Below are 72,089 nucleotides of genomic sequence, written 5' to 3'. Positions count from 1 at the left end.
CACGGTTTCACACCCTACTATCTCTTTTCCAGTTATCTTTCAGTAATAGAATCTCAGAGTATAACTAACCTATCGGCTGAATTGAATAAAGGTGACATTTGCCAGTTCTCTTTGCAAACAGGTAGCCAATGTTGTGTCCTTCAGAAAGGAGCTATGCTGTCTTCTCCTCCCCCATTTCCTCCTGCCAGCCAGACTGTTGACCTGCTCCCTGGAACTCAGGCTTCTTACTTAGAGCATGAACAAAAAGCTGCCTTTTGACAAGAACAAAGCAACCAAAAAGAGTCAAGGTCCCCGTTAATGGTGGCCTCACCACAGCAGCCTTGGACTGCTTACCTTAGAACTTTGTTTACTTGGGAGAGAAAAAAAAATTCTATCTTAATCTAGATTATTAGTATGTAGGGATCTGTGTCATTCATACCTGAAGCTAACCCTAAGTGATTCAGGAAGGCAGGCTAGGTAGAGTTGGGGGTGGGGTAGGGGGTGGGCCCCTATCAATGAGTCCATTTTAGTTTAAGAACATGCCAGAGTGTGGACAGTGCCGTGAACATCTGTATAAAGGACTCTACTTTATCTTGAGTGCCTCCAACCTTTCAAGGCTGTTGGGGCATCTTCATACCTTAGGATTATCACAATTTCAGGATATTTTATTCATTTAAAAAGCCTAAAAGTCCATATGATAGACCAAATGATTTTTCACTGAGTATTCTAGCTGTGAGAATCTATGAAAATAAGAAGTGGGTATGTGCATGTACTCAATGTGCAAAGGAAGGAGAGGACAGCATTCATTTTAGCACACCTCAATCTCAACTGGATTCTTCCTAATTACAGATATTCTAAGGCTGAGGCTTTTTATACCATCATAAATTAAGTTGTTTGTTACTGGATCAGTTCTTAGCTGGAGTCATTCCAATGCCCTGCTAAGAGAAGCAGCTATCTGATTTAATTTAGGATGTGCTGGCAAGACTGCCAAACATCAACGAGAACTCAGAAACATTCTCAGACTCGAGGCACGATACATAGCAATGATGTCAATAATCTCTTTGCTTTCAATATTTATTTATGGATATTGTTTTAGGAAAGTCAAAGGAAAGAAAGTAAATGCTAAGGAACAGGATGTCTTCAATGTCTCTGTGGGTTAAAATAAATTCTTTTCATATTTTTCATGTTATACTACCAGTCCCCAGTCCTAGCTGAACATCAGAATCATCCTGAGGGACTTTAATACAAATTCTCAGACTCCATAGCCCAGCAATTCTGATTCATTAGATCTGTCTTAACCTAAAGCTCTATATTTTTTTGAGCATTGCTCTGGTGATTATGAAAGTTGAATTCTTGCTCTGCATTTGGGATTGATGCTTTTGAACTGTGGTGTTGGAGAAGACTCTTGAGAGTCCCTTGGACTGCAAGGAGCTCCAACCAGTTCATCCTAAAGGAAATCAGTCCTAAATATTCTTTGGAAGGACTGAGGCTGAAGCTGAAACTCCAATACTTCAGCTACCTGATGTGACAAACTGACTCATTTGAAAAGACCCTGATGCTGGGAAAGATCGAAGGCAGGAGGAGAAGGGGACAACAGAGGATGAGATGGTTGGATGGCATCACTGACTCGATGGACATGAGTTTGAGCAAGCTCCAGGTGTTGGTGATAGACAGGGAAGCCTGGCATGTTGCAGTCCATGGGGTTGCAAAGAGTCAGACATGACTGAGTGACTGAACTGAACTGCATTTAGGAAGACCTAGCATAGATCAGTAATTTTAAATGTCCAATATGTGCTGTTAAGATGATTAAAAAAAGACAATTTAGGCAATACAATTTTTTTTTTCTTTTGGCCATGCCGCCCAGAATATAGGATCCTAATTCCCCAATCAAGGATTGAACCTGTGCCCTCTGTATTAGAAGAATGGAGTTATAACCACTGGACTGCCAGGGAAGTCCCACAGACAAATTTTTAACACTTCATGAAGTAGAAAGTCTCCACACTCAGGTGTGTGGAGAACTGAAATGTGTGGCAGAAGGAAGGAAGCTTTTCTAGGATGAAAAATAGGGGACAAGGAAAATAAGGAATAAAAACATCTGGCTGGCTGGGGTTACATAGGAATAGGACATCACTTGTGTTATTGGTGATCACAGACTGGTTGTCCAGATGGTCTGACTTCTGGGCTGATGGAATATTAATAAGAATATAAAGGCTAAAAGTTAACCTTCATTTTGCTGATATAGTTTCCCAGGATCAGTGGTCCACAGTCTACCAAAAAAGGATCATGAGAGTTCAGTGTGACATTTCTACCTTTTGATCAATCTCTGGCCAAGCATGAGGTTTGATCAGAGATGACGCTAAAGGTTATTCCAAGTTATAATTGCCTCTTTGGTATACATTTTTCAGGAGATGATGTCAGGTTCATTATCCTGATGTTGTCTTTGTTCCTTGGATCTTTTTATCCTTCCAATCTGAAAGAGACCATTTTTTGGCTGGCCAACAGCTATGTGCAAGCTTTTAAAACCCTTGAGAGAATGCTACTGAACCAGGGAGGTAATTATTATTAATAGTAAAAGTATTCCTAAAGGTGCTCTGAGGTAGGGTCCCCATGAACAAAGCCAATGAAAATCAAATAAATCAAGAAATAATCCTGAAGAGGGGGATACTTCTGTAGACCAGTTGGCCTGTGAAGGAAAGCAAGAATATGCTATGCCAAAATACATCTATTTGTCAGGAGGATTATCTTGAGCTGGTTATTTTTAAGAAACAGAAGAAATAGGAAAAACTCTGAAAATGAGTGAGCTTCCCTTTTGTAAGGGAAATTTATGCTTAATAGGGAAATCTCCCTTTTAATCTCTGGGAGTTGGTGATGGACAGGAAAGCCTGGCGTGCTTCAGTCCATGGGGTCACACAGAGTCAGACACTGACTGAACTGAACTGAAGGGAAATCTTCATTTTAAAAAATGACTCCTTCTATGTACCAGGAAGGGAAAGATGACTAAATTATAAGAAATGCATCAGTGGAGAAGGCATTTAAACCTGTATAGCAACCAAATATTTGTTTTCCAAACTTTGCTTGATAATCTCACATCATTGCCACCCCTTTCTCCCAAAACCTTCTTTTGGCTGTAGCTGGAAATGTATTTAAGGTGGTAGTCTGGGCCATTTCTGGGCATTATATAGTTTCTTGGGTATCTCTTATGTGTACAGGAGGTAAATATGTTATAAAACTTCTGTTTGCTTTTCTCCTGTTAATCTGTCTCTTATTACAGGGGGGTCTCAGTCAAAAATCTAGAGGGGTAGAAGGAAAATTATTTTTCTTCCCCTACACCTGTTTCTGCATTTTGTGTAATTGAGTCTCCATGTCCCAAGAAGTGTTTATCCAGTAAGCTTGTTCCAAAGGAACTGAAGCACTGAAAACCAGAGAGAAGTTTGTGATGGGCAGAACAGGATCACCGGCATCAAAGCAAATCCAATGGTGCTAAATGCCTTGTCAGTCAAGGATGTGCACTACTGGTCTTGTAACTATATGCTAGTACAGTCTAGAAATCACTAGTATTGCCTTTTCTGCAGATTCAGAAACACTGTGCTCACATAATTTTTCTTATTTTTGCTTCTTTTTTTTTCAACTGATCATTGCATTGTTGTCAGTCCAGTATGTCCATTGGGCATTCCACTACCTGTACTGTCTAAGAAGGCTATTCAAACTAAAGAGAGAGGTGGTAGACAGCAGACAATAAATAGAAAAGAGGACTTTCCATCAATTCTATAATGTCATGGCTTCCTAGTCACACCAGTCACACACGAGTCCCCCTAAAACCAAGTTCCCCTGCTAAGCCTATGATTAATCTCTCTATCCATAAATTTATGCCCTTTCTTGTCTTGCCCCTGCTCCCATCAAGACTGAGAAACAGCAAAGAAAAGGGGGGGCTAAACCAAGCAGGACCCTGCAGGGCCTTCCCAAGTAGAAAAACACTTCTGTGTCCTTCATTGCTTGTTTATGGAAAAAGACTTTAGTCTCCTCGGCCTTCCCCAAATTCCAAACAGCAGATTCAAAAAATAACTAGACAAGTGAAGGAATGCAGAAACAGAGGGAAAGCAGTCAAGGAAGAAAAGAAATCATAGCTTAAACAATAGTTCAGCACTAAAATAGAGTCACAGAACTTCTAGTTCCTCCTTAAGGGATACATGTAACACAATTTTTTTAGTTGTTCTGTAGAAATTGATACCTTGTCCCCTGCTCCCTACCCCACCCCACTCCACCCCCCATGCAGGTGGAGAATGGTGACTACAGGCTGACCACAAGGATGTATACTCCAAACTGGTTGAAACCAAAAGATTGACAGTTAAGATTCCCAAAATGTCACCCTGTTACCTCACCATCAACCAAACAGAAGAATGTCCATGAACGGATCCTCACACTGTAAAACTCATCCCAAGTATTGCCTTTAAAAATCCTTTCCTAAAAGCCACTGGGGAGTTTGGATCTTTTAAGCACTATATTCTCCTGGCTTGGCACCCTGCAATAAACACTGTGCTTTCCTTCATCACAACCCATGTCAGTACACTGGCTTTACTGTGAGTCAGTCAACCTGAGTTCAGTTCTGTATCAGGGTCATTGTTTTACATCAGTCCTATGAAGTTCAAGAGATAACATTTGTCTGTTGCTGCTGGAATACTCTTACTGACCTAGGAGACAAAGCTGCTGTGAAATTCCCCCTCCCCCACTGAAGTCTAGAGTTACACTCATGTGATGCCACACGCTGGGGGTGGGGGTGGGGGGGGTGGGAAGTACTTTGTAATCCGTCCACCTGGGGCAGCCAGCATGGTCCCTAGAAATCTAAAAGAATAATACAAGTAATTAGAAGGCAGTTTCTGTTTTATTATCATCATGAGTTGGCAATTCTAAACAATATAATTGATAATATACTCCCCTCTGAAAGTATCTTTTCTTGGCCCAAATCCTAAAAAATTGTCTTGGATTTGCTGCGTCAGCATCATCTGAGAACTTGATAAGAAGGCAAATTCCTGGAGCCTACATCCGACCAATTAAACCACACTAAAGGGGTGGTAAAATAATATTTGCTCACTCATTTTTTTTTTTAATGAAGTACCTGTGGTGCGTAACCGAGAAAGATCACTTTGTGACTCTTCAGATGCATTGGAAATTTGCTCTGGACACCAGAGAAGCAGACATTTTAAGTACTTCCCCTCAACAGGTGTCTCATTAATCTCAGTCTTCTAGATACACTGTCACATAGGTAAGACATAATGTTGCTGTGGCTTGGATTGTGTTCCCCAAAAAGATAAATTCAAGCCTAATCTCCAGTACCCCTGAATGTGACTTTACTTGGAAATAGAGCCTTTGCACACGTAATCAGGTTAAGATGAGTTCATATTGAATTAGGCTGGGCCCTAAACAACTGCTGGTGTCCTTAAAAGAAGAGGGAAATTAGAACAAAGACACAGGGATGAGGCCATGTGAAGATGGAAAGAGAGCTTAAAGTGATGTGGCTACCAACCAAGGAAAGGCAAGGACTGCTGGCAAGCACCAGAAGGAAGAAGAAAGGCAAGGGAAAATCCTCCTCTAGAGCCTTCAGAAAGAGGATGGCCTAGTCAACACCTTTTTTTTTTAAATATGTATTTTTATTTATTTACTTATTTGACTGAGCTAGGTCTTAGTCTCAACATGAAAACTCATTTGATGTGGGATCTAGTTCCCTGGGCAGGGATCAAACCCAGGGCCCCTGCATTGGGAGCACAGAGTCTTAGCCACTGGACCACCAGGGAAGTCCCTAGTCAACACTTTGATTTCCAACTTTTGACCTCCAGAACTGAAAGAATACATGTCTGTCGTCTTAAATCACCAGTGCATGCTTAGTCATTCAGTCACGTCCAACTCTTTGTGACCCATGGACTGTGGTCTGCCAGACTCCTCAGTCCATGGGATTCTCCAAACAAGAAAACTGCAGTGGATAGCCATGCCTTCCTCCAGGGGGTCTTCCCAACCCAGGGACGGATCCCAGGTCTCCTGCATTACAGGCGGATTTTTAACTGTCTGAGCCAGCAGGGAAGTGCCCTCTCGCCACCCAGCTTGTGGTGATGTGTTACTGCCGACCTAGGACACTAACACATTTGGTAAATAAGAACTTTCAAAAACCAGCAATAAATATGTGCTAAATGAATGGCAAGGACACTAAAGTGTTAAGGCACCTTGGAAGAAATCTAATCTTGTTTTTCAGGCCATATACACAAATTCACCCCTAAACCAAAGACTCTTGCAGCATCTCTATTAGTCCATCAAACAAATCCAGTGAGGGGTAGTACAAAGTGTCCCCAAAATACATCTCTTTGACATAGGGATTGTCTTGAGCTGTTTATTCCAAGAAACAGCAAATCCAAGAAAAGCTCTGAAAACACAGTAGAAGTTACCCTTTTGTAAGGGAAATTTACATTTACAAAGAAAACCTCCATTTGTAAGTGTGTCTCCCTCTCTGACATGACATGAACTTGGGCAAACTTTGGGACATGGTAAGAGACAAGGAGGCCTGGTGTGCTGCAGTCCATGCGGTCACAGAGAGTCAGACACGACTACGTGACTAAACAACTCCCTCTCTGAACCAAGAATGGAATGATGACTAAATCATAAGAATCTCATCAATGGAGAAGAAATTTAAATCTGCATAATACATCTTATCCTTATTTTTCTGGTATCTTCCCATTACTGGCTCCCCCCTCAATCCAAATATCTTTCTTTTGTCACTAGCTGAAGATGATATTTAAAGTGGTGTCTTAGGCTATTTAGAGGAGTTAATCAGTTTTCCTGAGATCTACTGTGACTATAGGAGGTACACATGTTATTAAAATTCTGCTTGCTTTTCTTCTTTTAACCTGTTTTTTTTTTTTTTTTTACTACAGGGAGTCTCAGTCAAAGACTCAGAGGGTAGAAGGCAATTTATTTCCCTTCCTTATGCCAGGAAATGGTGTATTTTCATGCCACTTCTCCATTGAAAGTATCTTTGTAACCAAGCTGATTGTGGGCAAATCTCTTCAATGTCAGCCTTATGATGGTATTAATGATTTTTCAGCCTACCTGTTATTCTTGTCAAACAATAATCAGTACTGAGGCTTCAAAAAACAAAGAGGGTTCTTTGGGGTTTTAGGAATTGCCATTTGGGTAAATCTGAAAGAGTGTTCCAGGGAAGAGAAAGGGTCAGGGGCTTATCAAAGCTAAAGCCACAGATTGTTAGAGTTGGCTGGCAAGAATTCTGACTGATTCTGGGACTTTCCAGGTGGTCCAGTGGCTAGGACACCCCGCTCCCAATGCAGGGGGCCTGGGTTCAATCCCTAATTGAGGAACCAAGATCTCACAAGCCAGGCAGCATGGCCAATAATGATAATAGGAATAATAATAATAATTTGTAAAAAAACAAACAAACAATGAAAAAGGCAAGGAAGCTATTGAAGACCACCAGTGTTGTACCAAGTACTCATGAGTCAATCTAAATTAATTATGCCAGGCTAAAATAGATTTCAGCATCAATACGCATAATATCTTCAATGAACTGAAATACTTCATGTATGTTTAAAACCATGAGTTTATAATTATACTAAAACCAAATTGATTGGTAACCTTTAAAAGATGCCAGAAGAATGTCTAATTATTCTGAAATCTGATAAATAAAGGGACAGAATCAGTCTTTCCCACCCTCCCTATCCAGGCCATATTATAAGATAACCAAATAGTTGATGAGGGGAAGTTTCTCTGTACAGAAGTATTCCAAAAGGTAAATGAAAAAGGAATGATAGAATTGTACCACCATTTTGTTATCTCTAATGAAAGTCACAAAAAGAAAGACCCTAAGACGTTGTTTTTCTCATGACAGAAAAACACACCACCAATGAAGTAGTGTCAAAAAACAAAAACAACAAGAATAAAATTAGAACTCTAACCTGAAGCATATCAAGTCTATTAATTTAACTGTCAATTTATACAAAATACAGTAAATAAAGAAATATTTTAAATATACCATGGAGATGCAATTTGCAGAATCTACATTGTGGGAAACTATAAGATAAACATTAAAAATATTCAAGAAAAAAAAAGAAAGATGTAAAAAGATACAATAGATTAAAAGAAACAATAAAGCAATCAGTCATTAGCAAACTATGGACCTTATTTGGATTGTGATTCAAAAAAATATAAAATAAAGTTTTTAAAAATAGGGCAAGCTATCAGTTCAGTGTAAACATTTATGTGATAATATTGCTGAATTATTCTAAATTTGTTTCATGTGATGATAATGGCATGGGTATGTTTTTAAAAAAGATTTCTTATTTTCTAGAGATACATATTGAAATATTTACAGAGGAAATTATATGAAGTTCAGGATTTACTTCAAAATGATCTTAATGAATGAAGAGTTGAGGAAATATAGATAAGAGAAGCATGACCATACATTAATAATTTTTAAGATAAGTGAATATATCAGATTCATTATACTATTTTCTCTAGTTTTATTTATGTAGATTCCTTAAAAAATTGCAAATAGAACTGCCTTATGACCCAGCAATCCCACTGCTGGGCATACACACCGAGGAAACCAGAATAGAAAGAGACACATGTACCCCAATGTTCATCGCAGCACTGTTTATAATAGCCAGGACATGGAAACAACCTAGATGTCCATCAGCAGATGAATGGATAAGAAAGCTGTGGTACATATACACAATGGAGTATTACTCAGCCATTAAAAAGAATACACTTGAATCAGTTCTAATGAGATGGATGAAACTGGAGCCAATTATACAGAGTGAAGTAAGCCAGAAAGAGAAACACCAATACAGTATACTAACACATATATATGGAATTTAGAAAGATGGTAATGATGACCCTGTATGCAAAACAGCAAAAGAGACACAGATGTGTAGAGCGGACTTTTGGACTCTGAGGGAGAGGGAGAGGGTGGAATGATCTGGCAGAATGGCACTGAAACATGTATACTATCATGTAAGAAACGAATCGCCAGTCTATGTTCGATGCAGGATATAGGATGCTTGGGGCTGGTGCACAGGGATGATCCAGAGAGATGATATGGGGTGGAAGGTGGGAGGGGGGTTCATGTTTGGGAACTCATGTACACCTGTGGTAGATTCATGTCAATGTATGGCAAAACCAATACAGTATTGTAAAGTAAAATAAAGTAACAATTAAAATTAAAAAAATAATAATTAAAAAAAGAAATTTTCTAAAATAATACATTTGAAAACATGAATAAGGAGTTGGATGAAACACAACTGGTAGAATCACAGAACTCTAAAGGCTCCTTATTCTTATCCCTTAAATGATCAGGTTTTTGGTGATCAGGTCTTATGTATCTTGGCAGACTTTGCTTTTGGCAAGTGACTGAAATACAGTTATCAATCAATAAATGTTTACTGAACATTAATAACCACTGTATCATCAGTTCAGTTCAGTTCAGTCACTCAGTCGTGTCAGACTTTTTGCGACCCCATGAATCACAGCACGTCAGGACTCCCTATCCATCACCAATTCCTGGAGTTCACCCAAACTCATGTCCATCGAGTCAGTGATGCCATCCAGCCATCTCATCCTCGGTCGTCCCCTCCTCCTGCCCTCAATCCCTCCCAGCATCAGAGTCTTTTCCAATGAGTCAACTCTTCGCATGAGGTGGCCAAAGTATTGGAGTTTCAGCTTCAGCATCAGTCCTTCCAATGAACACCCAGGACTGATCTCCTTTAGGATGGACTGCCTGGATCTCCTTGCAGTCCAAGGGACTCTCAAGAGTCTTCTCCAACACCACAGTTCAAAAGCATCAATTCTTCGGCGCTCAGCTTTCCTCACAGTCCAACTCTCACATCCATACATGACCACTGGAAAAACCATAGCCTTGACTAGACAGACCTTAGTCGGCAAAGTAATGTCTCTGCTTTTTAATATGCTATCTAGGTTGGTCATAACTTTCCTTTCAAGGAGTAAGTGTCTTTTAATTTCATGGCTGCAATCACCATCTGCAGTGATTTTGGAGCCCCCCAAAATGGAGTCTGACACTGTTTCTACTGTTTCCCCATCTATTTCCCATGAAATGATAGGACCAGATGCCATGATCTTAGTTTTCTGAATGTTGAGCTTTAAGCCAACTTTTTCATGCTCCTCTTTCACTTTCATCAAGAGGCTTTTTAGTTCCTCTTCACTTTCTGCCATGAGGGTGGTGTCATCTGCATATCTGAGGTTATTGATATTTCTCCCAGCAATCTTGATTCCAGCTTGTGCTTCTTCCAGCCCAGTGTTTCTCATGATGTACTCTGCATATAAGTTAAATAAGCAGGGTGACAATATACAGCCCTGTGGTACTCCTTTTCCTATTTGGAACCAGTCTGTTGGTCCATGTCCAGTTCTAACTGTTGCTTCCTGACTTGCATATAGGTTTCTCAAGAGGCAGGTCAGGTGGTCTGGTATTCCCATCTCTTTCAGAATTTTTCACAGTTTATTGTGATCCACACAGTCAAAGGCTTTGGCATAGTCAATGAAGCAGAAATAGATGTTTTTCTGGAACTCTCTTGCTTTTTCGATGATCTAGCAGATGTTGACAATTTGATCTCTGGTTCCTCTCCCTTTTCTAAAGTCAGCTTGAACATCTGGAATTTCACGGTTCATGTATTGCTGAAGCCTGGCTTGGAGAATTTTGAACATTACTTTACTAGCATGTGAGATGAGTGCAATTGTGCGGTATTCTTTGGCATTGCCTTTCTTTGGGATTAGAATGAAAACTGACCTTTTCCAGTCCTGTGGCCACTGCTGAGCTTTCCAAATTTGCTGGCATATTGAGTGCAGCACTTTCACAGCATCATCTTTCAGGATTTGAAATAGCTCTACTGGAATTCCATCACCTCCATGAGCTTTGTTTGTAGTGATGCTTTCAAAGGCCCACTTGACTTCACATTCCAGGATGTCTGGCTGTAGGTGAGTGATCACACCATCGTGATTATCTTGGTTATGAAGATCATATTTGTATAATTCTTCTGTGTATTCTTGCCACCTCTTCTTAATATCTTCTGCTTCTGTAGGTCCATACCATTTCTGTCCTTTATTGAACCCATCTTTGCATCAAATATTCCCTTGGTATCTCTAATTTTCTTGAAGAGATCTCTGGTAACACCAGTAGCACTCTATTACTCTGGTCAAATTAGTTAGGTGCTCTACAGATTTAGAAGGCTTCTGTTTTTGTTCATAATTGTTATCAATTAACTAGCTCCTGGTAATCTTCCTGTGAGTAAAACTGGGAACACTCACAAAAGTGTCACCCCATCTAGGTGTTTCTGCTAAGTAGTCCCCAAAGTAGCATTTGCATGATACCTCAGCTTTTAACAGACTTGTCCACTCAAGTGTCCTATCTTACATGTACCTCCCAGAAATAACTGAAGTCTGGGCATTGTTCTTGCTGAAGTTTCAAGGCTCTGGTCAAATGTTAAGCTTCCAAAAGTTTTGCTCCTAACTCCGTGAATTTGAGCACTGCTTACTATTAATACACAGTGGTTAGCAGAAAATAAGAGGAAATACAGCCAGTACCTGAGGAAAAAAATTATATGGAAAATAAAACCTAAAATATAAAATGATAGGCTAAGTATGTATTTCTAGAATTTTAAAAGAAAACTTGATGTCACTATTAAAATCTGAGCAGGTTTGCCAAATTCCTTTGTCTAGTTGACAGGAATATGCAATGGGATGCTGACAATCTAAATTTAAAAGAAGAAAATTTACATGTGGGAGAAATTATTTAAATTTTCATCCACCTGAAATTAAATCTTAGTAACAAGAAATGGTTTGCAGGAAGTAGAATGAAGATGTTATAAAGATATCTACCTGTGTTTCTGAAGGACCCTGACAGCAGCAGCAGATGGGATTGAAGAAAGCAGAAGGCCATTATCGAAGCTTTAATTCATCTGGTGACTTTGAAATACCAAAAACACTGAAGATGAAGCATTATGGAAAATATCTTGGCTTCCTCTTTCTAAGATACTCTTGGCCACTGAATTGGTGTTCTTGGAGAAGACATCTGCTTGTAGGTGATGACTGAGAAATGGAATAAATATAGGGCATAAATCTCCTGCCCCCGATTCCTTACTCTGCCAGCCATTACTAGTACATGTGGGTGTTGATTTGCTAGCTGTCCCAGATTTCAGAAAGGCAGAGATGGCTTTCAGCTAAAATTGGTGACTTGAGGATACATTTAACTACCTTATATTCTATCCATGTTTTCTACTGAAATAACCTATAGCTATCATAAATAGAAAATATAGCAATGCTGGTAATTAACAAATGAAGGAATCTTTGCTCCATACCATAAAGATGAGACCATAAAGAAAAGACCTATCACTCCAGGTTTCTTTGAAGTCTGGAAATTAAATGAAAAGAGATCTCAGCAAACTCTGACTGTGACCTTCATTGTAGTAGCAAGGGCTGGAGGTAATAATAGGCCATTGGTGACCTTGTAAGGGGCTCATATGAACCATGCACTGCGTGTCAGAGCCACAAGGAGCAGAGACCTTGGGGTCCTTTCAAATATCTTACACTGCAAGGAGATGCAACCAGTCAATCCTAAAGAAAATCAGTCATGAATATGCACTGGAAGGACTGACGCTGAAGCTGAAACTCCATACTTGAGCCACCTGATGTGAAGAACTGACTCATTAGAAAAGACCCTGATGCTGAGAAAGATCTAAGGCAGGAGGAGAAGGGGACAACAGAGGATGAGATGGTTAGATGGCATCACCGACTCAATGGACATCAGTTTCGGCAAACTCCAGAAGATGGTGAAGGACAGGGAAGCCTGGGGTGCTACAGTCCATGGGGTTGCAAAGAGTCATCCACGACTGAGCGACGGAACTGAACTGAACACTGAAAATGGAATGCCATGCTGGCAACAAATAGAAAGGCTGCCATAGTTCTCTCCAAATAAAGGCAACTCTGCCAGAGAAACAGTGGGACTGCAACTAACTTTAGATTTAATTGGTCTAGAACTTCAAACCAATATTAGCTCTAACAGCATTTAGACCACCAATACTGGACAAACCTTGACTTCTCTCTTTAATTCAGTAAATACCTGAAAATAGGAAAAAATAGCACAAGTCAAAAAAGGTATTAGTCCGAGTAATGATCTGAGTAATGAGATTAAATATTCCTGTATGAAATTTTGGAAATTCACTGATTAGTTGAAGAGGATTTTGCATACTGAACACAAGAATAAACAGTAGTTAAAACGGAGAAAATCTGAAATCAGAAAAGACTAAGAAAAGAGAAAACTTGGTTTTTTAGTTTCAAACAAATCAGTGAATCGGAATCCAAGCCACTAGACTATGCTCTAAATCTGTGAGTCTGTTCCTTTTTGTTATATGCACTAGTTTGGGGGTGTTTTTAGATTCTACGTATACATGATATCAAACAGTATTTCTCTCTCTCTCTGACTTATTTCACTAAGCATAATACCCTCTAAGTTCATCCACGTTGTTGCAAATAACAAAATGTAGTTGTTTTTTTATGGCTGAGTAGCATTCCGTGGTGTGTATGTATATATAGAGAAAACACATATATATAGACAGCACATCTTTCTCATTCATTTATCTGTTGGACAATTACGTTGCTTCTATGTCTTGAATATTATAAATAATGTTGCTATGAACATTGGAGTGCATGTATCTTTTTGAATTAGTAAAATTTTTATTTCTCTTGGATATATCCCAGAGTGGAATTGCTGGGTCATATAGTAGTTCTAGAAACCTCCATAGTGTCTTCCATAGTAGCTGCCCCAATTTACATTCCCACCAACAGTGTATGAGTGTTCTCTTTCTTCCACATCCTCATCAGCATTTATTATTTGCGGGTTTTCTTGATGATAGTTATTCTGACCATTCTGACAGGCATGAGGTGTATCTCATTGTAGTCTTCATTTTTACTTCTCTGATTAACAATGTTGAGCATCTTTTTATGTGCCTGTTGGCCATCAGTATGTCTTCTTTGGAAAAATTTCTATTCAGTTCTTTTGCCCATTTTTTTAATCAGGTTGCTTTCTTAATGTTGAGTTGTATGAGCTGTTTATATGTTTTTGGTTTTGTTTGTTTTTTAATTTTTATCAAAGTGTAGTTGATTTACAATGTTGCGTTTCAAGTGTACAATAAAGTTAATCACTTATACATATACCCACTCATTTTTAGATTCTTTGCCCATATATGTTGTCTACATATTCTGGATATTAACTCCTTACTGGTCATCTAGTTTATTTTAAAATCCTCAGTATATATATGGTAATATATTTGAAATTCATAGAAAAAAATATAAATTATAAATACATATAAAATACAGATAAAAATTTACTTCAAAGGAGGAAAAGGCTTAAGTGTTTCATTTTTACAAAAGAGATTTAAAAACAAGTAAAGCAACTCGCCTACAGTTATACATTTTATAAAAGGCAGAGCATTAATCTGAAACTTCACAGCATCTAAAAAAATATATAAGGCTTCTCAATTTATTGTAAGAACTTCCATAATGTTGACAGTAAATCTGACCAGAATAGAAAACACACACACACACATATACTATGTAGATTAATTTCACATAATATAGATGGAAAAAAGCAGAAATAAAACACAGAAAACTGAATGCATATTTAAAAAAATAATACACTATAACAATATCTATTTCAGTAATGCAAGGATTATTCACTCTGAGGAAATGTATAATAACAATATTTTAAACAAAAAAATTCCATGATACTTTTGATAGATTTAATATATCTATCAAAGGCATTTGATATAAATCAACATTATTTTACGATGATTTCTAAATTAAGACATTATTTTAAATTCACTTAAGAGGTTTTTCCCCTCTTCTCAAAAAAGCAATCAGAACCATAGTTAAGTATAACTTAGATGTATTTCCATTGACGTTTGGAATACAAACCAGGGTCTCCTGCATTGCAGGCAGATTCTTTACCAACTGAGTTTACAAGGGAAGCCCCCAACGGCTAAAGCAATAAGACAAAAAAGAAAAAAAAATGCACAAAGAATTGACTACTAAAGGGATCATATTTTTACAACTAAAATAACACATGTTAACCCTCCTGACCCCCACCCTCATGTTTCTTATAGCCTTTCAGCCTTGTGAGTCATAAATTCAGGGCACAAAATAGCTGCTTAATAAGTTTTGCTAAATTCCTGATGCTCCCATTTAGCATTCAAGAATTAATTCCTATAAATAAGAGTATAAAAATCCTCCCTAAACTAGAAACTAATGTTCAGCATTATAGTTTAACCATGAATCTTGTATCAGATTAAGGATACTATGACACAGAGAAGTAAAGATTCTTATATTGGTTTCCTGTCTGTGATTAGGGTGGAAGATGCAGAAGAAAGAGAGAAGGAGTGATGTGGTCGGATGGCAACTCTAGAGTTTATCTCTCTAAGCTTTGTTCACTAAAGTGATGGTATGATATGAACGGAGGTCACCATGCAGGGCAACAAGCTTGTTTCCTATTTGGAATTCTAAGAGAAACCCAGGCAGGAGACTCCATGTCAACATTTGGCTGTTGGGTAAAACTGATATAGATAAGACAGACAAAGCTTCTACAGGATTCTATCAAATACTGTATCTGTGCATATGTGCTAAGTTCTTTAAGTCCACCTCTTTGCAACCCCATAGACTATAGCCCACTAGGCTCCTCTGTCCAAGGGATTCTCCAGGCGGGAATACTGGAATCGGTTGCCATGCCCTCCTCCAGGGGATCTTCCTCACCTAGGGACTGAACCCAGGTCTGTTGTGTCTCCTGTATTAGCAGGAAGGTTCTTTAGCACCACCTGGGAAGCCCAAGGCAACTGTATCTGACTCTCTTTCAGTTGAAAGACATAATAAAAAAAGATGATATCAAACCGTGAATTGCAGGCCTTTCCTGACGGTCCAGTGGCTAAGACTCTGAGCTCTCAATGCAGGGGGCCCAGATTCAACACCTGGTAAGAGAACTAGATCCTACATGCCACAAATAAGACCTGGTACAGCCAAATACATGTTTTTAAAAATGAGATGCTTATAAAATGTTCTCTAATTTCAGAGAGGTATAATGTGACAAAATACTAATACACAAATTAGAATCAACAAAAAAAATATAATAACACTCCAAAGCCATCACATCAGGTCATATCTCACTAATTTTAGCAGCTCTTGTCCCTAAATCAGCCTTGGCATATAGTATGTGTTCAATAAACACTGACGGGAAAGATGGGAAGGGAAGAAGAGAGGAAGGGAATTGTGACTTGCCCAGCATTTGAATGCAGTCCTTAAAATTGTACATTATCTTCTTCCCTTCATTCTTTTAAATTCTAAATTTAGTTCATATTCTTGAATATTTCTGTTCTAACCAGCTCAGACACAGTCACAAGTTCTTCCTACAGGAAACTTCAGCTTGCCCCATTGTCTTAAATCATCTGCGATCCTAAGTCTATTTTCCTTTCTTCTAGTTTGGCCCTTCCAACTGTCCAAAGCAGACCTCAAAAACTTGTTTCTTCACACAGTTCCAGGGCCAATTATGACAAGTGAAAAACAGAAGAAAAAAACTGACCGCAAGGAAGACATCTAAGAATAGATGGCACTTGAGCTGTCTTGAAGCATAAGAGACAATCAGCAAAGTAAGACAGGTAGAGACACAACAGCCTCTCAGATGATTTCAGCATTCAGTGTCAACAACTCAAAGTGCTAAAGACAATATCTAAACCTGATTGCTCAAAAATACAGCTTTTCATAATTTTACATTATAATTTATGTTTCATGTGCATGAATGCACAATGTGATTTCTTCCCACAGCTAGACTATCATTAGATAAGATTTCTGAAGCCAAAGTCTAAGTGATTGAAAAAGTGCATATTTAACATGTGATTGTCTAGCTATTTATAGCAGCAGCTGCTTTGACCCAACAGACTGGCAAATATTCCCACTCTTGGAAAATGCCACAGTCCTCATTTTTCTTCCTACCTCTCTGGCTTCTCCTTTTTGATCCTTTTAACTTGCATCACCTATTCCAAATTACAGAGATTTGGAGTGACCTCAAAATTCTTTCTCTAGCCCTCTTTGCTTATGTTTTTTTTTTATTTCATTTTTTAAAATATTTATTTTGACCAGGAATTGAACCTGTGTCCCCTGCACTTCAAAGCAAACTGTTAACCACTGGACCACCAGGGAAGTCTCGATTTTAAAATTTTGAAATATTGGATAAATTTTAAAGAATATATGACATTTTGCAAGTTAGATGAAGCTTAATGATAAAACCAACCAGGACCAGGACTAGAGAGGGACCAAGTGAGACATTTTTTCTTTCAGTGTGAAATTTAAGGGGGAATCAAAAAATTCAAAATCACGATAAATGATATTTTAATGAAATATTTTAAAAATCAGAGCTAATATGAAAAATCCCATGATGAATAAAATATGACACTTAGGTAAAGACAGTAGTAAAATTGATCCTGTAGTTTTACTGCCTCACTTGGCTCACCCTAATACCAGCCCTGCTTCCAATATAATTTGAAAAACCAGATGTCTGACCTGAGGGTTGTGGTTTGCCAATTTGATTTTTTTAATATAGTATTAAAATATGATTTATCTTGATTACTTTTTTGACACTCCTTAAATTTGCACTTGAGGTGAATTCTGCACTTAACTTCTGCTCAGTGGTAGCTCCGCCTGCTGCCCAATTTATGAAATGGAAAAATGTCTTTCAGTTTTTTGCTTGTAAACTTTATAAAATCTAAGTGTTGGGGCTTCGTTGGTGGCTCACTAGTAAAGAATCCACCTGCAATGCAGTAGACGGCCTGCAATGCAAAATAGGAGGGTTCTATTCCTGGGTTGGAAAGATCCCCTGAAGAAGGAAATGGCAATCTACTCCAGTATTCTTTCCTGGGAAATTGCATGGACAGAGGAGCCTGGCAGGCTATAATCCATAGGGTCTCAGAAAGTCATGACTCAGCAACTAAGTCATTAATTACTATATTCCTCTAAGTCATTCTTTTTTTCTTCATTTAATATTAAGTCTCAAACAGTCCTTCATGCTTAGGTGAGCAGCTACAGTTCACCCTTCGTGGTTCTCCAATGTCCCATCCTATGACAGCATCTTCATCTATCTATTTTCCCACTGATGGATGAGTGGGTTGATTCCAGTTACTTGTCATTACAAACCTTGCTTCTGTAAACATTCTTGTACATGTCTGCTGTCTACAGGCCAAGAGGTTCTCTAAGCCCCAGAATGTACTCCTGAGAAGAGAATCTCTGAATCATATAGTATGTACAAGTTGAAATTTACTAGATAATATCACGATAAAGATGAAAGTTGCTCAGTCATGTTCAATTCTTTGCGACCCCATGGACTGTAGCCTGCCAGGCTCCTTTGTCCATGGGATTCTCCAGGCAAGAATACTGGAGTGGGTAGACATTCCCTTCTCCAGGGGATCTTCCTAACCCAGAGATTGAACCCAGGTCTCCTGAACTGCAGATTCTTTACTGTCTGAGCCACGATCCAAAATGCTTACACCAATATCCACTATCACCACCAAGAGTTTCTGTTGTTCCTCAGACCCAGCAGAATACAATGTTATACAATTTATAAATTTTTGCCAATGTGATGTATTATTGTTTCATTTGTATTTTCATAATAATGAGATTGAACATGTTTTATATTCATATTTCCTCTTTAGAATGCCTGCTTAGGCATTTTGTCCAATTTTATATTAAAATTTAATAGATATAGCTATTCTAGTACATATGTATTATATAATTATATCTAATACATCTAACCAGTCAATCCTAAAGGAAATCAACCCTGAAATATTTATTGGAAGGACTGATGCTGAAGCTCTAATACTTTGGCCATCTGATGTGAGGAGCCAACTCACTGGAGAAGACCCTGACACTGGGAAAGACTGAAGGCAAAAGGAGAAGGAGGTGGCAGAGGATGCAATGGTTAGATAGCATCACTGACTCAATGGGCATGAATTTGAGCAAACTCTAGGAGACAATGGAGGACAGAAGAGCCTGGCATGCTACAGTCCACAAGGTCGCAGAGTCAGATACAACTTAGCAACTGAACAACAATAATAAATAGTAATAAGTGCTGCTGTGCTGTGCTAAATCACTTCAGTCATGTCCAACTCTTTGTGACCCCATGGACTGTAGCCTGCCAGCCTCCTCTGTCCATGGAATTTTTCCAGGCAAGTGGAGTGGGTTACCATGCCCTCCTCCAGGGGATCTTCCCGACCCAGGAATCGAACCTACATCTCTTACGTCTCCTGCTTTGGCAGACGGGTTCTTTACCACTATTGCCACCTGCGAAGCCCATATAGTAATATATGTGGATATAATATACATGTATATTTTGTTGGTCTTTTAGTTTTTTCAGAAATTCTGTATATAGTCTGGATATCAGTCTTTTGTTGTACATGTTCCAATGTCTTCTCTAAGTTTTCAGCATGTTTTTATTCTCTTTAAGATATCTTCTCATTTACAAAAGATTCTTAATTTTCAAGTAATAACATTTATCATTTTTATGTTATTGTTAGTACTCTCACTTCTTGCTTAATAAATCATTTCTTTCCCAGTCGTCATAATTTTCTGTGTTTTCTTCAAACAGTGTTAAAGTTTTGACTTTTACATTTAAGGCTTTAAGGCATCTGGAATAGATATTTGGAGATCATGTGAGGTAGGGATCTGATTTCAGTTTTTTCAGTGTGGATAACCTATTGCTCCAGGAACATCTCTTTAAAAATCACTCTTTCCCCATAGATCTTCAGTGCCACATCTTCCAAATATTGGGTTTCAATACATGTGTACATTAATTTCTGTTCCATTGGTCAGTTTCTTTTATCTTTGTGCCAATATCATGTGATCTTTTATAGTATACTAAATCATTTATTGGAAATAAATTTGAAATAACTCTTTATATCTAGTTGTCACATCTCCTCATTCAGCTTTTTGTTTGTTTGTTAAAGAGTATCCTGATTATTACCCTTTTTAGAACCAATTAGTTAACTTCCATCTAAAAAACCTTTGGGGATATGACATTGAATCAATTTTGCAAGATAAATTTGGCAGAAATTGAAATTATAATTGTTGTTGTCATTAGTCTGAACATGTTACATCCCTCCCTTTATTTGGTTATGATGGCCCCCAAAAGATATGTCCATGTATGAACCCCTGGAACCTGTAAATGTGACCTTATTTCAAAAAAAAAAAAAGGTCTTTGCAGATTACAGAACTCAAGATGCTATCACCCTGGATTATCCAGGTAGGTCTTAAATCTAATAGCAAGTGTCTAAGATACAGAAGAGGAGACAGACACAGAAGGCAGGCCATATGAAGGCAGAGGCAGAAAGAGAATTTATTCAGCTGCAAGCCAAGGGACACCCAGGGCTACCAGAAGCTGGAACAGGCAAGGAAGGATTCTCCTCTAAAGCTTTCAGGACTGCAGCCCTGCTAACATCTTGATTTTGGATGTCTGCCAGAAAGAACTGTGACAGAATAAATTTCTGTTATTTTAATCTACTAGTTTGTGGCACTTTGCTACGGCTGTCCTAGGAAACTAACATACCTTTAATAAAGTTATACAATTTCTTCATAGTGACCTTTGTCTTTTTTTTTAATTGAAGTATAGCTGATTTATAATATATTAGTTTCAGGTATACAACATAGAGATTCAATATTTTTATAGATTATACTTCACTTAAAGTTATTATAAAATAATGGCTATAATTCCCTGTGCTGTACAGCATACTCTTGTAGCTTATTTTATGCATAGCAGTTTGTATCTCGTTTTTAAAATTTTTATTGGGGTATAGTTGTGTAATGTTGTGTTAATTTCAGGTGTGCCACAAAGTGAATCAGTTATTCATTTATAGATCCACTCTTTTTTTTTTCTTTTAGATTATTTTCCCACATAGGCCATTACAGAGTACTGAGTTCCCTGTGCTATACAGCAGGTTATTAGTTATCTATTTTGTATATCAGATCAGTTCAGTTCAGTTCAATCGCTCAGTCATGTCCAACTCTTTGCAACCCCATGAATCGCAGCACGCCAGGCCTCCCTGTCCATCACCAACTCCCGGAGTTCACTCAGACTCGCGTCCATCGAGTCCGTGATGCCATCCAGCCATCTCATCCTCTGTTGTCCCCTTCTCCTCCTGCCCCCAATCCCTCCCAGCATCAGAGTCTTTCCCAGTGAGTCAACTCTTGGCATGAGGTGGCCAAAGCACTGGAGTTTCAGCTTCAGCATCAGTCCTTCCAAAGAAACCCCAGGGCTGATCTCTAGTAGTGCGTATACGTCAGTGTCAATTTCCCAATTTATCCCTCCCCCTACTTTATCCCCTGGTAACCATACGTTTGTTTTCTATTTCCATGGCGCTACTTCTGTTTTGTAAATAAATTCATTTGTACCATTAATTTAGATTCCAATTATAAGCAATGTCATATATTTGTCTTTCTGTCTTTCACTCAGTATTGGTCACTAGGTCCATTTGCCCTTGTTACGGCTGAGTACTGGCCTTCCCAGATGACTCAGTGGTAAAGAATCTGCCTGTCAAAGCAGAAGACTCAGGAGACCCAGGTTCCATTCCTGAGTCAGGAAAACCCTTAAGGAGGAAATGGCAGCCCACTCCAGTATTCTTGCCTGAAGAATCCTATGGACAAAGGAGTCCTATAGGGTCACAAAAAGTTGGACGTGACTAAGGATGCATGCACAATATTTCATCATATATAAGTACTTCCGTTGTATTTATTCCCAAATTCCTTATCTTTAATTGCTATTTATATAAATGGCATCTTTTAGAATTTATGTTTATTAGTAGTTCATTGATGATATTCACGAAGGCAATTAATATTGGGGTATTTTATACCAAGAAATTTTGCTAAAAACTTTTTAAAAAATAAACATGTCAACATTTTTTTTATACTCTTGCACACATGTAAGAAAAAAATGTTCTTTTTAGATCAATTAAAATATTTATTTCTAATAAAGAAATTTCCTAGGAAAAGAAAATGGATTAGATATAGAAGGGAAGAACAATCTGGTTGTAGGTCAGTAGATCCCTGATAGACAGAGGATAATCCCAGTGACAGCTGTTTATGTCACTAGTTAACCAGAACAAGTCCTCATTTCATCAAAATTCATTAGAAACTGTCATAACCATTTATTAGACATGCTAATTTTTCCCAGGAGGGTGCAAATTACATATAATCTATGAGAGGATTATGTCCCAGACCATTTTGCCATTTATGCTGGGACTGTCAATCCACCACGCAAAACTTCCAGCTTCTACTTTCTCTCCTCTCCAATGTGTTCTCCAACATGAAGCCCTATTTTAGAGTACAATTCTTAATCTAATCAATCTACTCCTAATTGCTAGCAAAATCCCACTGTTTTCAGATAGAAGCCAAAATTTTTAAATGGCCCAAAAGGCCTTCTCTTCTAAATCCCACCTCTCAACACTCTTGCCCTACTGCTCTGGGCTACAACCACACTGGTTTTCTCTCAGCTTTTGAGAACCAAAGTACTTACTTGTCTGGTCAAGCATGTCTATTATTTAACCTAATTCTTCTGCCTATAATCTTCTTTCCCTCCCTTCTCTCCTAGACAACTCATCTCCATCCTTCACAGCTCAGGTTAAAGTCACTTCCTCAGTCTTCCCTAATATATCATATAAGGAATAAATTATCTCTCCCTGCCAACACTCCTGAGCTTTTTTCCTATTAATTTTTAAATTTATGTCCACTAAAATTCAAAAATGCATAGTCTTGTAACTATGATGACAAGCAAGTACAGAATAGTTTGATCATTTCCCAAAATTTCTTAAGCTATCTTTTTGTAGTCAGTCCCACCCCTTCACTTCAAACCATGGCGAGCACTATAGTCTTGTCTTTTCCAGATGCCATTTAAACGGTACCAAGGAATATAGGGACGGGGGGCCTGGTGAGCTGCCACCTCTAGGGTCGCACAGAGTTGGACACGACTGAAGCGACTTAGCAGCAGCAAGGAATATGATCTGATAGCTAGAGTGCCTGATGAACTATGGACAGAGGTTCGAGACACTGTACAGGAGACAGGGATCAAGACCATCCCCATGGAAAAGAAATGCAAAAAAGCAAAATGGCTGTCTAGGAAGGCCTTACAAATAGCTGTGAAAAGAAGAGAAGTGAAAAGCAAAAGAGAAAAGGAAAGATATAAGCATGTGAATGCAGAGTTCCAAAGAATAGCAAGAAGAAAGACTTCCTCAGTGGTCAATGCAAAGAAATAGAAGAAAACAACAGAATGGGAAAGACTAGAGATCTCTTCAAGAAAATTAGAGATATCAAGGGAGCATTTCATGCAATGATGGACTCGATAAAGGACAGAAATGGTCTGGACCTAACAGAAGCAGAAGATATTAAAAAGAGGTGGCAAGAATACACAGAAGAACTGTACAAAAAAGATCTTCATGACCCAGATAATCACGATGGTGTGATCACTCACCTAGAGCCAGACATCCTGGAATGTGAAGTCAAGTGGGCCTTAGAAAGCATCACTATGAACAAAGCTAGTGGAGGTGATGGAATTCCAATAGAGCTATTTCAAATCCTGAAAGATGATGCTGTGATAGTGCTGCACTCAATATGCCAGCAAATTTGGAAAGCTCAGCAGTGGCCACAGGACTGGAAAAGGTCAGTTTTTAATCCAATCCCAAAGAAAAGCAATGCCAAAGAATGCTCCAACTACCACACAATTGAACTGATCTCAACACTAGTAAAATAATGCTCAAAATTCTCCAAGCCAGGCTTCAGCAATACGTGAACCGTGAACTTCCAGATGTTCAAGCTGGTTTTAGAAAAGGCAGAACAACCAGAGATCAAATTGCCAATATCCGCTGGATCATCGAAAGAGCAAGAGAGTTCCAGAAAAACATCTATTTCTGCTTTATTGACTATGCCAAAGCCTTTGACTGTGTGGATCACAATAAACTGTGGAAAATTCTGAAAGAGATGGGAATACCAGACCACCTGACCTGCCTCCTGAGAAATCTGTATGCAGGTCAGGAAGCAACAATTAGAACTGGACATGGACCAACAGACTGGTTCCAAATAGGAAAAGGAGTAGGTCAAGGCTGTATATTGTCACCCTGCTTATTTAACTTATATGCAGAGTACATCATGAGAAACACTGGACTGGAAGAAACACAAGCTGGAATCAAGATTGCTGGGAGAAATATCAATAACCTCAGATATGCAGATGACACCACCCTTATGGCAGAAAGTGAAGAGGAACTAAAAAGCCTCTTGATGAAAGTGAAAGAGGAGAGTGAAAAAGTTGGCTTAAAGCTCAACATTCAGAAAACGAAGATCATGGCATCCGGTCCCATCACTTCATGGGAAATAGATGGGGAAACAGTGGAAACAGTGACAGACTTTATCTTTTTGGGCTCCAAAATCACTGCAGATGGTGATTGCAGCCATGAAATTAAAAGAAGCTTACTCCTTGGAAGAAAAGTTATGACCAACCTAGATAGTATATTGAAAAGCAGAGACATTACTTTGCCAACAAAGATCTGTCTAGTCAAGGCTATAGTTTTTCCAGTGGTCATGTATGAATGTGAGAGTTGGACTGTGAAGAAGCTGAGTGTTGAAGAATTGATGCTTTTGAACTGTGGTATTGGAGAAGACTCTTGAGAGTCCCTTGGACTGCAAGGAGATCCAACCAGTCCGTTCTGAAGGAGATCAGCCCTGGGATTTCTTTGGAAGGAATGATGCTAAAGCTGAAATTCCAGTGCTTTGGACACCTCACGGGAGGGGTTGACTCATTGGAAAAGGCTCTGATGCTGGGAGGGATTGGGGGCAAGAGGAGAAGGGGACAACAGAGGATGAGATGGCTGGATGGCATCACAGACTCGATGGACGTGAATCTGAGTGAACTCCGGGAGTTGGTGACGGACAGGGAGGCCTGGCGTGCTGCGATTCATGGGGTTGCAAAGAGTTGGACACGACTGAGTGACTGAGCTGAACTGAAGGAATATGCAGCCTTATTATGCCTATGACTACTATCATTCAGAATAATGCAACTAAGATCCATTTCTGTTTACAAATACCAGTAGTTGATTACTTTTTATTGTTGAGTAGCATTCCATGGTATAGTTGTACTGCAGTTTGTTTATCCATTCACCAACTGAAGGACATCTGGATTGCTTCCAATGTGAGGCAATTATGAGTAAAGTTGCCGAAAACATTCACATGTAGGTTTTTGTGTGAACATACATTTTCATTCCCTTGGGTAAACACACAGGAGTGAAATTACTAGGACATAGGTTAAGTGTATGCTTATGATTATAAGAAACAACTGAACTGTTTTCCAAGACACGGCCATTTAGTATTTCAACCAGCAAAGTTTGCAAGTTCCATATGATCTGTATCAGGCCATTACCTGAGATTGTTAGGCTTCTTTTTCTTTTCTTTTAGCCATTCTAATAATGTATGCTGGTATCTAATTATTATTTCAATGAGCATTTTCCTCATGAGTAATGATGGTAAGCATCTTTCCCTGTGCTTATTTGCCATCTGTATATCTTCTTTGGTGAACTGACTGTTCAAATCCTTTGCCTATTTATTTATATTGATAATTGGGCTGTTTGTCTTTCACCATTTAGTTTTGAGAGTTCTTTATTTACTTTCGGAATACAGGTTCTTTTTCAGACATACAATTTACAAATATTTTCTCCTAGTCTGTGACTTTTTACTTCATTCTTGTAGCTATCTTTTGGAGAGCAAAGGTTTTTAGTTTTGATTAAGTCTAATTTATCAGGTTTTTTTTGGCTATTCCGTGTGGCATGCAGGATCTTAGTTTCCTGCCAGGGAAGTCCCAGGTTATTTTTGTTTGTTTGTTTTTTATGGATAATGTTTCTGGTGTCTAAGAATTCTCAATTCACAATCAAAGATTTTTCTCCTATGTTTTCTCATGGAAAGTACATAAATTTTGTTTTATATTTAGCTCTATGATGCATTTCAGTTAATTTTTGTATGAAGTGTAAGGCATGGGTTCATGTGACGTTTTTGCATGGATATGTAATTGTTTCAGCATCATTTGTTGAAAAAAAAACTATACTTTCTTGACCTTTACCAAAAAGGCCACATAAACTACTGACCACATAAACTATTCTGTATGATTTCTAGTCTTTTAAAAATTTAAGATTTGTTTTATGAATAATTATATCTCTAAGCAAATGTTCCTTGTGTCCTTGAAAGAATTCCAAGTCTCCTATATCTTTGATGATTTTCTATTTCTTCTATGATTACCAAGAGGATATATCTCTTGGTGTTACTGTTTTAGTAGTTGCTATAGTGATTGTAACACACAAACCTCTCTTAATCTACTTAGAGCTAATATTTTGCCACCTCAAACAAAATATAAAAGCTTTCCAACCACATGGACCCTTCACTCTTGCTTCTTTATATTATAGTCACCATTTGTACTACAATGAAAACCCTACCAAACAATGTTACACTTTCTGTTCAACTGTCACATGTATTTAAAGATCTTAAAAAAAGGAAAACAGCCTATACACCCAAATATTTGCCATTTATTTATGTTGTTTTTCCTGTATTCTTGAAGTTCCATGTTTCTCCCAGGTATCATTTCCCTCCAGTCTGAAGAACTTCAGAATTTCAGCATTTCTTTTAGAATAAATATCATGCTGAAAATTCTGTTTTCTCTTCACCTGAGACTATCTCCATTTTGCTTACATTCCTAAAGGACATTTACTTTTGCTGGTTGTAGAATTCAGGGCTGACAATCCTTTTCTCTTAGTACTTTAATTATATTGGTCCACTATCTTCTGGCCTTTTATGTTTTTCTGATAAGAAATCCACAGTCAAATCATTGTTTAATTTTTGTATTCTATTTTTTAATTGATTAATTTTACTAGGAGTTTGTCAGTTTTATTAGCACTTTAATAATTTTTAAAAGCTTTCTAAATTGAAGTGTAGCTGATTTACATTTCAGGTGTACTCTTTTTGGTTCTTTTCTGTTATAGGTTATTACAAGATATTGATATTCCCTGTGCCATAGGCCCTTGCTGTTTATCTATTTTGCATATAGATTCTTGTTGTTTATGTATCTATTAATTCCAAATACACAATTTATCCATACCCCTTATCCCTTTGAAAACCATAAGTTTGCTTTCTATATGTCCATGAATCTGTTTTTTAGATAAATTCATTTATGTCATATTTTAGATTACACATATAAGTGATATCATGTGGTATTTGTATTTCTCTTTCTGACTTACTCACTTGAAATGATAATCTCTAGGTCCATCCATGATGCTACAAATGGCATTATTTCATTCCTTTCTATGGCTGAGTAATAATATTCCATTGTGTACATATAAATATATATACATATATATGTATATATCACACTACCTTATATATATTATATATACATATATATACATATACAACCTCTTCTTTACCCATTCATCTATTGAAGGACACTTAGGTTGCTTCCAAATCTTGACTATTGTAAATAATGCTGCTATGAACATAGGAGTGAATATATCTTTTCAAATTAGAGTTTCCTCCAGATATATGCCAGGAGTGGGACTGTAAGATCATATGACAACTTTATTTCTAGTTTTTTGAGGAACCTCCCTACTGTTTTCCATTATGGCTGTATCAATTTACATTCCCATCAACAGCATAGGAGGGTTCCTTTTTCTCCACACCCTCTTCAGCATTTGTTATTTGTAGATGTTTTGATGATGGCCATTCTGACTGATGTGAAGTGATACTTGACTGTTTGTTTTGATTTGCATTTCTCCAACAATTAGCAATGTTGACCATCTTTTCATGTGCCTGTTTACATCTTATCAGTACTTTTAAAGAATCACTTTTAATTTGTTCATCCATTCAGTCTATCTTTGCCTTCCATCTGCTTTCTGCTTTAGTCTTTGAGATTTCTTCCTTCTGCTTTCTTACAATTTATAGCTTTTCTCTTCCCCACTCCTTAAGTTGAATACTCATCTCATTTCCAGTCTTTCTTCTTTTCCAAAATAAACAGCTAAGGGATTTCCCTGGCAGTCCAGTGGTTACATCTCTATGTCCCCAAAGCAGGGGATGTAGGTTTGATCCCCGGTTGAGGAACTAAGAGTCCACATGCTGTGTGACCAGATAAATGATACACTTTTTAAAAAATCAGCTAATATGCTTTCTCTAAGTTTTAAAGGTAAATATGGGGAATTCCCTGGTGATGCAGTGGTTAGGATTCTGCATTCTCACTACTGAGGGCCGGTTAGGGAAATAAAATGGAGATAGTCTTGTTCAGGCTTCAGAGGCAAGAGAGCAGAGCAAGCCTCTGACCTTGCTTCTGACCTACCAAGATACTGCCCTGCCTACTGCTCTACCAGTCCCATCTGCTATGAGTGCTGGCTGAGAGGCACCATAGATAGACAGAGCATGGGTCTTGGAATTTGTGGAACCCCTGGAGGGGGTCTGGCCAACCACTCCTGGGACTTAACAAACTTCCAAGATACAAAGAACAAAGCAAACAGCATTGTAAAAAAAGATTAACATAATACCAGGCCTGCAGTTTTGCTTACAGACTGACGACATTATCAGTTTTCGTCCTGGGATTATAATCCAGAACCCCGAACTGCTATTTTTGAAGTCTCACCTACAGAGCATACATGCTGCCTGGGACCTTTTCCCAGTTGGAACTCCAGATATGCTATGACATGGGACTTTTCAGCACTGTTTAAATCTGGATATTGGTCAAAACCCAATTTGGTGATATATCCTCTGCTGTTTCTATTTCTTTCCTTTTAATGTTAGTATATTGAAAGGAAGCTAGATAATTCTCTAATAATTACTGGTATTATTTATTTGTATAGAAGGGGTGGCTTATTTATTTAACCAATCCTTTGAACCTGAAATGAAAGTAAAAACTTTCAGCAAAACAGGGCCCAAGTTCAATCCCTGGGGTCAGAGACTAAAATCCCGCAAGCCACACAGCACGGTCCAAAAAAAAGGTAAATCCAGTTATGTAGCACTCTCATGACCTTTTAGTTCTATTGTCACTGATACTTGAGATACTTAGAAGGCTAATTTTGAATTTTATATCACATGTTTTTAATTTAGCACTTTGCTTTTGAATGCATTGGTAAGAAAATGAGTTCTATAGGATACTGATTCTTTGAAATGTGTCAATATTTATTTTATGGCCTAATAAGTAGTCTGTTTTTAAACTAAAGGTTCTTAAAAAGAGACACATTCTCCAATTATTAAGTACAGAATCCTATATTTGTACTTGAGATCAAGAATGTTGTGCTCTTTAAATTTTCTGTCTACAGTGACTTCTGTCTTCTTGATCTATCAAAAACTGAGACATACGTATTAAAATCTCTCAAATGTTGTTCAGTGAATAAGTTGTATACAACTCTTTGCACCCCCACAGACTGTAGCATGCCAGTCTTCCCTGTTCTTCACCATCTCCTGGAACTTGCTCAAACTCATGTCCACTGAATCAGTGAAGCCACCCAACCATCTCAACCTCTATCACCCCCTTCTCCTCCTGCCATCTATCTTTCCCAGCATCAGGGTCTTTTCCAATGAGTCAGCTCTTCACATTAGGTGGCCAAAGTAGCGGAATTTCAGCTTCAGCATCAGTCCTTCCAGTGAATATTCAGGACTGATTTCTGTTAGGGTTGACTGGTTTGATCACCTTGCAATTCAAGGGACTCTCAAGAGTCTTCTCCAGCACCACAATTTGAAAGCATCAGTTCTTCGGTGCTCAGCCTTCTTTACGGTCCAACTCTCACATCCATACATGAGTACTGGTAAAACCAGAGCTTTGACTGTATGGACCTTTATATATGCTGTCTGCCTTTTAATATGCCGTCAAGGTTTGTTATAACTTTTCTTCCAACAAGCAAGCATCTTTTAATTTCAAGGCTACAGTCACCATCCGCAGTGATTTTGGAGCTCAAGAAGATAAAATCTGTCACTGTTTCCATTTTTTCCCCATTTATGTGCCATGAAGTAAAGGTACCAGATGCCATGATCTTAGTTTTCTGGAATGTTGAGTTTTAAGCCAATTTTAAGCAGGGCAAAGGCTAACCGAATTTTGACTAGAGAACACACTGGTCATAGCAAACACGCTCTTCCAACATAAGAGATGACTCTACACATAGACATCACCAGATGGTAAATACTGAAATCAGATTGATTATATTCTTCACAGCTGAAGATGGAGAAGCTGTACACAGTCAGCAAAAACAAGACCAAGAGCTGACTGTGGCTCAGATCAGGAGTTCCTTATTGCAAAATTCAGACTTAAATTGAAGAAAGTAGAGAAAACCACTAGGTCATTCAGCTATGACCTAAATCAAATCCCCTATGATTATACAGTGGAAGTGACAAATAGATTCAAGGGATTAGATCTGGTAGACAGAATGCCTGAAGAACTATAGACAAAGGCTCATAACATTGGATAGGAGGCAGTGACCAAAACTATCTCAAAGAAAAAGAAATGCAAGAAGGCAAAATGGTTGTCTGAGGAGACCTTACAAATACCTGAGAGAAAAAGAGGAGTGACGGCTTTAAAAGAGAAAGGGAAAGAAATACCCAACTGAATGCAAAGTTCCAAAGAATAGCAAGGAGAGATAAGAAAGCCTTCCTAAGTAAACAATGCAAAGAAATAGAGGAAAACAATAGAATGGGAAAAACTAGAGGTCTCTTTGAGAAAATTAAAGATACCAAGGGAATATTTCATGCAAAGATGGGCACAATAAAGGACAGAAATGGTATGGACCTAACAGAAGCAGAAGAGCTTAAGAAGAGGTAGCAAGAATACAGAGAACAACTGTACAAAGTCTTAATGACCTGGATAACCACAATGATGTGTTCGCTCACCTAGAGCCAGACATTCAGGAATAGAAAATTAAGTGGGCCTTAGAAAGCATTACTACAAAAAAGCTAGTGGAGGTGTTAGAATTCCAATTGAGCTATTCCAAATCCTGAAAGATGATCCTGTTAAAGTGATGCTGCACTCAATATGCCAGCAAATCTGGAAAACTTAGCAGTGGCCACAGGACTGGAAAAGGCCAGTTCGATTTCAATCCCAAAGAAGGGCAATGTCAAAGATTGTTCAAACTACTGTACAATTGCACTCATTTCACATGTTGGCAAGGTTATGCTCAAAATCCTTCAAGCTAAGCTTCAACAGTATGTGAACTGAAAACTTCAGGTATACAAGCTGAATTTAGAAAAGGCAGAGGAACCAGAGATCAAATTGCCAACATCTTTTGGATCACAGAGAAAGCAAAGGAATTACAGGAAAGCATCTACTTCTGCTTCATTGACTATGCTAAAGCGTTTGACTGTGTGGATCACAACAAACTATGGAAAATTCTTCAAGAGATGGGAATACCAGACCACCTGACCTGCCTCCTGAAAAATCTGTATACAGGTCAAGAAGCAACAGTTTTAACCGGACATGGAACAATGGACTGGTTCCAAATTGGAAAAGGTGTATTGTCACCTTGCTTATATGCAGAGTATATCATGTGAAATGTCAGGCTGAATGAAGCACAGTTGGAATCAAGATTTCTGGCAGAAATATCAATAACCTCAGATAGGCAGATGATACCACTCTAATGGCAGAAAGTGAAGAGGAACTAAAAAGCCTCTTAAGTAGAATGAAAGAGAAGAGTGAAAAAATTCGCTTAAAACTCAACATTCAAAAAACTAAGATCATGGCATCCAGTCCCATCACTTTATGGCAAATAGATGGGCAAAATCTCCCACTATGATTACATATTTGTCTATTGCTTTTGTTTGATTATTTTAGCACCTACCTATCAATCATCTATATACTTAATATATTTGGAAAATATATTATTGGAAGCATTCAAACAGGACTATTTGTTTGAAAATTTTTATTATTATATACTAATCCTTTAATGTTTGTATTATATATTTCTTCATAATCTAGTCAGATATGATAATGCACCAGATTTCTTTTGATTATATAACTTGAAATATTTTTCCATTCTATCGTAACCTTATTTTGTCCTTATGTCATAACTGTATATCTAATTAACAATATACAGGTATGTTTTTAAAAGCTATTCTGGGGACTTCCCTGGTGGTCCAGTGTCTAAGACTTCATGCACCCAATGCAGGGGACCTGGGTTCGATCCCTGGTCAAGGAACTTGATCCCACAGGCTGCAACTAAGAGTTTGTGTGTTGTAACTAAAAGATCTTGCATGCTCAACTAAAACCCAGGGTAGCCAAATAAATAAATAAAAGTTTTTTAAAAAGCTATTCTGACAATCTATAATTTTCAACTATAGAATTAAGTCCATGTAAATATAGCGTGATTACTGACGTATTTGGATTTATTTTTCCATAGTATTTCAAGCTTCCATTTTTTTCTGCCTTTTGTTTCTTGCTGTTTTTCTCCTTTTTTCCTCCTTTCTCCCCATATTTCCTTCTTACATTTAAATTGACTGTAGATATTTTTCTTATTCTTTTTTGTCTTCTATTGGTTTGAAAGTTACACACCTTATCTCTATTTTCTTAATCATGAGACTATAAATGGCAACTTAGCTTAATAAAAAATAAAATTAGTTTTTATCCACCTTATAAACAAATATAAAAATTTTGGAGTGCTTTAAATACAATCACCTTACTTATTATCATGAAACTGTGGTACTATATTGTAGCTTTATCTTAATTTTTGTTTCTATATTCCTATATGTTTACCATAATCTTCACTCACTATTTTATCTTATATTTCAGACCATTTTTGAGGATCATTTTCTCCTTCTTCCTGAAGTACATCTTTTAGAAATTGCTTTGGGCACTTCTTTGGTAAACTCCATATTTCTATTACTGAAAGGTTTTTAATTAATCTTCATTCTTGAAGATTATGGGCTTTCCAGGTGGTGCAGTGGTAAAGAATCTGCCAGCAATGCTGGAGACCCAGGTTTGAGCCCCAGGTAGGGAAGATCCCCTGGAGAAGGAAATGTCAATCCACTCCAGTATTCTTGCCTGGAGAATTTCATGGACAGAGGAGCCTGGCAGGCTATAGTCCATGGGGTCACAAAGAGTTTGGACATGACTGACTAACACTTTCATTCTTGAAATATAATTTTGCTGAATATACATACATTCCAGGTCCTGGTAAATTTGCCTCAACACACTGAAGATATTACTCCATATCTTTTGGGTCCTACTTTTTAGAGGTCAAGTGTCAATATCACTGTCATTCCTTGGTTTATGAAATGTCTTCTCTCTCAGGCTACTTTTAACATCTTCCTTCCATAACACAATCCTGAAAAATCATGGCTTTTAAGAAAGTACCAACCATTAACTTTTGCAATTGGTTTTCACATACTCTATTATTTCCTTTTGTAACTTTACAATCTTTTTTACTTTCTTACTTATCCTCCCTAACATTTAATCTCTGTCACATTTTTCACATCCTTATATTTCTAAGCAGAATTCTGTTATTTCTTTCTATTTATTTTTCACTTCAGCTTGAATTGTCTGCTCTTGAACCCTTCCAATATGTTTTAACTTTTATTTCCTTATCTAGAGGGTAAGTTGTATGAGGTCAAGTATTTTTGTTTATGTTCATTGCAATAAAACCTACCACTAGTGTCTGGTGTGTGTGTGCTCAGTAGCTCAGTCATGTCTGACTCTGAAACCCATAAGATTTTTTCAAGCAAAAATACTGGAGTGGTTTGCTATTTCCTCCTCCAGGAAATTTTCTATTTCCTCCTCCAGGAAATTTTTTCAACCTAGGGATCAAACCCGTATTTCCTGCATTGGCAGACAGATTCTTTACCACTGAGCCATCTGGGAAGCCCCACTACTGAGCTATCAGGGAAGCCCAGTGTCTGTTATATGACACTAAACATTTAATTTATGATTATATGTTTTATTCCTGGAAATTCAATTTGGGTTTTTTTTTTTCAATCTATTTGTCCAATTTGATAGTCTTTTATTTCTTTGTCAAATTTTATTCCCTCCTTTTATTTCGTTACGCAAAAACATACATTTCTAAATTCTATAGCTAATCATTTCACATTTTAATATCTTACCATTCTATGTCTGCTTATTGTTTCCACTACTCTTGTTCAACATAGCTCATTTTCTTGTGTGTTTTAAATTGGCATGTGCTCAACATCACTAGCTATTAAAGAAATGCAAATGAAAACTACAATTAGGTAGAACCTCACACAAGTCAGAATGGCCAACACTAAAAAGTCTGCAAATAACAAATGCTAGAGATGGAGTAGAGAAAAAGGAACTCTCCTAAACTGCTGTGGGAAAGTAAGTTGGAACAGCCACTATGGAAAACCATGTGGATGTTCCCAAAAACCTAAAGATAAAGTTGCCATATGATCCTGTGATCCCACTCCTGGGCACATGTTCAGATGAAACTATAATACAAAAAGATATATGTGCCCCAATATTCACAGCAACACTGTACACAATAGCCAAAACATGGAAGCAAACTAAATGTCCATCAACAAATGACTGAATAAAGAATAAAGATGTATTCTTTATTCAGTGGCTGCGTGGGCACAGGAGGGCCTAGAGGAGGTATCCCACATTGAAGGTCAGGAAGGACAGTGGTGAGGAGATACCCCTCGTCCAAGATAAGGAGCAGCAGCTGCCCTTTGCTGGAGCAACAGTGAAGAGATACCCCACGCCCAGGGAAGAGAAACCCAAGTAAGATGGTAAGTGTTGCAAGAGGGCATCAGAGGGCAGACACACTGAAATGATACTCACAGAAAACTAGTCAATCTAATCACACTAGGACCACAGCCTGTCTAACTCAATGAAACTAAGCCATGCCCTTGGGGCAACCCAAGACAGGCGGGTCATGGTGGAAAGGTCTGACAGAATGTGGTCTACTGGAGAAGGGAATGGCAAACCACTTCAGTATTCTTGCCTTGAGAATCCCATGAACAGTATGAAAAGGCAAAATGATAGGATACTGAAAGAGGAATGCCCCAGGTCAGTAGGTGCCCAATATGCTACTGGAGATCAGTGGAGAAATAATTCTAGAAAGAATGAAGGGATGGAGCCAAAGAAAAAACAATACCCAGCTGTGAATGTGACTGGTGACAGAAGCAAGGTCCGATGCTGTAAAGAGCAATGGTGCATAGGAACCTGGAATGTCAGGTCCACGAATCAAGGCAAATTGGAAGTGGTCAAACAAGAGATGGCAAGAGTAAACGTCGACATTCTAGGAATCGGCGAACTAAAATGGACTGGAATGGGTGAATTTAACTCAGATGACCATTATATCTACTACTGTGGGCAGGAATCCCTTAGAAGAAATGGAGTAGCCATCATGGTCAACAAAAGAGTCCAAAATGCAGTACTTGGATGCAATGTCAAAAACAACAGAATTATCTCTGTTCGTTTCCAAGGCAAACCATTCAATATCACGGTAATCCAAGTCTATGCCCCAACCAGTAACTCTGAAGAAGCTGACATTGAATGGTTCTATGACCTACAAGACCTTTTAGAATTAACACCCAAAAAAGATGTCCTTTTCATTCTAGGGGCCTGGTATGCAAAAGTAGGAAGTCAAGAAACACCTGGAGTAACAGGCAAATTTGGACTTGGAATACAGAATGAAGCAGGGCAAAGACTAACAGAGTTTTGCCAAGAAAATGCACTGGTCATAGCAAATACCCTCTTCCAACAACACAAGAGAAGACTCTACACATGGACATCACCAGATGGTCAACACTGAAATCAGAATGATTATATTCTTTGCAGCCAAAGATGGAGAAGCTCTATACAGTCAACAAAAACAAGACCAGGAGCTGACTGTGGTCAGATCATGAACTCCTTATTACCAAATTCAGACTTAAATTGAAGAAAGTAGGGAAAACCACTGGACCATTCAGGTATGACCTAAGTCAAATTCCTTACGATTATACAGTGGAAGTGAGAAATAGATTTAAGGGCCTAGATCTGATAAGTAGAGTGCCTGATGACTTATGGATGGAGGTTCGTGACATTGTACAGGAAACAAGCATCAAGACCATCCCCATGGAAAAGAAATGCAAAAAAGCAAAATGGCTGTCTGAGGAGGATTTGCAAATAGCTGTGAAAAGAAGAGAAGTGAAAAGCAAAGGAGAAAAGGACAGATATAAGCATCTGAATGCAGAGTTCCAAAGTATAGCAAGAAGAGATAAGAAAGCCTTCTTCAGCAATCAATGCAAAGAAATAGCAGCAAATAACAGAATGGTAAAGACTAGAGTTCTCTTCAAGAAAATTTGAGATACCAAGGGAACATTTCATGCAATGATGGACTCGATAAAGGACAGAAATGGTACGGACCTAACAGAAGCAGAAGATATTAAGAAGAGATGGCAAGAATACACAGAAGAACTGTACAAAAAAGATCTTCACGACCCAGATAATCACGATGGTGTGATCACTCATCTAGAGCCAGACATCTTGGAATGTGAAGTCAAGTGGGCCTTAGAAAGCATCACTGCGAACAAAGCTAGTGGAGGTGATGGAATTCTAGTTGAGCTATTTCAAATCCTGAAAGATGATGCTGTGAAAGTGCTGCACTCAATATGCCAGCAAATTTGGAAAGCTCAGCAGTGGCCACAGGACTGGAAAAGGTCAGTTTTCATCCCAATCCCAAAGAAAGGCAATGCCAAAAATTGCTCTAACTACCGCAAAGTTGCACTCATCTCACATGCTAGTAAAGTAATGCTCAAAATTCTCCAAGCCAGGCTTCAGCAATACGTGAACCGTGAACTTCCAGATGTTCAAGCTGGTTTTAGAAAAGGCAGAGGAACCAGAGATCAAATGGCCAACATCTGCTGGATCATGGAAAAAGCAAGAGAGTTCCAGAAAAACATCTATTTCTGCTTTATTGACTATGCCAAAGCCTTTGACTGTGTGGATCACAATAAACTGTGGAAAATTCTGAAAGAAATGGGAATACCAGACCACCTGACCTGCCTCTTGAGAAAGGCAGGTCAGGAAGCAACAGTTAGAACTGGACATGGACCAACAGACTAGTTCCAAATAGGAAAAGGAGTATGTCAAGGCTGTATATTGTCACCCTGTGTATTTAACTTATATGCAGAGTACATCATGAGAATCGCTGGACTGGAAGAAACACAAGCTGGAATCAAGATTGCCAGGAGAAATATCAATAACCTCAGATATGCAGATGACACCACCCTTATGGCAGAAAGTGAAGAGGAACTAAAAAGCCTCTTGATGAAAGTGAAAGAGGAGAGTGAAAAAGTTGGCTTAAAGCTCAACATTCAGAAAACGAAGATCATGTCATCTGGTCCCATCACTTCATGGGAAATAGACGGGGAAACAGTGGAAACAGTGTCAGACTTTATTTTGGGGGAGCTCCAAAATCACTGCAGATGGTGACTGCAGCCATGAAATTAAAAGAAGCTTACTCTTTGGAAGAAAAGTTATGACCAACCTAGATAGCATATTCAAAAGCAGAGACATTACTTTGCCGACTAAGGTCTGTCTAGTCAAGGCTATGGTTTTTCCTGTGGTCATGTATGGATGTGAGAGTTGGACTGTGAAGAAAGCTGAGTGCCGAAGAATTGATGCTTTTGAACTGTGGTGTTGGAGAAGACTCTTGAGGGTCCCCTGGACTGCAAGGAGATCCAACCAGTCCATTCTGAAGGAGATCAGCCCTGGGATTTCTTTGGAAGGAATGATGCTAAAGCTGAAACTCCAGTACTTTGGCCACCTCATGCGAAGAGTTGACTCACTGGAAAAGGCTCTGATGCTGGGAGGGATTGGGGGCAGGAGGAAAAGGGGACGACAGAGGATGAGATGGCTGGATGGCATCACTGACTCGATGGACGTGAGTCTGAGTGAACTCTGGGAGTTGGCGATGGACAGGGAGGCCTGGCGTGCTGCGATTCATGGGGTCACAAAGAGTCGGACACGACTGACTGACTGAACTGAACTGAACTGAAAGAAGATTTGGTACATTTATACAATGGAATACTACCCAGCCACAAAAAAGAATGAAACATGGATGGACTTAGAGATTTTCATACTAAAAAGTGAGATAAGTCAGAATGAGTAAGACAAATATCATATGACATCACTTACATTTAGAATCTTAAAAAAGACACAAATAAACCTATCTACAAAACAGAAACAGACTCATAGAAAACAGACTTGTAGTTGCCGAGGGGGAGAGGGGAAGAGAAAGGGATGAACTGGCAGTTTAGGGCTGGTATTCAAACTATTATATTTAGAATGGAGAGACAATAAGTCCTAATGTAGAGCACAGGGAACTATACTCAGCTGGTGATAAGCCATCATGGAAAAGAATATAAAAAAGAACATAGTATATGTGTATAACTGAGTCATTTTGGTATACAGCAGAGATTGGTACATCATTGTAAATCAACTAAACTTCAACAAAAAAATAAAATAAATTTTCTTGAACTTTGTTGGAATTCTCTAAAGCCTAAAACAAAGGGAAAGTCCTCTAAGGAGTATTTGTGTTGGTTTGCTCTGTGCCTGAGGACACCGGCATCTCCTTTAAACTACAGTCCCTAGCCTATCATTCTTAGAACCATGGAAATAATATAAATTCATCCAAATATGAAAGATATTGTTAGAGGAGACAGTTCTTTTCTTTAACCTCCCTCCAGTACCACACTCAATATTGCTGTCTGCTTCTGAGAGGGGAGTTTTCTTTTTTTAGTTCACCCTTTACTTAAGGACATAGCTCTTTGTTTCTTTTTTAATATAAATTTATCTGTTTTAATTGGAGGCTAATTACTTTACAATATTGTGTTGGTCTTGCCATACATCAGCATGAATCCGCCATGGGTATACATGTGTTCCCCATCCTGAATCCCCCTCCCACCTCCCTCCCCGTACCATCCCTCTGGGTCATCCCAGTGCACCAGCCCCAAGCATCCTGTATCATGCATCAAACCTGGACTGGCGATTCATTTCACATATGATATTATACACGTTTCAATGCCATTCTCCCAAATCATCCCACCCTTGCCCTCTCCCACAGAGTTCAAAAGACTGCTCTATACATCTGTGTCTCTTTTGCTGTCTTGCATACAGGGTTATCATTACCATCTTTCTAAATTCCATATATATGTGTTAGTATACTGTATTGGTGTTTTTCTTTCTGGCTTACTTCCTGGATTTATGTAATAAATCTATGACCTGCACTGACCCAGTACTTTGTCTCCAATATCCCTTATGTTCCAAAGCTCTAGACCACCCATATCCAGTGGTTTCAATATATGCCAAGGATTCAAGGTTCACTTGTTGTCTTAATCTGCTCAGGCTGCCATAACAAAACATCACAGACTGAGTAGTTTAAACAATTTATTGTCCCACCGTTCTAGAGCCTAATAGTCCAAAGTCAGCGTTCTAGCAGATTTGACTTCTGGTGAGGACCCTCTTTCTGTACTGCAGACAGCTGCCTTCTCACTGCCTCTTCAGGCTGAGGAAGTGGGTAGAGGAAGTCAGATGTCTCCAGTGTCTTCTTAAAAAGACACTAATCCCGTCAGATCAGAGTACCACACTTCCAACTTCATTTAGCTTTAATTACTTCCTCAAAGGCCACATCTCCAAATATAGCCACACTGGGGCCTGAGACTTCAAATTCAGTATGAATTTTGGGAGGACATAAATACTCAGTCCACAACATTTGCCTCCAGGTTCTCCTGTTCCTCTTTATTCTCAACCTTGGCGAATTTTCATTAGTTTCTTAAAGGGAGTATTTGATTATTTCAAAAGGCTTTTTTTTTTTTCATTGTTGTTGAGTATTTTTAGATGTCACGCAGCAGACATGGGTTTCAGAATCTCTAGCTCTCCATATTGCCAGAAAAAGTCCTCTCTCCTCTGTATAATCTTGCAATAGGCAGTGCTATCCAATTTCATATACATGCTTCAAATAACACATCAAATCTATATTTCTAGCCCTAACTTCTCTCCTAAGCTTGAGATTCATTGCCAGCTGCTACTTGTAATCTTTACTTGGAAGTTTATAAGATATTTAAAACTTAATGTATCCCAATCAGAACTTATAGTTTTCCTCTCAAATCTGCTCTTCCCCGATTTCCCTGTCTCAGTATATATGAAACACCAAATTACTCTAGCCAAAAAACCCAGACATCAACCTTGATTCCTCATTTTTCCTTCCTTCCCACATAAGTTGAAGTACAAGTCCTTTCTTCCCTATTTTCAACCTAGAGCCTCACTCTGTCCCCTGTGCTCCACCTTCTTATCCACCACTTTTGTCCAAGTCACCATAATGTCTCATTTGAGTACTGCTATCACCCCCTAAGTAAGCACCCTGCTTCTACACTAACCCTCCTAAAACCAGACTCCACAAAGCAGTTAAAGTGATCCTTTCAAAATGCAAATCACATCACATCTCAATAATTAAAAATTCTCCATTTGTTTCCCATTACAAGTCTAATCTTCTCATTGACACCTAAACAAGGCCCTAAATGTTATAACAATTGCCCATCTCTCGGAGTTCACCAAGTCTGTGTGCCCCTGCACTCACCACACTTGAGCACTCTGGATCTCTATTTCTCAAATCACTTAGTTCAGTCCCATCTCTGGGCCTTTACACCTGCTGTTTCCTCTGCAGGAACACAATTCCCCATGATGGCTGTTTTACTGAGTTCTCAGCTCAACTGCCATCTCCCTCCTAACCCTGCTAGATAGTTGTCATTTGTTCCTCCAAACACAGTGTCTACCCTTCTCCATTACACCCTGTCCCCCAGGAAGCTGACCTTCACAAGATGCATCAACCAGGCCTCTTTGCTCTCTCTTTCTGTTGGGTTTTGCCAGTGGGAAGCAATGAGAGGAAACAGAAGGGCAGAAGGAAAGAAAGATCTAGGTATTTCCCTGGTTCCCCCCATGCTGAGTTGTTGGTTGGTGGTAGCCATGATCTTTTACCAAAGTTTTATAGCCATCACTTCCCATACGTTTCCACTAATGGCTCCTTCCCTTTATCCCTTTAAGATCAGGAGCAACAGCCTATTTTGGGGTCTAGGGTGTTTCATCATCCCTTGTTTGCATCCCTTTTACCTTGAGTATGCCATCCATTTACTTATGTATTATGTATTAGTATTATGTATTCAGTTCAGTTCAGTTCAGCTGCTCAGTCGTATCCGACTCTTTGCGACCCCACGAACCGCAGCATGCCAGGCCTCCCTGTCCATCACCAACTTCCAGAGTTCACTCAGACTCACGTCCATCGAGTCAGTGATGCCATCCAGCCATCTCATCCTCATTCGTCCCCTTCTCCTCCTGCCCCAATCCCTCCCAGCATCAGAGTCTTTTCCAATGAGTCAACTCTTCGCATGAGGTGGCCAAAGTACTGAAGTTTCAGCTTTAGCATCATTCCTTCCAAAGAAATCCCAGGGTTGATCTCCTTCAGAATGGACTGGTTGGATCTCCTTGCAGTCCAAGGGACCCTCAAGAGTCTTCTCCAACACCACAGTTCAAATGCATCAATTCTTCGGCGCTCAGCCTTCTTTACAGTCCAACTCTCACATCCATACATGACCACTGGAAAAACCATAGCCTTGACTAGACAGACCTTAGTCGGCAAAGTAATGTCTCTGCTTTTGAATACACTATCTAGGTTGGTCATAACTTTTCTTCCAAGGAGTAAGCTTCTTTTAATTTCATGGCTGCAGTCACCATCTGCAGTGATTTTGGAGCCCCCCAAAATAAAGTCTGACACTGTTTCTACTGTTTCCCATCTATTTCCCATGAAGTGATGGGACCAGATGACATGATCTTCGTTTTCTGAATGTTGAGCTTTAAGCCAACTTTTTCACTCTCCTCTTTCACTTTCATCAAGAGGCTTTTTAGCTCCTCTTCACTTTCTGCCATAAGGGTGGTGTCATCTGCATATCTGAGGTTATTGATATTTCTCCTGGCAATCTTGATTCCAGCTTGTGTTTCTTCCAGTCCAGCGTTTCTCATGATGTACTCTGCATATAAGTTAAATAAGCAGGGTGACAATATACAGCCTTGATGCACTCCTTAGTATTATGGATTAGTCTGCTAGGGTTGCCATTACAAAGTACCACAAACTGTGTGGCTTAAATAACAGAAATTTATTGTCTCACAATTCTAGAAGTTAGGTATCCAAAACCAAGGTGGGGACAGGGCTGGCTCCTTCTGAGAACTGTGAGGGAGAATCTGTTTTATGCCTTTCCCCTAGCTGATGAAGGTTTTGCTGGCAATCTTTGACATTCCTTGGCTTATAAAAGCATCACCCCAATCTCTGCCTTCATCTTCACATGATGTTCTCTGCCTGTGTGTCTCTGTCCAAATTTCTCCTTTATGTCATATTGAATTAGAAATTACTCGAATGATGGAATTTAACTAACTGGATGTACAATGACCCTATTTCCAAATAAGGCCACGTTCTGAGGTACTTTTCATACTGTTCATGGGGTTCTCAACAAAGGTCCAACTAGTCAAAGCTTTGGTTTATCCAGTAGTCATGTTTGAATGTGAGAGTTGACCATAAAGAAAGCTGAGCGCTGAAGAATTGATGCTTTTGAACTGTGATGTTGGAGAAGACTCTTGAGAGTCCCTTGGACTGCAAGGAGATCCAACCAGTCCATCCTAAAGGAGATCAGTCCTGAATATTCATTGGAAGGACTGATGCTGAAGCTGAAACTCCAATACTTTGGCCACCTGATGTGAAGAACTGACTCATTTGAAAAGACCTTGATGCTGGGAAAGATTGAAGGTGGTAGGAGAAGGGGATGACAGAGGATGAGATAGTTGGATGGCATCACTGATTCAGTGGACATGAGTTTGACTGGGAGTTGGTGATGGACAGGGAAGCCTGGCGTGCTGCAGTCCATGGGGTCGCAAAGAGTTGGACACAACTAAGCAACTGAACTGAACTGAACTGAGGTACTTGGGTAGGATTTCACATATATTTTGGAAAGACACAATTCAACCCATAACACCTTTTGGGACTCTGATAGATATTTCCTACCTGTCATTACTGTTTATCACATTTTGCTATTTTATTTTCTTATGGTATTCATCATTATTTGAAATTATTTCATTTGTATGTACATATATTTGCTTTCTCAGTTCTTTTTCTTTCAATAGAATACAAGCTGCATGATGGCAAGGTATTTTTTTTTTTTTTTGCTTTTGCTTTAACTATATAGTATCTGACACATACTAGGAGGTCAATAAGTAATTACTGAATAAATGGCAAATTCTAAAGTTTGGTTTAGAATCTTAAACTGCTATAGATTCTAGTTATTACTGCATATAAATTATAATGTTCATTTGTTACTGTAACATCTCTGTTACCCATAAAGGAAGTTCACATTCGGTATTTGAGGAAACATTCTCATGGAGAATGAGGACACTTGGGCTTTTTTGGTCCCAAGTCTTCATTTATTTAATGGGTCATATAAAGGAAATCTTGTAATCTCTCTGAATCTCCCCAAATGGGGATAAAAAGTTTTGTATCCCTAAGCCACTAAGGTTGGTGGCAATGTTTTTTTAGCTTCAAAGTAATATAATTCAGCATTAGTTCTTAGCAGAGATCAGGATAACAATGGCTCTTATGGGTAAACCATCTTACAGTAAGTATTGGAGAGCTTTTAAACCCTGCTTTCACCCTCCTGGGCATAATGTTAAAGTTATGTATTTCACATTTGTCTTCATCACAAAATCTACCAGAAAATAGAGGAGAGTGTCTTAAATGTGACTCACTAGTAGTACTCTGCAATGTGTGTATCTGTGTGTCACACTGCAGCTGGTGTGATGGGCACCAGCCCATCTATATGCATATACACTACTCTTAACTATGGTGAGAAATCAAGGTTCATAGAATACAAATGTCATTTCTTGCTACTAAGGAGGTTTCATCCAAACCTGTGATTTTAGAGTTTCTCCTTCTGTTCACTAACTGGAGGACTAAAATGGAGCTGGCAGTGGTTAAGTCGCTAAGTCGTGTCCGACTCTTGTGATCCCACGGACTGTGGCCTGCCAGGCTTCTCGGTCCATGTGGAACCACAGAAAGCTATAATCCAGCCCTTCATTATAGAGACGAGGAAATTAAGGGTCAAGATGATGAAGTGAATTATTCAAGGTCATTCAATGTCTTTGTATTACCACAGAGGTAACTATCCCTAGAGACAATCCTGTCCTGATTTGCCTTAATAGAGCTTTCCCAAGGTTCTCCAGCATATTCAGACTTTAAAGACCCTGGACTTGTAGCTAGCTTGGATTCTAGGATTTCAGTCAGAAGGTTGAATCCTAGGAACCAGCTACTTCTTCCTTCTTACAGTCAGAGGAGAACTATTTTAAGAGACAGCCAAGGAACCCCTTGAAAAAAACAGAGTTTGCTCATTTCCTCAGGCCCAATACAGCACCTAGGACCTCAGTCTACACCAGCCCAAGGAGAGTCCATTCAATTTCATGGCTTATCCTTGCCACTTATCCTTCTCACAATCTCTTACCCTCATGCTACTACCCTGGGACTCTTTTCTCTGATCTTCCTTCCACTAAAGATATCCCATTCATTTGGCAAACATTTATCAAACACCTATTATGTGTCAAGCATCCTACTAGAACCTAGACATAACAAGATGGCATTTCTTCACTCAAGAAGATAACACTCTGGCGAGCGAGAATATAAAGACATAATTCTTTTAAAGTGTGTTAAGTGGAGTGTTATTGTAGGAAAAGATAGGACTAAGCTGTTTCCTGACTCAAGACAGTTTGCATTAAGATAGTGAACACTTAGTCCTTTGCATTTCTCTCATCTATTTCCTCTTTTGCTTCCCTCCTGTTGCCCTTGTTCCAGGCTTTACTATCTCTTAACTGAACTAGTACAATGCCTTCCTAACTTTCTCTCTGTCTCCAGTCTCACCTTTGCCAGCCTTTCACTTCTCTACCAAAATGATATAGAAAAATAAATAAATAAATAAATCAGTATGTCTGCAACATAGTAGAAACTGAATAAATACTTATTGAATAACATCACTCCTTTATCAGTTCAGTTCAGTCTCTCAATTGTGTCCCACTCTTCGCGACCCCATGCGTCGCAGCACGCCAGGCCTCCCTGTCCATCACCATCTCCTGGAGTTCACTCAGACTCATGTCCATCGAGTCAGTGAGGCCATCCAGCCATCTCATCCTCTGTCGTCCCCTTCTCCTCCGGCCCCCAATCCCTCCCAGCATCAGAGTCTTTTCCAATGAGTCAACTCTTCGCATGAGGTGGCCAAAGTACTGGAATTTCAGCTTCAGCATTATTCCCTCCAAAGAAATCCCAGGGCTGATCTCCTTCCGAGCACGGACGGCTGCGATGACGCGCAGAGCGCCGCCCAGAGGAGCTACCCCACGTCCGAGGCCACGGGCAGAAGTCGCGAGGACCGCATGCCCGAGGGGCGGCGGCTGAGAGGAGCTACCCCGCGTCCGAGGTCAGGGGCGGCAGCCGAGAGTGCCAGGCTGCGACAGCGCAGGAGCAGCCGAGAGGAGCTACCCCCGCCTGAGGCCAGGGGCTGCGGCCAGGAGGAGCAACCCACATCCAAGGAGCGGTGGCTGCGTGGGCACCAGAGGGCCTAGAGGAGCTATTCCACGTTCAAGGTCGGCAGGGGCGGCGGTGAGGAAGGAGATACCCCTCGTCCAAGATAAGGAACAGTGGCTGCGCTTTGCTCGAACAGCTGTGAAGAAATACCACATGTCCAAAGTAAGAGAAACCCAAATAAGACAGTAGATGTTGCAAGAGGGCAGACACACTGAAACCATAATCACAGAAAACTAGTCAATCTAATCACACTAGGACCACAGCCTTGTCTAACTCAATGAAACTAAGCCATGCCCTGCGGGCCCACCCTAGATGGGCAGGCATGGTGGAGAGGTCTGACACAATGTGGAACACTGGAGAAGGGAATGGTAAACCACTTCAGTATTCTTGCCTTGAGAACCCCATGAACAGTATGAAAAGGCAAAATGATAGGATACTGAAAGAGGAACTCCCCAGGTCAGTAGGTGCCCAATATGCTACTGGAGATCAGTGGAGAAATAACTCCAGAAAGAATGAAGGGATGGAGCCAAAGCAAAAACAATACCCAGCTGTGGATGTGATTGGTGATAGAAGCAAGGTCCGATGCTGTAAAGAGCAATGTTGCATAGGAACCTGGAATGTCAGGTCCATGAATCAAGGCAAATTGGAAGTGGTCAAACAAGAGATGGCAAGAGTGAACGTCAACATTCTAGGAATCAGCAAACTAAAATGGACTGGAATGGGTGAATTTAACTCAGATGACCATTATATCTACTACTGTGGGCAGGAATCTCTTAGAAGAAATGGAGTAGCCATCATGGTCAACAAAACAGTCCGAAAGGCAGTACTTGGATGCAATCTCAAAAACGATCTCTGTTTGTCTCCAAGGCAAACCATTCAATATCACGGTAATCCAAGTCTATGCCCCAACCAGTAACGCTGAAGAAGCTGAAGTTGAACGGTTCTGTGAAGACCTACAAGACCTTTTAGAACTAACACCCAAAAAAGATGTCCTTTTCATTCTAGGGGACTAGCATGCAAAAGTAGGAAGTCAAGAAACACCTGGAGTAACAGGCAAATTTGGCCTTGGAATACGGAATGAGGCAGGGCAAAGATAACAGAGTTTTGCCAAGAAAATGCACTGGTCATAGCAAATACCCTCTTCCAACAACACAAGAGAAGACTCTACACATGGACATCACCAGATGGTCAACACTGAAATCAGAATGATTATATTCTTTGCAGCCAAAGATGGAGAAGCTCTATACAGTCAACAAAAACAAGACCAGGAGCTGACTGTGGTCAGATCATGAACTCCTTATCGCCAAATTCAGACTTAAATTGAAGAAGGTAGGGAAAACCACCAGACCATTCAGATATGACCTAAATCAAATCCTTTATGATTATACAGTGGAAGTGAGAAATAGATTTAAGGGACTAGATCTGATAGATAGAGTGCCTGATGACTTATGGATTGAGGTTCATGACATTGTACAGGAGACAAGGATCAGGACCATCCCCATGGAAAAGAAATGCAAAAAACCAAAATGGCTGTCTGAGGAGGATTTACAAATAGCTGTGAAAAGAAGAGAAGCAAAAAGCAAAGGAGAAAAGGAAAGATATAAGCATCTGAATGCAGAGTTCCAAAGTATAGCAAGAAGAGATAAGAAAGCCTTCCTCAGCAATCAATGCAAAGAAACAGAGGCAAACAACAGAATGGGAAAGACTAGAGATCTCTTCAAGAAAATTAGAGATACCAAGGGAACATTTCATGCAAAGATGGGCTCGATAAAGGACAGAAATGGTATGGACCTAACAGAAGCAGAAGATATTAAGAAGAGGTGGCAAGAATACACAGAAGAACTGTACAAAAAAGATCTTTATGACCCGGATAATCACGATGGTGTGATCACTCATCTAGAGCCAGATATCTTGGAATGTGAAGTGGGCCTTAGAAAGCATCACTACGAACAAAGCTAGTGGAGGTGATCGAATTCCAGTGGAGCTATTTCAAATCCTGAAAGATGATGCTGTGAAAGTGCTGCACTCAATATGCCAGCAAATTTGGAAAGCTCAGCAGTGGCCACAGGACTGGAAAAGGTCAGTATTCATCTCAATCCCAAAGAAAGGCAATGCCAAAAATTGCTCAAACTGCCACACAATTGCACTCATCGCACACGCTAGTAAAGTAATGCTCAAAATTCTCCAAGCCAGGCTTCAGCAATACGTGAACCATGAACTTCCAGATGTTCAAGCTGGTTTTAGGAAAGGCAGAGGAACCAGAGATCAAATTGCCAACATCCGCTGGATCATGGAAAAAGCAAGAGAGTTCCAGAAAAACATCTATTTCTGCTTTATCGACTATGCCAAAGCCTTTGACTGTGTGGATCACAATAAACTGTGGAAAATCTGAAAGAAATGGGAATACCAGGCCATCTGACCTGCCTCTTGAGAAATCTGTATGCAGGTCAGGAAGCAACAGTTAGAACTGGACATGGAACAACAGACTGGTTCCAAATAGGAAAAGGATACGTCAAGGCTGTATATTTCACCCTGTTTATTTAACTTATATGCAGAGTACATCATGAAAAATGCTGGGCTGGAGGAAGCACAAGCTGGAATCAAGATTTCCAGGAGAAATATCAATAACCTCAGATATGCAGATGACACCACCTTTATGGCAGAAAGTGAAGAAGAACTATAGAGCCTCTTGATGAACGTGAAAGAGGAGAGTGAAAAAGTTGGCTTAAAGCTCAACATTCAGAAAACGAAGATCATGGCATCTGGTCCCATTGCTTTATGGCAAATAGATGGGAAAACAGTGGAAACAGTGTCAGACTTTATTTCTTGGGGCTCCAAAATCACTGCAGATGGTGACTGCAGCCATGAATTTAAAAGACATTTACTCCTTGGAAGGAAAGTTATGATCAACCCGTTAACTTTAAGAAGTTAAAAAAGCAGAGACATTATTAAAAAGCAGAGACATTACTTTCCCAACAAAGTTCATCTAGTCAAGGCTATGGTTTTTCCAGTGGTCATGTATGGATGTGAGAGTTAGACCATAAAGAAAGCTGAGCACCAAAGAATTGATGCTTTTGATCTGTGGTGTTGGAGAAGACTCTTGAGAATCCCTTGGACTGCAAGGTGATCAAACCGGTCCATCCTAAAAGAGATAAGTCCTGGGTGCTCCTTGGAAGGACTGGTGTTGAAGCTGAAACCCGAATACTTTGGCCACCTGATGCGAAGAGCTGACTCATTTAAAAGACCCTAATGCTGGGAAAGATTGAGGGCAGGAGAAGGGGACAACAGAGGATGAGATGGTTGGAGGGCATGACCGACTCGATGGACATGGGTTTGGGTGGACTCCGAGAGTTGGTGATGGACAGTGAGGCCTGGCTTGCTGCAGTTCAGTGGGTCACAAAGAGTCAGACACGACTGAGTGATTGAACTGAACTGATGTGCCATTAACCAGGAAAAGTGAAAAAGAGAAAAGTAGCTCAGTCATGTCTGACTCTGTGTGACCCCATGGCCTATACAGTCCATGAAATTCTCCAGGCCAGAATAGTGGAGTGCGTAGCCCATTCCTTCTCCAGGGGATCTTCCCAACTCAGGGATTGAACCCAGGTCTCCCACATTGCAGACGGATTCTTTACTGTCTGAGCCACCAGGGAAGCCCAATCAACCAGGGAATGGCTAAATAAATATAGTATATTCCAATCAAAAATATTATATATCAATGAAAAAAAAACAAAGAAGTAGTTTTAAAGATTGACCTCAAAGGATTTTAAACATATTTTTGAGTGAAATACAAAGGAAAAAATTATATGTAGCATATGATACTATTTTTACAAAAAGCAATATTATACATATTCCCAAATTACAGATGTATTATAAAAATGCTCATAATAAAAAATACACCCAACATATTTAATATTGTTACATTTGGGGTAGACACTCAATTTGGTGGGAACATGTTCCAAAGTGATTTCAACAGTCTTCATATTATAATCTTCTTCAAGAAGAATGTACTAATTTGGAACTATATATTAATTCAGAAATAAACATTTCTAAAAACCAAATTGCTTTCTCAATGTATCAAGTTCTACTGTAAAGATTATATGGTATTTTTTTAAATATCAAGATCAAGTACTTTATGTAATGAACAGACAAAAATGCCCATATGGCTATGTGTACATGAACTAATTAACCTGTAGCATAGGGAACTTAGAAATTATTAGCCAAATTTATAGTTAATTTGTTTAACTGGTACCTGACTTAGTTTTATTAGGTTACGTTCCATATAGATCAGACAGTTCAGGTGAAAATTTTTATGTCTGTTTACTTGGGCAGTTTTTACTGTTTAAACTGTTTAGAATCTAGAGGATCAGAGACCTGCCTCGCTGGTTTCAGTTATAACAAACTATTACATCAGAAATTTTTCCTCTTATCCTTTAGAGACGTTAAGACCTAGAAAATTCCCACAACATATTAATATAGAAGGCAGGTAAGTCATACGTAACTGAGATGTTATATTTTAGCCAACCTGACAATTTCTTTCCTTTCATTTTAATAAATATTAACTATTGTTAACTATCATGTTTCCTTATAAATATGATCATTTGCAATGAAAGCGTTAGTTTGTGAAGAAGTATATATAAAAATTTTTGGCTAATAGTTAAAAGTATTTTTAACAGGATATTATTCTAGAAACATTATCTACTTCATTTCCTAGTTTTGCAATTCAGGGAAATTATTGATGGTGGGAATGGCATTTGATAAGAAGAAGACACTTAAAATGTTCTGAAACTAGAAATTTACAGTGAATTTTTGACAAATACATTATTTTTCCTTCACAAAGTAAATTTATTTATACCTTCTTAATGAAATAAATGAACTTTAGTCATTTCCCATTTTATAATAGCTAATAAATGTACAACTTTATTGCTTCCCCAGGAAAGATTTAATGGTGGTACATGTCTTTCCTTCCATCTTCTTTTTGGCTAGAAATCTTAGAATGAGGACTGTCTTCAATGGTGCTTTTATCTTTTTCTGCCTCTTAGGTGGTAAGTCATTAAGAACACATAAATCAAAAAGAGGAAAAATTACTCAAGAAATTGCAGAATTATAAGTGGAGGGTGATCTTAAATAAAGTATTTAAGATGTTTATAACAAAGCTTAAGTAAACCCTTAATAATAAGAAAGTGAAAATCGCTCAGTCGTGTCCAACTCTTTGCGACCCCCTGGACTGTATAATACAGTCCATGGACTTCTCCAGTCCAGAATACTGAAGTGGGTAACCTTTCACTTCTCCAGGGGATCTTCCCAACCCAGGGATCGAACCCGGAGCTAACATTTATTCAGCACTTCCTATATGCAAGGTACTGGTCTAAATATTTGTATTAATGCACTGAATCCACACCACAATCCTAAGAGTTAAGTGCTATTATTTCTCATTTTATATATGAGTACACTGAGCTGGTAGATGGTGGCCCAGAAGGTGCTATTACTATCATTAAACTGGAACTAACCAAACTAGGCAGGAAGCCTTTATAAATATGGCCCAAGTTAAACAAACTAGGTCTAGCTGCTGGATCACCCGTTTGTAGTCTCTGCTTCCCACACTGCCCTCATTACTAAAAACAATTCACAACAGAGTTCTGATTATCCCTTGAAGAGTACAGGAGCAAATTCAAACTGCTAGGGTCTCTGCTGTATTTGAAGTCTTTATACTCCTCTTCTGTAAAGAATGTGCAGGGGGACACTGGAATCGGTAAAAAATTTTCAAGAGAATCACTTTCCTCTTTTGGTTATCATGAAAAAAATTATTCAGGCAGGGGATTGTATTAATTTTGTTGGATACGTAGAAAAGATGTGAGGGTTAAAGAAGAGGATTCAGCATAGAAATTTTGAAGTAAGAAGTCCCCATGAAGCAAGGATGGTTATTTTAAAAAGTTCACCATCATTATGATTTATAATGTTTAGTTAGTTAGTTTAGTCACTCAGTCATGTCCGACTCTTTGAGACCCCATGAATCGCAGCACGCCAGGCCTCCCTGTCCATCACCAGCTCCCGGAGTTCACTCAGACTCACGTCCATCAAGTCAGTGATGCCATCCAGCCATCTCATCCTCTGTCATCTCCTTCTCCTCCTGCCCCAATCCCTCCCAGCATCAGAGTCTTTTCCAATGACTCAACTCTTCACATGAGGTGGCCAAAGTACTGGAGCTTCAGCTTTAGCATCATTCCTTCCAAAGAAATCCCAGGGCTGATCTCCTTCAGAATGGACTGGTTGGATCTCCTTGCAGTCCAAGGGACTCTCAAGAGTCTTCTCCAACACCACAGCTCAAATCATCAATTCTTCGGTGCTCAGCCTTCTTCACAGTGCAACTCTCACATCCATACATGACCACAGGAAATGTTTAAGTATTTACATATATATTTTAATATGCATTTGAATAATTAAATATAGCCTGTTAGGTTTTCCCCACAATAAGGTCATAAAGTAGCATACTTCGGAATTAATCATGTGAGGAAACTATTAATTTAATATAAAACCTGAAACTTTGAAATTAGTTGTCAAATTGGGATATATCATGTGTAGCTATATTAATAAAACCAACAATACATTTTCAGACAAAAAGAGACTGGAAGAAAGGATATGGGATCTGTGAATATGTTGATAAGTAGTCATGCGATGGAACAAGTACAGTCAACAAAAAGCCTAAAAGTTAAGGCATTCTCTTCAGTTACAGTAAAGAAATTAGGGCCAGTTTTTTAAGAAGAGGGCTATCGAAGTTGGATGTGAAATCAGAAGGAAGGGGAGAGAGAAAGAAACTAAAACAGATCTCATCCAGATAAACAGTCCAGGGGCCTTCGGCATGACAGAGAAACATCCAGCATCATGTAAGCTCCCCAGCACGCAGGGCCACTGAGCCATGCAGTGGATCTCTAAGGACAAGTTGTAAATTGAGAAATCATGAGTCTAGGAGGAAAATTCACTTGAGTATGACTTGAAGAAGCAAGCAGCTCTAGTACTCTGGGCAGGTAGCTGATCCTGAAACTTGGAAGAATCAAAATCTCCAGAAGAAGAAGATGACATCAGAAGGTTTGGGATACACAAAGGTAGGCAGCTTCAGTGACACAGAGTATTTGCTTACAACAAGGGGTTTTGATTCAAACAGACCTTTTTTAACTCCTGTCTCTGCCTCTGGAGTGAACTACTTAAAATTTTATGACCTCAGTTTCCTTTTGTGTGAAATGTAGAAAACTATACCTGCCTAAAAGGTTAGTTGTGGGAAATGACTGGGCTAATGCATGTCAATTGCTTAACAGGCTCCTTGGCAGAAACTAAGTTCTTTAAAAAATATTTGCTGGTTGATCATTGATTATAGATTGAAAGTTTGTCACGCTCAGGGAGAGTACTAATGTGAACCAAATAAACCAAAATGTCTTGAGAAGAGTTTGAAACTGGAGAGAGTGGTCAATGGAGATTAGTCAGCCTTATTAGCCAGACTAATTTGTTTTAAAAGTGATCTCTTCCAACTCCCAATATGTCAGAAATATAAAACACATTGCACAGGACTTCCCCAGTGGTCCAGTGGCTAAGATTCCAAGCTCCCAAAGCAGGCGGCTCAGGTTCCATCCCTGGAAACTAGGTCCTACATGCTGCAACTAAGAGTTTGCGTGGCACAACTAAATATCCCACATGCCACAAGGAAGAGTGAAGATTCCACATGCTGCAACTAAAACCTGGCACACTAAATAATTAACATTTTTTAAAGATTATTTTAAAAATACTTTGCACAAAATATTTCATAAATGTTTCTTTGGAGTTAATCAGTGAATAGGAGTGGAATGGCAATGGTTTTCATATATTAAAAGATTGGAACAATGAACATAAGACAAATTTTAGTTCAATTTCTGAAGAATCCATTAACAATCTGAGCTTTTTTTTTAATGAAGAGCTCTCCATCATAAGCCAAGACTTCCTGCAGGAGTTATTACAAGGCAGCTCCTGAATTCAGTAGAACCAGTGCTTCTCAAAAAACTGGTCCAGACATCTTCATTCAAATCACAAGTCCTCTACTGTTTCTGGGCACCTAAAATACAGATTCCTGGGCTCCACCTCATATAGATTCTAACTTAGGTGCTGTGGAGGCTGTGGAAATCTGTGTTCATTTTAACTGCTTAAGTAAATCTGATGCATAGTCAGATTTGAAAAGGGATCTTCAAGTTAATGTCTTCCAATCTCACCTATGCTGACTAAGTTCAAGAGTTTCTGGGCTATTTCCACATAACCAAAACAAATAACTCTTTTGAGCCAAAATAAAATGAACACAGGTTTTCACAGCCTCCAGAGAACCTGACTTAGAAGCTTCCAATGTGCGAAACAGGGCTTCCCTTGTGGTTCAATGGTAAAGAAGCTGCCTCCAGTGCAAGAGACACGGGTTCGATCCCTGGGTCAGGAAGATCCCTTGGAGAAGGAAACAGCAACCCACTCCAAAATTCTTGCCTGGGAAATCCCATGAACAGAAGAGCCTGGCAGGCTACAGTCCATGGGGTTGAAAAAGAGTTAGATACAACTTAGCAACTAAACAACAACAATACCTAAACATTAAGCAATAAATGCTCACAGAGAACCTACTATATATAATGTACTGCCTTACACATTGAAACAAAGGCCTAACAGTGAATATATGGCTGAAGTTAAATATTCTGGCTAAATAACTTCAGTTTAATTTAATTAGGCTCTGAGTTCCTGAATTTATTTTAACCAACTAAGTTGTTTAGCCCACCTGGCTTCATTTTTAATTAGTTCAGAGCGCTTTTACTTCTTTAATGTTGTATATGTTATAAAATCCCCCCTATTAAATTCTCAAAATAAAATATTTTAAATGCATATGAGTTATTAGAATCAATTTATAAAACATTGTTTACTTTTTAAAGTTGAAAATCACTACTTTATTTTTGGATTATTCTTTTCCCTCTTTTCCCTCTCTGATGTCCATTTTCCCCTTATTCTTCCTATCCTGTACTTGAGCTGTTGGAGGTGTGATTTGTAGACAATGCAACCTCTCAATCCCCTTTCATGGATGTCTTTTGGACTTTGGAACCTGCAGAACAAAACCTGGACAGTACTGTATAAAAGAGGTCCTTATTAAAGGTAAGTCATGACACTTTAAAAATCTTTAATTAAAATGAGCACAGGAAAACTTACATAAGAGCAAACATTGAATGAGCATTTACTACATGTTAGATGCTTTACTAAGGGCTTTACCTGCATTACATCACATCAATAAAACAAAGATTTGAGCTGGATCTTGTCACTATTCTCAATTTAAGGATGAGAAATCTGAGCAGAAATTTACATGACGTTACACAGTTAAGCAGTGCTGTCTAATTCAAATGTGAGTGTTTAACTCCAGAGCATGCATTCCTAAAGAAATCTATATACTGCCTCATTCACATCCTCACAAAAAATTAATACATAATTTCCTTCTAAGTGTAGGGCTCTGTGCAGTCACATAGGTTTCATGTCCAGAAACCCAACCTTGTCCACATGAATTAAAGAAAGAAACAAAAATCCAAATGATGAAAACTTTAGAAGAAAATATTGGAGGACATATTTTAAGCTTAAAAGAAAGGAGCCTCCTTAACATCCAAAAGGCAAGATTATAAAGGAAATAATAGATAGATTTGAATATATCAATATTTTAAAATTTATGAAATGAATGATAACCCCAAAATTAAAAAGATGAGGGCTAAACTGAGTGAAAATAATTGGAAATAAATAACAGAAAAAATATTAATATCTGCCTAGAATAAATAACTTCTAAAAAACTAATTTTTTCAACAAAGAAACAAAATTGTTAAAGGAGATATAAAGGTAATTTTCAGAAGAGGAGATATATATAACTTACCCTAAAAACATGAAAAGCTGCTCAACCTAAGAGTAAATATCAAAGAAATTCAAATTACAAAAATATTATTTTTAACCCATCAGATTGCTAAAAATTACAAGAGTTTTGTAATATCAAGTGTTAGTGACTTTACAGGAAAATGGGAACTCATACATTTTCTAATGACAGTTTAGATTGGTTTGGCTTTTTTAAGACAATTTGTGAATTTCAGTTAAAATTTTAAATGAGCTCAATTTTCTACAAAGCAATTCATTTCTTGGACTCTACTGCAGAGAAATACATGTAACACAAAAAAGCATGTATCAAGGTAATTGCAACATTATGTTTAATAGGACAGTACCAGAAATTATCTAAATGTCTATAGGTAACTGTTAAACTATGATATATTTAGTTCATGGATTGCTATGCAATACTTAGAATGAACAGATCCCTCTGTTAGCATGAAAAAATATTTTTGAAATTGTTGGGCAGAAAAAAAGTCAGGGGCAAAACAGTATGTGTAGTATACCACTTATGTATAAAAATCCACAAAGCAAAATGCTCAAATTCTCTATGATAATGGAAGAAGAGAAAAAAATGAGAGGAAATCAGTCAGTTGAGAGAGAGGAAGAGAATCTGGGGTAATGTCTGCTGGGGTGCTGGTTTTAATAGGCTTATTTGAGCTTTGTTCAACCAATGTACCTTCATCCCCTCTCTGAATTACAAGTTCCCTCTGACTCTCACCTGTGCCAATCAAGAGCCCCTTCCTTATCAAAGAGAAAAGGGGCCAAGCCCCTCTACCCCCAGAGCCCTGAAATATTAGCTTTCAGTGACTGCTCTTCTCTTCCTGAATGTATACAGGTAGACCTCTAGTCAGCTTATCATAAAAACTCTGCACATAAAAGCCTGGAAGCTTATACAGCAAAATTTTGACAATATATATCTCTAGGTTTGGTCAAGGGCCTAGAATAATTACAATGTTGTAGGAAGAACAGTTTTCTAACATGGAAAGTCTGCCATTTCACGCTGACGCAAAACAATTACAATTGGAACTTAGGCTTTGATGGTTTTATCAACAATTTTTCAACACTATTGACACTTTCACAAGATAATTCTTTGTTATATAGGGCTATTTTGTAGGATGGTTAGCACATCACTGGCTTATACTCACTTCATCCTGGTAATATCTTCTAAGTTGTAACAATAAAAATGTTTCTGGGGATGTCCCTGGCAGTCTGGTGGTTAAGACTTGGCCTTCCAATGCAGAGGGTGTGGATTTGATCCCTTATTGGGGTAAGCCATGTGGTACAGCCAAAAAAATTTTTTTAATGAGAAAGATATTCTGTTAGAAGAATGAAAAGTCAAAAACTGGAAGAATATCTGATAAAGGATTCATTTTCAAAATATATATGCCATTCCTAAAATTTAATAATAAAAAATGCTTCTGGGCATTATCTAATGTCCTTAGGTTGGGGAGCAAAATTACTCCCAATTGAAAAAGACTGCTGTTTTCTCAAATTTCCAAAGAGTCATATGTTTTGCTGCCTTTAGAGAAATGTCCTTGGTGTTCTCCCCCATACAACTGGGGGAGTTACTAGACAGTATTGTCACTTACTTTGTACTTCTGTGTATTTTCCACATTTTCTACAGTGAACATGTGAAGTGAAGTGAAGTGAAGTGAAGTCGTTCAGTCATATCCGACTCTTTGCGACCCCATAAACTGCAGCCTGCCAGGCTCCTCTGTCCATGGGATTTTCCAGGCAATAGTACTGGAGTGGATTGCCATTTCCTTCTCCAGGGGATCTTCCCAACCCAGGGCTCGAACCCAGGTCTCCTGCATTGTAGACAGACGCTTTACCATCTGAGCCACCAGGGAATTCTGGGGGAAAATTAAATGAGGTCAAGGACATGCCTCCATTCCTAAGAAGCACTTACACATTTAAACAACTCTTATGTGGATTCAGCCCTTTGAAAAGCTCATGACCTGGGTAAAACTGAGGGATGATTATTAGGCAGTCTCCAAACAGCCAACAGTTCAGAAACTTCTACATAGTGAAAGGCAATTGCATAGCTTTTGTCCACTGAGTTTGAAAGCTATTTTGTTTTACAGTTCCAAAGCTTTGTATTGTAATGTACCCAACTAGAATAACTTTAGGTGGGAGTTCTTAAAAGGCAAGATGATTGTATTCTCATAGATCTAGAGCTTTCACTTTGTTTTCCTTTGTTGTTATTGTTGCTTTTTTTTTTTAATTGGAGTATAGTTGCTTTACAATATTGTCTTAGTTTCTGCTGGACAGCAAAGTGAATCAGTTCTATATGTATATATATCTCTTTTTTAAATATCCTTCCAATGTAGGTCATCATCGAACACTGAGTATAGAATTCCCTGTGCTATACAGTCAGTTCTCAGTTATCTATTTTATACATAGTAGTGTATATATGTGGAGAAGGAAATGGCAACCCACTCCAGTGTTCTTGCCTGGAGAATCCCAGGGACGGGGGAGCCTGGTGGGCTGCCGTCTATGGGGCCGCACAGAGTCGGACACGACTGAAGTGACTTAGCAGCAGCAGCAGTGTATATATGTCATAAAAAGGAAGGAAATAGTGCTGTCTGCTGAAATGTAGATAGACCTAGACACTGTCATACAGAATGAAGTCAAAAAGAGAAAAACAAATATTGTATAATATCGCTTATATGTGGCATCTAGAAAAATGGTACAGATGAACATTTTTTCCTTTTTGACCTGTTAGTTATCTGAAGCATCTGAAGCCAGGTCAGTTGCACCCGCTAAGGGATTCTTCTACCATGATCTCTTGTTTCCCCCAGGTGGAATTCATTGGTATTCAATTGAAGGCTGCACAGAAAGCCAAGACCAGTGTTTTCAGAGAATCCTGACACCTAATCAAATTTACTCTACTCACTGCTGCCATCGTCCTTTGTGCAATTTCTGAGCCAGGGGCCCATATCTGAATTGGTTCACTGACCAGTCTCAAAGCCTGAACCAGTCATCCCAAGATGGCAACTACCATCAATCAGCCCTCTGCAAAAGCTTCAGACCTGCAGGTTGTAGGAGTTATGGTCTGAAACCAAGGCTTTTAATGTGCCCAACTTCTCAGCCACTACATCTATCTCATCTCAGAAACATCCGTTCCTACACCATTTTCTCCTCTCTCCTCTTTCTGTTTATTACCCCTTACAGTGATTTCACAAAAGCAAAAATGTGAGTGACTCTCTGAGTCAAATTATGCATGTGATATCTACTTTACTAATTTTCCTAAATATTTCCATACTCCAAAAAACAGTTATGAATGAGTTGTATCACAAGATACCAAGTGACTTGAAAATGTTCATCTGGTTTCCAAAGCAAACTGCCTTGCTCTTTCAGGTCAATTTATTGCACAAGGGAAACTGATTTAACAAATATTGCAGGAAAAATAAGCCAGGAATCAGCAAACCAGGGGTAAGAACTATGAACTCAAACAGCAAAGGTTTCAGGCAAGTGCAAGGGTTGGTACTTATTTTTCTCATCTGTGTTAAAATTTGTCAAAATTTTGGATTTCCATACTTCAACCACACATTAGTGCTTTGGCTAATCTAATTTTGGCAGATTAAGCAATTGAACTGAAGCAGGTTTCCCTGCACAAGAAATTTTAAATGTTTATAAATATACTTTGAACTGCAGTTTGCATTTTTTTAATGTGCCACATATTCAGTTATTCTCATTCAATGCCCTACTTTTGCAATTTCAAGATTATTGTGTTTTAAAATTTAAAGTTATTTTTCTCTGTATTTCCAGGAGTTTGACAAATTTAAATGGTAAATAATAAATCTCAATAAAACCTTCTTATGCTATTTTTTTTTCTCAGAACTTAGGGCAACATCTTATACACAGTGGGCCTTTAACAAATGCTTTTCTATAAACTTTGAAGTAAAAAAAGCATTAAAAAAATAATCCCAAGGAAACTAGATATTTTCCTCTACACTCATTTTACCTATATTCCTTAGACCACATTTTTGAAACCACAAAAAAATTTCTTCATCCTGAAATTTAAATCCATTTGTTATTATTCTATCACTCTATGAATCAGCTACATTGGTAAACAGTGATTATCCTAAATCAGTGAATTTCATGGAGATTTTACTTTTTCTTTAATGTAATTAATGCTGTTTACCCAGTTTATAAATTAACTGGGGGGCAGTGTAGGGGGTAGGGAGGAGAATAACAAGATCAGATAATCTAATGACTAATTCCAGAGGGCTTCCCAAACTTAATTCACAACCCAAGTGCTGGAATGAGAAAACACTAGGTTGCTTGCTTTTTGATACTGAGCTGTGTTTAACTGCTTGTCAGTTGCATCATTTGCAAATATTTTCTCCCGTTCTGTGGGTTGTTTTTTTGTTTTATTTATGGTTTCCTTTGCTCTCCAAAAGCTTTTCAGTTTAATTAGGTCCCATTTGTTCATTTTTGTTTTTCTTTTTATTACTCTAAAAGAAGTAGATCCAAAAAGATATTTCTGTGATTTATATCAAAGAATGTTTCCCTAAAAAAATAATAACTAGGAAGCAGGTGCTGCTGCTGCTGCTAAGTCGCTTCAGTCATGTCCAACTCTGTGCGACCCCACAGACGGCAGCCCACCAAGCTCCCCCGTCCCTGGGATTCTCCAGGCAAGAACACTGGAGTGGGTTGCCATCTCCTTCTCCAATGCATGAAAGTGAAAAGTGAAAGTGAAGTCACTCAGTTGTGTTTGACTCCTAGCGACCCCATGGACTGCAGCCTACCAGGCTCCTCCGTCCATGGGATTTTCCAGGCAAGAGTACTGGAGTGGGGTGCCATTGCCTTCTCCAGGAAGCAGGTGCAAGTATTACTATTTTGTGTTACTAATTAGCCAATAACCTTGGCAAGTCTCTTTGGTCTCTCTGCACCTCATTATCCTCATGTATCAGATGAATAGGACTGAATCACACGATCTCTCAGGTTCCTTCAAGTTCTAACACTATAGGCATACCTCAAAGATATTGTGGATTCAGTTCTAGACTGCCACTAAAGCAAATATTGCAATATAGAGAGTCACATGAATTTTTTGATGTCCCAGTGCACATAAAAGTTATATTTACACTACACTGTGGTCCATTCAGTTCAGTTCAGTTCATTTCAGTTGTTCAGTTGTGTCCGACTCTTTGTGACCCCATGGTCCATTAAGTGTACAATAATATTATGTCTAAAAAAATACACTCCTTAATTAAATTCTTTATTGTCAAAAAATGCTAACCGTCATCTGAGCCTTCAGCAAGTTGTAATCTTTTTAATAGTAGAGAATCTTGCCTCCATGCTGATAGCTGCTGGATGGTGGTTGCTATAGACTGGGGTGACTGTGGCAATTCCCTAAAATAAGAAAACAATAAAGTCTTCCACATGAATTGACTCTTCCTTTCACAAATGATTTCTCTATAGGATGCAATACTGTTTGACAGAATTTTACCCAGTCTGAAGTCGATCCTCTCAGACTCTGCCACTGCTTTATCAATTAAGTGTATATAATATTCTAAGTACTTTGGTGTCATTTCAATAGTCTTCACAGTATCTTCACCGGGAGTTGTTTCCATCCCAAGAAACCACTTTCTTTGCTCATTCATAAGAAGCAACTCTCCATCCCTTAAAGTCTTATCATGAGATTGCCACACTTCAGTCATCTTCAGGCTCCACGTCTAATTCTAGTTCTCTTGCTATTTTCACCACATACGCCATTACTTCCTCCACTTAAGTCTGGAACTTAGCCCTCCAAGTCATCCATGAGGGCTGGAATCAACCTCTTTCCAAACTCCTACTGATGTTGATATTTTGACCTTTTTCCATGAATCATAAATGTTCTTAATGGCATCTAGAATGGTGAATTCTTTCCAGAAGATTTTCAGCTGACTTTTCCCAAATTCATCAGAGGAATCACTGTCTATGCCAGCTATAGCCTTATGAAATATGTTTCTTAAATAAGAAGACTTGAAATTACTCTTTGAACCATGGGCTACAGAATGGATGTTGTGTTAGCACGCAGAAAACAACATTAATCGCACTCTACATCTCCATCAGAGCTCTTGGTCGGCAAGGTGCACTGTCAATGACCAGTAATAAAAACTTTTGAGAGGAACCTTTTTTTGAGCAGTAGGTCTCCGTAGTAGGCTTAAAATATTAAGCTAACTGTTGTAAACAGATATGCTGTCAGGTTTTGTTGTTCCGTTCCTAGGGAACAGGTAGAATAGATTGAGCATAATTCTTAAGGGCCCTAGGGTTTTCAAAATGGTAAATAAGCATTAGCTTCAACTTCAAGTCACCAGCTACATTAGCCCCTAACAAGAGAGTCAGCCTGTCCTTTGAAGCTTTGAAGCTAGGTATTGACTTCTCCTGTCTAGCTATGAAAGTCCTAGATGGCATCTTCTTTCAATATAAGGTTGTTTCATCTACACTGAAAATGTTTTGTTTGTAGTCACCTTCATTAATTATCTTAGCTGCTGCTGCTGCTAAGTCAGTTTGGTCATGGCTGACTCTGTGCGACCCCATAGACGGCAGCCCACCAGGCTCCCCCGTCCCTGGGATTCTCCAGGCAAGAACACTGGAGTGGGTTGCCAGTTCCTTCTCCAATGCATGAAAGTGAAAAGTGAAAGTGAAGTCGCTCAGTCGTGTCTGACTCCTAGCGACCCCATGGACTGCAGCCCACCAGCCTCCTCCATCCATGGGATTTTCCAGGCAAGAGTACTGGAGTGGGGTGCCATCACCTTCTCCAAATTATCTTAGCTAGATCTGGATAACTTGCTGCAGCTTCTACATCAGCACTTGCTGCTTCATCTTGCACTTCTGTGTTATGGAGATGGCTTCTTAAACCTCATAGACCAACCTCTGCCAGCTCCAAACTATCCTGCAGCTTCCTCACTTCTCTCATCCTTCATAGCATTGAAGAGTTAGGGCCTTGTTCTGGATTAGACTTTGGCTTAAGGGAATATTATGGCTGGTTTGCTCTTCTCTTCAGATCACTAAAACTTTTTCTATAACAACATTAAGGCTATTTCACTTTATCATTCATGTGTTCACTGGACTAGCACTTATAATTTGCTTCAAGAAATTTGCATTCACAACTTGTCTAATTGTTTGATGCAAGAGACCTAGCTTTCAGCCTCTTGGCTTGTATTCCTCACTAAACTTACTCATCTCTAGCATTTGATCTAAAGTACAGACATGTGACTTCCCCTTCACTTGAACACTTAGAGGCCAGTCTAGAGGGGTTTTTTTGTTGTTGTTGTTTTTTAGTATTTTATTATTTTTATTATTAATCTATTTATTTGGCTGTTTCAGGTCTTAGTTGTGGTGTTCAGGCTTTTCTAGTTTTAGCGCTTGAGGTTAGTTGCCCTGTGACATGTGGGATCTTAGTTCCCTGACCAGGAATTGAACCTGTGTTCCCTGCATTGAAAGTCTGATTCTTAACTACTGGACCACCAGGGAAGTCCCTATAGAGTTATTAATTGGCCTAATTTCAAGACTTCTGTGTCTAATGGAATACAGAGGCCTGAGGAGTTGGAGAAAGATGAGGGAATAGCCATTCAATGGAGCAGTCAGAATATACACACCTATCAGTTAAGTTCACCCATCTTAAATGGGTATGATTCATAGCACCTAAAATAATTATAACAGTAACATCAAAGATCACTGATCACAGATCACCAAAACAAATATAAAAGTGATGAAAATGTTTGAAATATTGCAATAATTACCAAAATGTGACACAGAGACATAAAGTCAGCAAATGCTGTTAAAAGGAATAAAGTAGCACTGATAGATGCTCAATGCAGTTGTTACAAATCTTCAACTTATAAAAAATGCAATACTCTGAACTACAATAAAGAAAAGCACAATAAAACAAGGTATACTTTTATACAACTCAATATTAACTAACACCTCTTTGCTATTGTTTTCTTACATTAAAAATAAGACTTGGTGCTGAATACAGGCCATGAGATAGGCTCTGAATATATGACCAATACTCACTTGGCTTTGTATTATCCATGAAATTGAAGGAGAAATGCAAACCATGACAGCACTAACCATCACTGAAGCAGTTTAGCTGTGTGTCAATTTGACCCCAAAATCACCATGGGAACAAAAATAACTTTCCTGTCCTTGAATTGGTACATTGAGTAATGACCTCAAAGAAGTCCATGTTCTAATCCCTGGAAACTATGAATATTTTACTGATGGGGCAAAAGTGACTTTGCTCATATGCTCATAGATTTTGAAATAAGGAGATTATCTTGTATTAACTGGGTGGCCCCCAATATTGTCATCACAAGGGTCTTTGTTAAGAAGGAAGCAGGAAGGTCAGAGTCAGAGAAGATGTGATGGTGGAAGCAGAGTCAGAGAGATTTGAAGATGCCTTGCTGCTGTCTTTGAAGACGGATGAGAGGAGAAACAAGCCAAGGGATGTGGGTGACCTCTAGAAGCTGGAAAAGTCAAGGACGTAGTGTCTTCTAGCGCCTCAGAAGAAATGCAGCCCTGTGGACACATTTTAGACTTGTGACTTCCGAAATGGTAAAATAACCTGTGTTCTTGTTAAAGCCACCGTGGGAAACATGCTCGATCATTGAGGAGTGCTGTGGCATCTCCCTTCTCCCAAGGCTGACACACCCAATACTTGGTTTACATGGGATCTGCTTTCGAGAGCGGCATCTTGTGTCATATTGTCTTCCTTCCAGTCTAATGAGTCCTCAGTGATCATTTCCCTCGAAACACACAGATGGCCTAGAACCATGCAATCGCCTCTTTTCATTTTACACCTCCCACTCAAGCCCCTACCCATTCAAGATTTCTTCAGCTAACAAATTTATTTTTTTCGTATCACCCATACCTAAAAACAAAGTGATACCAGATTAGCCTGATTTTAATCTATTTATAGACATTAGACTGAAGTGCTAATAAATCTATAGACTTCCCTTGATCCTCTGAATCCCAGGATGGCTTCCTTGTTGATTATATTTTCTTTCTGCACCTGAAATAGAAACCTCAGGGGTTAATGCCTCTTAATTCATTTAAAGGAAAACTCTGCATTAGATAAATTGGGGGCATCTGGAGGACGTGGCAGAGAAGAGAGGAACATGATTATATTAGCAAAGGAGGGATGATAACACTGCTGGCAATGTCAGTTACAAGGTCTTCTAAAGTTCTAGAGAGCACACATTTTATTATTTTATTTACTCATTATTAAAAGCACAACTTTTATAATCAATATGGCCATTGCTGTTTTCCCCACTCTACGGATGAGGAGTGTGAGACTCCCCACATAGCTGACAGGTGGCAGAGGGGGGCCTTCCTGTGATGTCCAAATGACCTTCATCCCTCCACAAATGCCAGCCCTGGGGGAAGCACATAGGTGGACAGTAAATTGAGCCTCTGGGAGAATATGACCCCGACTCCTTAGCATATGCTGCAGGTCTCTGAGGAGAAGGAAATGGCAACCCACTCCAGTATTCTTGCCAAGAGAATTCCACGGACAGAGGAGCCTGGTGGGCTGCTGTCCATGGGCTCCATGGAATCAGACATAACTGAAGCGACTTAGCATGCATGCATGTATTGGAGAAGGAAATGGCAATCCACTCCAGCATTCTTGCCTGGAGAATCCCAGAGACAGAGGAGACTGGTGGGCTGCTGCCTATGGGGTTGCACAGAGTTGGACACGACTGAAGCGACTTAGCAGCAGCAGCAACAGCAGGTCTCTGAGAAATGTGACTTAATGCCTTTGAAGGGAGTACAGAAGCAAAGACAGACATCAACCTCAATGGTATGGTTGATGATCTAACTCTGAGCTCCATAAGCAACTCTTGACTCTGACTAAGACTTTGGATAGGAAGAAATATTCAGTTATATAATGATGGAGCAAAATCTGAAGTGCTGAATATTATAAGCTACATAAACAGGGAGCCCTCTCTAAAATTTTTATTTTCTGCAGTGAAGAACTTCATGTGCTAATATCTTTATGGCTAAAACTCCAGGCTGATGTATTAGTATGATGTCAGAGACACGGTAAAATACTTGGGGTCTTTATAGCTCTGACTGTCTACAGTAGCTCACATGCTCTCTCCCAGTGGCAGACCCATATGGCTGCATATTCTACAAGTGAAGGCATTAGAGGTGGCTGACCTCGTGGACACATTTCTCCTATTTGCATATTTCCTTGATCTTTGCATCTTACCACCAGGAAGTAATTCTTCAAACTTTTCTGGCTGAACCTCAAATCTAATGCTTCAAATAGCAGAACAAATACAGAAAGGCAGGTCCATAATCTGTCCTTCCCATACTTCTTAGTGTGAGTATATTCTATGCCTTATCATCCCCACACTTACTAAATATAGTTAATAGAGTTGCCATCAGAAATGATTGTGGAGAGTGGCTCTCCCAGCAGCATTGTAACTATACATTTTGGTGCCAGGGCAAGCATAAAACATACCCTCAAATTAACTTTGCAATGCATATCTTGGCTCACATATGGGTGTTATTGATAATACCTGCCATCTGATAGTTTCATGTTTTAGCTAATTATTCCTGCTAACTAGGTGTTAAACTTAGTGACACTACATGCCTGTGTTGTTGAATTAATTGCACAATCATTTAAAAATTAACACACTAAAATTCAGAGCCTTAGGACAAAAGTATAGTGCCAGGTCAAGTTACAGATCTAGTTACAGACAAGGAAGAGAGAGAAAGAAGATGTAGTCAATAAGGGTAGAAATTTGAAGCACACAGAATTCATTAATCTGATAAATATTTATTGAGCAATTCCTAACATGGCAGGTACAATGCAAGTCATAAAGATCCAAGAGAGAATAATTTTGATGTTCATGCATTTACTCCTGGTGCACATGAAGAGACCACAAAAATTGGCATTTGTAATATAGTAAGTCTGTCATATTAATAAAGTGAAAGTGAAGTCGCTCAGTTGTGTCCGACTCTTTGCGACCCGTGGACTGTAGCCCACCAAGCTCCTCCGTCCATGGGATTCTCCCGGCAAGAATACTGGAGTGGGTTGCCATTTCCTTCTCCAGGGGATCTTCCTGACCCAGGGATCGAACCCAGGTCTCCCACATTGCAGGCAGACGCTTTAACCTCTGCACCACCAGGGAAGCCTGTCATATTAATAAATACAAGCTGATATGTAGAGTTCCAAAGAAAGGTATCTACTCCAATGCTGGTCACAAAAGACTCTCAAAGGAGGTATGACTAAGCTAAAATCTGAAAGATAGGAATCAGTCAGAAGAGCTGGGAGGTTGGAGGGAAAACATTCTCTGAAGGTTAATTTTATGTGTCAACTTGTCTAGGCCACAGTATCCAGATCTAGTCAATTATGATGCTAGGTGTTTCTGTGAAGGTATTTTTTTAGGTGGAACTAATATTTAAATCAGTAAACTTTGCATAAAACAGATTAACTTGCATAATGCAGGAGGGTCTCGTCTAAATAGTTGAAGGCCTTATTATAAAAAGATGGACTTCCTCCAAGGAGGAAGAAATTCTGCCAGAAGGTGGCCTCCAATTTGAATTGTAACTGTCCCCTGGGTTTCCAACCTGCCAGATTTTGGACTTGCCTGTCCCCATAACTGCATGAGTCAACCCCTTCAAAATAAATCTCTCTCCATATACATTGTATTGGTTCTCTTTCCCTAGAGAACTAATTGATACAGATTTCAAATATAGGGATTAACATGCGCCAGGATCTTTGAGGCATAAGCAGAGCTCAGGAGGCCTGGTGCCAGATTGAGAGATCAAGATTCATGCTGCTTCCCAGCTACGAGATAAATAAGATAGGGGATCAAATGCAGAGCATGCTATTATATAATTATCAATACTGTATTATATACTTGAATGTTTTTAAGAGAGTAGATCTTAAATGTTATCACCACCTACGTGAAAAAAAAAATTGTAATTATGTGAAAGGAAGAAGATGTTAACAAACCTTATTATGGTGATCATTTGCCTTATATCAGTTCAGTTCAGTTCAGTTGCTCAGTTGTGTCTGACTCTTTGTGACCCCATGAATTACAGCACGCCAGGCCTCCCTGTCCATCACCAACTCCCAGAGTTCACCCAAATTCATGTCCATTGAGTCAGTGATGCCATCCAGCCATCTCATCGTCTGTCATCCCCTTCTCCTCCTTCCCCCAATCCCTCCCAGCATCAGAGTCTTTTCAATGAGTCAACTCTTCGCATAAGGTGGCCAAAGTATTGGAGTTTCAGCTTCAGCATCATTCCTTCCAAAGAACACCCAGGGCTGATCTCCTTCAGAATGGACTGGTTGGATCTCCTTGCAGTCCAAGGGACTCTCAAGAGTCTTCTCCAACACCACAGTTCAAAAGCATCAATTCTTCGGCGCTTAGCTTTCTTCACAGTCCAACTCTCACATCCATACATGACTACTGGAAAAACCATAGCCTTGACTAGACGGACCTTTGTTGACAAAGTAATGTCTCTGCTTTTGAATATGCTATCTAGGTTGGTCATAACTTTCCTTCCAAGGAGTAAGCGTCTTTTAATTTCATGGCTGCAATCACCATCTGCAATGATTTGGGAGCCCAAAAAAATAAAGTCTGACACTATAAACATGTATCTAATCAGCACACTGTCCACCTTCAACTCACAGATGTTATAAGTCAACAGTATCTCCGTAAAGCTAGGGTGGAGGGGGAAGACCCATGCTGAACTGAAAAAGCAGCAGGGCCAGGCATGGCAGGGTCTTGGAGCATGCCAGGAGTTTGCCTATCCTCTAATAACAAGGGACTGTGTCAGCCTACTGGGTGTTATCTGGCTAGCACTTCTCTACCCTTTTTTGGGAACTGGGCCTCAGCCCCACACTGCAACCAAAGAGCTTCCACAGAAAATACCTGTGTTTTACTCTGCCTCCTGAACAATGTTACTGTTTCTGGATTAGCTATAGGACCCATACAGGCCAATGGGAGTTCTGGCTTGAAAATTTTAAACTAAATGAAAGGGAGTGCCACTATTAGTACAATGGGATGGAAAACCTGTAGCTTGTTAGCAGAGGTGTTTCCTGTTTGTGAAAGACACCAGCGTGCAAGGAGAGAGAATGAAGTTGATAACAGAAATATCACTGTGAGATGGGGAGGAGAGAGTATTTGAATTCCCCCTTCCCCTCTGTTCTTGAAGTCCAGCTGCATCCCAGCTCATCCCACACTTTAGTGACAACAGTTTCTTAGGTCCTTATGCCCTAGGATTTCTTTTTACTGAGCAAGCTGAGGATCTGAACTTGAGATAAAGAGTCCAGATGAACACAGATTCTCCCAAAAAGTGTAAGAAAGACAGCAGATGAACAACTTTACATTTTAGAAAGGGCATAACAGCTTCAGTTTGAAAAATAATTGGAACTGGAGACAAGCAGAACATTTAGGCTTTTCTCAGAAAGCCAGGTGAGAGGTATTGGTGGCCTATATTGTGAAAGAGGCAGTGGACATCTAAAAATGAGAAAATTTTCCTGCCCTTCTATATGCGGGAACCCTTTTAGGTACCATAGACACAGCAGTGAACAAGTGTCTGACTTTTTGCGTCCCTATGGACTGTAGCCTGCCAGGCCCTTCTATCCATGGAATTCTTCAGGCAAGTATACTGGAGTGGGTAGCCATTCCCTTCTCAAAGCGGTCTTCCCAATCCAGGGATTGAACCTGGGTCTCCCACATTGCAAGCAGACTCTTTACCATCTGAGCCACAAGGGAAGCCAGAAGTGATGATGCAGGCTCTATTTTAGATAGGATGGGTGGAGAAAGGCAAGCAGAGATCTGAAGCAGATAGAGCAGTAAGTCGTCTACAGTGTGGAAGGTGGACACTGCAGGCAGCAGAGATCTCAGTGTTCTCTGCTGGACACATTGAGATGCTGTTTGGATGCCCACATAGAGACTGCTGGTATGAGATTCAATATACAAATATCTGAACCTCAGAGGAGAGGTCTAATAGATAGATTCTGGATTTGTCAGCAGATATATGCTACCGAATGCCTTTGAACTGAAAGAACACCTAAGGTAGAAGTGCAAGACTGAACCCTGGGCTCTGAAGAGTTTAGAGGTAGAGTTAAAGAGAAGGCGTATTCTGGTTTCTGCATTAGAGAGATCAATAGACAGAGGCGAAAGAGATGTTACATGAGCGCTTTCTCAGAATCTGCCACAGTGATTGAGATGGTTTGTAGACAGGAGTAGGATCAAGGAGTAGAGCCCAGCTTATTGAATTTTCGTACCTATAGCATTAGCCATCTGGGCTTACGGGCTTGATGCTCAAGAAAGAAATCTTGAGCTAGAGATGGACATGAGCATCTAGCACACAGGTCAAAAAAACTAGGTCAGTAGGAAGAGTGAGAAAAGAGATGAAACCAATGCAGAACTTTTAGAAAGACATACATTAATTGGGTGGAGAGGGGTGCATAAAATGAGGGAAAATCCGTAAAGGCTTTAGGGAAAGTTGAGGTTATTGGAGAAAAGAAACATACGTTGGGACTTAGCATGTGAAAAGTGCTAACCCTGACGTTCAGGTGAATAGGATCTGTTTCAGGGGGAGAAAAGAGGCTTTGGGGCTTAAAAAAAATGATCAAGGCTGGAACTTTATTTCCATGTTTGGTAACTGTGGGACCCTGAACCAGTTGCTCAACTTTCTGAACTTTAATATTCTTATTTGTAAAACAAGGTCAATAACATCTACTTCACTGGATTCACAGAGTATCTGCCACATAAGTGCTCACCACCTGACTCTCTTCTTCCTCCCTGCTCTAAAGTTTCCATCAAGAAGGCAGGGCATGGTAAGATAAATAACAATTCTGAAAATGGGAATGGTAGAGGCAGGTGAGGCTATGGTAAGTAGAAGAGGCTACATTGGAAAAGTGCAACCTGTATGGACCTTCTTCAACAAGAGCGGGGCTCAGATCTGGGGCTCTCAAACCATCAGGGCCATTAGATCACCCAGAGCAGCTTGTCATAAAGCAAGTTCTTAAAATCTGTCCCCAGGTAGTCTTTAGGTTAGAAGTGGGGCCCCATGATTCTTCTACAAGCAGTGCTCAGACTCATACTGAGGAGACACTAATTTGGATAAATGGAGGAGGATTGATGTACAGAGCATTCCAGGGGAAGGTTGTAGGGATACGCATGGAGTCACAATCTGTTTAAGTAGAGGGGTCATATGACAAATCAGAGCATGTAAAGGAGAAAACTGAGAAATGAATTCTGGAATTGCGGGCAAGATCAAGAAGCGAGTATACACACAGCTTTAATTTTAAAGCTCTTCATTTAATTTCAAGACTAGTAAGGGCCACAGGAGAAGACAAAGCCGTGGAAAAAGAGTTGCAGACAGATCTATGAAGGGGAGTGTAGAAGACAAACAGTCTAGAGAAGGGGAGCAGAGGAGTGGCTTGGGGAAATACACCACTCCCAAAGAGCCACTCATACTGAGCAAAGACTTGTTAGCCAAAATTTGAGACATGGAAACATGACTGAAATTAAAGATGCTTATTTGGGGTTTGTTAGGACTGCAGCCCAGGAGACCCAGAGTTAAGGTACATGATTCAAGTTTGAATCATGTTCCACCAAACTACAAAATGCAGGAGGTTTATAAAGGCAAAAACTGCAAGGTTACAGTTAGTCAGAAGAGTGGTTTATTAAGAATCATAATTGGAACTGGCAAGGAGCAAGGGTGCTTATTAAGTAAGGATTGGTTGGGGTCTGAAATGGTTGCATAATTAATTATAAGGGGAGAAACCTTGAAACTCAAGGTTGCAATTAGCACATGTTTTTAAAATGGCTGGTGTCCTTGGCATAGGTATAGTTTACAGCAAGTTCAAGTTCTCAGGGGTGAACTTGGGAATGTCTGAGAGCAGATTCTAAATGATCACCCCCACTCCACTTTTATATGCCTGAGTTATGATGACTCCATTATAATCTCAATTTGTCATTAGACTTAATGTCATACCCCTCACTTCCAATATAGGGAAAAGGCAGGATTGGTTTATAATTCCTGAGATTCTCACAAGCATCAGCTTCCTATGATTCTCAGTTGGATGTGGGGGAGAAAGAGGAATAAATTACTTGGACGGGAAATAAATAAAAACCTTTATTCCTTTCTTTTCACTCATCTGTAACTGAAATTTAGCTTTTCCTTCCATAATAAATAAAAGCTGCATGTGGCAACAGTATTAGAAGTACCTGTGACTTTATTAAAAAAAAAAAGTAGCCAATATCTTTATATCATTTATATCACAGAAGATTTTCTCTGGTCCAAATTTTCTCAAGTCCAAACATTTATCAACGTATTGAAATTATAGCAGTCATTATATGCAACATAAATCTCATTTAATACATTGATAAAAAGCACATGTATTATCATATATTGAGTTTTAAATCTTTCAATATGCCTCTGTAATCTTATATATGCTACTGGGTTGGCCAAAAAGTTTGTTCTGATTTTTCCATTTTTACTTTTTCCAGAACTTTTTGGCCAACCCAATATTTTAGCCTTTGGAAACATTATTCTGAAATGGGGTCT

The 72,089-nt window shown here is 39.1% G+C and overlaps 1 protein-coding gene across 1 annotated transcript; it reads left to right on the top strand.

Moving 5' to 3' along the window:
* The first annotated feature begins 43,673 nt into the window (after nt 1-43,673).
* CUNH9orf57 (chromosome unknown C9orf57 homolog) lies at nt 43,674-58,558 on the top strand. The gene is made up of 3 exons (XM_040240250.1): nt 43,674-43,701; nt 54,669-54,791; nt 58,355-58,558. Exons 1-3 carry the CDS (start codon nt 43,674-43,676, stop codon nt 58,477-58,479), a joined length of 276 nt encoding a protein of 91 aa, XP_040096184.1. The 3' UTR covers nt 58,480-58,558.
* The last annotated feature ends 13,531 nt before the right edge of the window (nt 58,559-72,089 follow it).

The sequence above is a fragment of the Oryx dammah genome, unplaced genomic scaffold, assembly GCF_014754425.2.
Source record: "Oryx dammah isolate SB20612 unplaced genomic scaffold, SCBI_Odam_1.1 HiC_scaffold_1, whole genome shotgun sequence".
NCBI classification, from domain to species: domain Eukaryota; kingdom Metazoa; phylum Chordata; class Mammalia; order Artiodactyla; family Bovidae; genus Oryx; species Oryx dammah.
This window is presented reverse-complemented; position numbering and strand designations above follow the sequence as displayed.

Bases quoted from the DNA above. Each gene is read 5' to 3' on its own strand.
- CUNH9orf57 (XM_040240250.1), top strand. From the start codon at position 43,674: ATGGCTCTTATGGGTAAACCATCTTACA. The intron at 43,702-54,668 runs GTAAGTATTGGA...CCTGTACTTGAG, and splicing joins TATGGGTAAACCATCTTACA to CTGTTGGAGGTGTGATTTGT. The intron at 54,792-58,354 runs GTAAGTCATGAC...TGTTTCCCCCAG, and splicing joins AAAAGAGGTCCTTATTAAAG to GTGGAATTCATTGGTATTCA.